General features: G+C 43.6%; 1 protein-coding gene across 1 annotated transcript; it reads left to right on the top strand.

The window, feature by feature from the left end:
• The first annotated feature begins 6,706 nt into the window (after nucleotides 1-6,706).
• On the top strand, nucleotides 6,707-42,972 carry CDS1 (CDP-diacylglycerol synthase 1). Its single transcript, XM_075090405.1, has 13 exons — nucleotides 6,707-6,986; nucleotides 15,088-15,215; nucleotides 18,845-18,941; nucleotides 24,031-24,128; nucleotides 26,505-26,644; nucleotides 28,188-28,246; nucleotides 30,455-30,537; nucleotides 32,022-32,109; nucleotides 33,192-33,260; nucleotides 34,068-34,220; nucleotides 36,857-36,976; nucleotides 38,972-39,075; nucleotides 40,238-42,972. Exons 1-13 carry the CDS (start codon nucleotides 6,912-6,914, stop codon nucleotides 40,365-40,367), a joined length of 1,344 nt encoding a protein of 447 aa, XP_074946506.1. The 5' UTR covers nucleotides 6,707-6,911; the 3' UTR covers nucleotides 40,368-42,972.
• Nucleotides 42,973-52,107: the final 9,135 nt, after the last annotated feature.

Below are 52,107 nucleotides of genomic sequence, written 5' to 3' on the forward strand. Positions count from 1 at the left end.
AAAGGAGGAGAGCAAATCCAGTGACAGAAAATGGAGACAAGTGTAAGATGTGCTCCGTGCACCTCAAATCAAGTGAACAGTAAATACTTCATGTGGACATGTTACTCCGATCTGAGAATGGGAGGTGTTGCTGAAACTGCAGAACAACTTTTGCCTCAGTGTAAGAAGATGGCAAAATACTCACTGATGGGACTGGGGCTCAGCCTTGTATCTAGCATGTAGGGGGAGCATATGCCTTTTGCAACAGGATGAAATAGGGATTGTTCATGGTGAAGTAGGAAAGCCCCTTCTCTGATAGCCCAGCCATCAGAGAGCTTTGTGGTCTGCTCCGTTACACAGAAAGAACCAGAATGACCTGAGACTGAAGAGGGAAAATAAAGTCTGGGCACAAGCACAGTCCCCTTGAGATCATGCAGAAGAAGGGATTATCTCTTGCAGATGAAGACAGCTGACTGTTAGATGTAGCCACTTGCGGTGTTAAGGCTAGTGCCAACCACTTATATCTTAATATAAATGGTCTCCACCTCCAGTGAAACCACTGGGAAGTGCACTGGGCACAATGAGTTTGCTTGGCCAAGATTCTCCTGTCAAGCAGGTTTTACCAAACAGAGTGGTGGGGGCTGTGCAGGAGGCAATAGGTTTCCTCTCCCTCCCTCCTGCCCTGTCCGCTGCAGGCGGTGGGTTAGTGTTCCTGACCTTGTCCTGAGAGCGGTCAGGTGTCCCAGCAGCCCCTGAATCTCTGCCAGGCTGGTACCACTCTGAAGGTGGTGGTGAGCTGCCACGCAGCAGCTCCAGCTGTGGGGTCACCTGAAGGAGTCATTGTGTATCTAGTAAGGCCTTTTTAAAAGCATCTTATAAAACTTTATGGAGAGTGGTTTACTCTTTGGTCCCGCGCAAAGCACCCAGAGAGTAAACTAATTTCTCCAAAGACTTCAGACTGAATTTGGTGGGGAACAGCTGGTTCTGTCAATGCTACGTTTCGTGGGACTTTTCTAGAATGGAGCCATCTCCTCTTTTCTTTCTGGCAGTCACTTGATTTTGACAGAGTGGGGCTGTCAGTCCCTTTAAATGCTCTAGTGATAAGCGCTTCAGCCTTATCCAGCTGGAGTTGCAAAGGTATAACCTCTACCCCTGGCATTAGCCAGTCTGTTTCCTCATCAGGCTTGTCCCCACCTTTTTCCACGCCCACCCGCTCCTTGCAAAAGGTACCTCTGCCAGCAGTGAAGAGGTGCAAGCCGATAAATTATGGTATTCCAAACAGAGGTTTGTATTAAAAGAAAGGATCTGCCTGAATAATATAACATACAGTGCATGTGAAATCACTCAGGAAGGGTGTGTTGCAGATTCATGCATGTTCAGACAGCCATAACAAGTAAATTCAGGCATTAACTGCACATCTTATATGAAAACAGCCACAGCTTGCCAAACACCCACCATGTATGAACCCTTTTTTGGGAAAAAGCAAAAGCATTCCAGGAGTTATGGTAAGAAGGAAGGATGAAGTAACTGTGCAATATTCAGCTGCTTGGACCAAACAGAAGGTGACAGCTGCCTGGGGCAAAGGTTTCTGCAGCCAGACCTTTCACAGTGGTCACTAGATTATGTTCCTCAGACTTTGGTGTTTGATTTGGAAATAATGAGGTCAGTTTGTTTTGTTGTTTGTTTTTTCTGGCATACAAGTGGCCTACTTTAGAAAGTTCAAATGTGCAAGTAATAAGCAAATAATTCTCAACCACAAATACCATGGACTATGATGTTTTTATGCCAGACTAGCAAATGTAAACAGATTACATGACATGTTAACTAAACACAAAAGAACAATTCGGTGCTGTCAGTGGTTTTAAATTACTAAGATATAGATATGTGTGCTCTATTCAGGCTGCCTTGGCAAAGCATCATTGGCTTTCAACTCATGTTAAACCCAGCAAGACAGTATTAGAGCTCATGCTGTATTCATTTAGTGGGGGAAAAGCAGCCTCTTCAGATTGACTCATACACTCCTATATTCCAGTGTGGCTTTCCTTTTTTTCAGTATCTGAGTGCAGTGTTTAGAGCTGGGGGAGGATTCATCTCAGAGTGCACAGGTTGTGTAATAATGAGTTTCTGGCCTGGAATTTCAGCTTTGAGCCTATACTGAGCACCTGGGCTCCAGCACCCTGCTCCCACACGCCCGCTGTCTCAGGGCAGTGCCAGGCAGTGTTTTGCAACTCTCAGTTTTGTCAGGGGAGCGCAGGGTATTAATAGCTCGCCTTGTGCTTTGGAGAACAAACACTCAGCGTGATCTGAGGCTGTTGTATTGCTGTTTTCTCTGCTTCTTTCTGGCTTGGAGTTAACCTCTTTATAATGATCTAGGGATGCAAAAAGATTATAGATTGATTAGATGCAGCACGTTACAATATTGTTCCTAATTAATATTATCTGAGGGGCTACTGAGCTGTTGTTGACACCGTTTGACGTTGCTGCCTATGCTGACCAGTAGGTATGGACGTTTTCCACTTGTCTCACTTGTTCTGTGCATGAGTCAGAATCCATTTAAATGACCCAAAATCTACAAACAACTTCTGTTTCCGAGACTGCCAGCCATAGGGCTCCTCAGTGTTACACCTGCAGATGCGCCGTTCTTTCCAGCACGTGTTTTGACCCGGGTACCTTCTGTTCCTCAGCCTCCAAGCTGGCAGGGGACCGGTTCCTTCCATTTGCTTCTGCTGCAGCAGCAGCGAAGCAGCCCTGCTCTGCTTCCGTCCTGCACAAGGAGCTTTCTGTTGGTCAGCGGGCACAACAGCAGCCCCTAGCTGTGTGTCTGTGTGTTGGGAGGCTGCATGTGGCTTATGTAAGGGCTGTAACGCTGGGCTTATATAACTGTTTTAATGTCAGGGCTTTAGTTTTGCGTCTGCCTGCAGAGAACTCCCCCTCCCATAGGTAGGTCGAGGCAGAGAGCAGAGACGCAGCTCCTGGCTAAGCAGGCAAGGCAGATCCGCCTGCCGTAGAAAACTGGAGTGCGGGGCAGGGGGGAGTGTGGCCATGGCAGGTGATGTGTCTTAACTTCGGGTACCTGGGGGAAGTACAGGGATGCACTTGTTAGGGGCTTTCCCGTGCTGCCGAAAATGTTGGGCCAAGCTCACTGAGGTTTGGGTTGTTTGCTGGCAGTTTTGAGCCACTGAATTCATGTAGGAATACAAGAAGAAGGCAAAGGCAAGACAGAGCAACAAAAACCTCTGAGGCTTCACACATCAAGATATTGAACTTCCATACAAGAGAGGTGATAATATTTGCATATCAGAAAAGTCATCGGCTGACATGCTAATACCTTTGTGCGCAGAGAACGTGAGAGTTTCTGCAACACTTCGTGAAACCACGCCGGGTCACAACATTTGGAGAAGTGATGTTACATTCCAGCCGGTGTAGTTGCTTGCCCCAAAGGAGCCTGAGTAACAGGGTGTTGACTTGGAAAATTCCCATCCAACCAGTCTAACAAGCTGTGACTCAAGAGACACACTGGCCTCCCAGGACTGCAAGGGGCTAGAGCTGAGAAGCAGGACAACCACGCTCCCATGCTCTGCTTGGCCTCTAAGCCCCCTGCCCTGCAGCTCTTCTGGGAGCCCTTGCCTCTTTCCTCTGGGCTGGAGAGGCTTGGAGTGCTTTGCTGCAATACACTGTTTCACTGGTCCCCCTCACATTTCTGAGCACTCCATGAGTGAAAATGTGTGTGGCAGCAGCAGGAGCACCTGGCTGGGAGAGAGAAGGAGCAAAGCTGGGGCTGGGTTCCTGCCTGATCCCACCAGAGCCTGGTCCTTGTTTTTAATTCTCTCTTTCCTGGTGGCCCTGCCCAGAAGATTGCTCATTCCCTCACCCCACTATCACCGGCTGTTGATTGCTTGCTCACTTTCTTATTCCCGAAATGCAGTGACTCATCTTCTTGCACTCACCTTGTGTCTGCTCATGAATATGTTTCGAGTACTTCACCTTTCCTTCCTTTGCCATTATTGTTACTTTCTTCCAATACACCATTTGCTAAAGAAGTATTTTTTTTTCCTCCGAGCTTTTCTAGGTGAATTCTTTTCCCCATCACTGTTTAGGTTAAGGATGGAGCAAAGATGTAGGAGAAATGGAGGCTCTTACTCCTCTCCTGGATGGGATGTAAAGATCTGCTTAATAATCTTTATGCAGGTATTGAAGCGCTGTCTCTGTCTTGTTGATCACAGAAGGGTCTTTTCTGTGGCAAAATTGTGGCATCTAGTCACTCTCAGCCCTGTATTTGTTAGGCCAGGTTTAGCAAGAAAGTCTGTAACCAGGCATGTACTTCTTCAGCTAGACCCAGCTGCTCTGTGGTGGCTGTGGAGCAGTCAGTTTCCACCCCACCCCAGGGTACTGACCTGCATGTGGGATCTGTGTGCTGGGGGAAATAGCCTTATGGGGTTTTTTGTCTCCAAAAACTACCTCCACCTGCTGCAGCCACCATGGGTGGCAAAGCTGCGGAGACCAGACAAACCACTTCTTATTTTCTCTGTGCAGAGGAATTATATTTTTGTGCTTTACTCTAGACAGCTAGCCCCATTGCAAGGCCAACAGAGTAAATGCACATCTTGTGCTCGAGGTAGGGAAAACCATGGTTTCTTCTGAAAGCTTTTGCTGGAGAAATCCTCGCAAGGGAAAAAACTCAGTAGTAGAAATATACTGAAAGAGGAGAGAGTGGAAAGGACACCTTGTTACCCATTGGGATCCACCCTGCATCCAGCTCACCCTGTATGGTTTAGTTTTCTTCTCTGCTGGGGAACTGTTTCTCACCCCCGCATATTCTGAGGAAGAGGAGCTGAGTTTTAACTCCATTTCCCCCCATAATATTTGTCTTACGGAGAAATACTTTTAAAATTATACTTATTAAGAGTGAAGCATTGGAGGGTCCAGGCCATCAGGCCATATTGCTGATCTGCAGCGGGCTGCCACTGTCACCTTTGTCCATAAAGGACCCCATGGCAGAAACTGTGCCTCTGTGGTCTGTCTGGTCTGGCACTGGGTCTCTGGTTTGCTTTCTGCTGCCTTCTGCAGCGCTTCTCTTAGCACACCAGGTTTTTGCACGTGCTTGGGACACTGAAGGCATGCTACCTCCTGACACTGTCAGTGGTGTGCAGGTAGAACATTTCACAGAAACAGCTGTTCTTCCTGAACACTAGAGGGTCCATGCTTCGCAGCAGTGAGGTCAGAGTCAGTTTATCAGTGGCATAATCTGTGTCCGCTCACAGCAGCTCGCTTTAACTTCCTGAACCGCAGTATTGTCGTTAAAAACACGCCTTTGGAGGGACATAATAATAGCGTTGTTTACATAATAAAACTAAATAATAAAATAAACCAAGTCAAGCTTGGTGAGACCAGCCACCATAGGGATAATATAAATGACGTCAGATGTGGCTAGACACTGCCTTGCAAGAGGTGCTGGCCTTCTTGTGTTTGCAGACACAGTAGGCCAGCATGTGGACACAGAGGTGACATCTAGACTGAGTGTCTTTATGGGAATGCCCTGGGCAGCCAGCTTTTGCCACGGCCAGACTGTCAGTAGCCTTACAAACGTGGTGGAGCAGGGCAGGCGCTGTAACAGGGCAGCCAGAGGAATTCAGCAGGCTTTGGGAATTGAAGGCAGTGTTTGCTCTCCTGATCACCCAATAGCAGTGTGCTAGAGCTGAGAGACGCTCCGACATGGTCACCCGCACTGGACCAGAGGGCTGGGATGACACCGAATTGTAGCAAGTCTCAGCAGACAGGGCTGGTTTCCAGACAGCTTGTCAGGTCATGGTGTTCAGCAGGGTGTGCTTGTCCCTGCACAGGGACATGTCCTGCTTTGCTGAGCACCCAGGCCTGCCCCTGATGTCTCCCGCACCGGTGCCGCTCAGGTGAAGAGGGCCCATGCACTGTGTGCCTTTCACACCCACCCTCTGCACAGCTCCTGGGATAGCCTGCCTAGTGAAGAGTGGCTATTTGAGAGGAAGGTAAAGCTGACAGTGTAATATCTGTTACAGAGCATGTAACAGCCCTTGCAGAGCATTTTTCCTGACCGTGAACTCTCAGGCAGGTGCGTTACGTTTCTGTGCAGGCTGGTGGCACCATGCTTGGCAGGGCACGTGGCGTGGTGGGGCAGGAACGGAACAAGCACTGAACCTGCCTTTTTAAATGGACGTACGGCAGGTGAGCATAAGTATGCCAGAGGAAAGCAAAGTGCTTCACAGACAACCAGCGATGCCCGAGCGGGCTCCAGTACTGAAGCCCAGGGGTGCGGGCACGGAGCTGGCACCAGGACTGCGTGGCGATGCCTGCCCCCCCGCCCCCGCCGGGGCTTCCACCCATGGACTGCAGGCACGCAGCAGGACATCCGCGAGGAAACAACCTTGAGGCCCACGCCCGCGTTGCGGGGTTCTGCGGGGAGGCACGGGAGGTGGCACGAGTGGGAGGAGGGAGGCGGGGGCGGTGGAGAGCACCGCCGCGGGCGGGGACCGGGCCGATGCCCCCCTTCCGCCCGCCCCGCCCCGCCCCGCCCCGCCCCCTGCGCCTGGCGGGGCGGGGCCAGTGCCGGGGGCGGAGCGCCGGGCGCACCTGGGCGACACGGCCCCGCCCTCTCCGCCCCATCCGCCGCCGCGGGGACGCGGGCGCTTCTCCGCTCCCGGGGCGGTGGGCTCCGGCCGCGTTCCCGATCTCTGGCGGCGGCGGCGGCGGCGGCGGCGTCGTCCGCGGCAAGAGCACCCCCCTCACCGGGGGGGTGCATAGCGCCAGGGTCCTCAGAGGAGGAGGAGAAGCAGCAGGCGGCGGCGGCGGCGGCGGCGGCCGTGTTCCGCGGCGCGGCCTCCGGGCCCCCCCCGTCCCGATCGGCCGGGCTCCGCCTGCGCCCGCTCGGCGCCGGGTGGACTCTGGGCTCCCGCGGCGCGATGTCGGCGCGGCGGCGGCGGAGGGCGGCCGCTGAGGAGGAGGAGGAGGAGGAGGAGGAGGCGAATAGCGACAAGGTGAGGGCGTGCGGCCGGGGGCCGTTGGCGGCCGTTGGGGCAAGTATGCGGTCGCGCGCCGCTCCCACTTCGCGCAGTGAGGGGAGGGTCGGGGGCAGGGGAGCGGGCCCCCCCCTCCCCGGGTGGCCGGGCCCGGGCTGTGCCGCGCGTGGGTCGCCGCGCTGCGCCCCCTGCCTCGGAAAGGAATCCTCCCGTGCTGTAACGCTGCCGTGCGCTCCCTGCGGCGGGAGCGGGGAAAGGGCGCCGTGCCAAGCGGCCTCAGCGACCCGGGCCGCGGGGGTTAGGGCCCCACGCGTGTCCTGCCCCACTGCGACCCCTTCCCCGCCCCGACGAGGCTGAAACGGGAGCGCCCGGGTTCCCTCCGGGTCCGCAGCAGAAGCTCAAGGCCGTTGACTCGTCAGGTTGCATGCTGTGGCTCACCCCTCGCCCAAGCAGCAGGGCCAGGCAAAGCTCGGCCGGTGTGGCAGCGCGGAGAGAAACACGGGATGGTGACCTGCCCCGGTTAAAGGCTGTGTCAGCGCTTCCCCAGCAACTGTTTCTGTTTTATGGCCTTTTCAATGATAGGCATTCACCTCTGGCCCAGAAGGGACTTACAGTAAAACATTTCTGCTAAGGCAAGAGGTTTTCGAAATACTAAGTCTATGCATCAGGTCCATTATAGTGGCAAAACAGCCACAGTGCTGTTCTTTTGTTTGCCGTGGAGTTCAGGCTTATCTCTACAAAAGCAAAGCACATCAGGGTTGTTAACTCTCTGAAAAAAATGAAAGAGATGTTCTCATTTTGGTAACTGGAATGAAAATAATAATAATAAAAAAAGGCTTTCTGATTGTTAAATTGAGTTTGCAATATGTGGTGGAGGGCTCCCAGATTGGTGACTAAACCTGCATGGGTGACAAAGCTGCAGAGTGTGCAGTCTGACTTAAGCGTTGTGGCAAGGAATCGGAAAGTGAAACTCAGTAGTCAGTTTTCATTCTCTGCTTTTGTTACGGTACCTCAGAGCCAATGGACTTGAAAATTTGCAGTCCTGTGCTGCATTGAGGGCCGTGATTAAATTAGATAATGTTTAGACTATAGCTGTACAGAGAGTATTTCTCTGTAGATAAAAATTAGACTTTAAGCATGATTTCTTGTATCAGTGTGCTCAAAAAGCTGTTCTTCTGTGGAGTTATTCAGGTTTGTTTTATTTGGTATGCTAAGCTCATTTCTGAGGCACGCAGCAAGCTGCCTTCAAAGAATTCTTCCTGTTCAAAGCCTCTACTCTCCAGACCTCAAAAGGGTGCACCTAAAACTTGCTAATACTCTGCTTGGTTTAGCTGCATGATTTCCAGAGAAGCAATGTTCTTGCCTGTAGGCCTACTGCGCTTTTACTTTAGCTACTTGACAGTCTAGTGTTTCATCCAGTTTCAGATGATGTTGAACAGAAAGGACACCGCTGCTGTGTATGCAGCTAGGATGTTGGTTACAGGAGATGAATTTCAATATGCACACCTTTGGGATGGTCACTTGGATGTGGATGTGGAAAGCCTTTTCCACCACACAGAAGACTTTTTGATGGATTATTTGGGGGATCCTCCTTGTCCCTGTCAGAGTTGTTGAAACTATCTGCAATGTGCACAGTGCTGGTGACCCTTGTCATGGCTTACGAGTGATGCTAAGCATAATTTTACGTATTAAGCTGTCTTTAGTGCCATTGGTAACTGTAAAGATAATCCAGTGTGTTGTACTGAGTGTTCTATCAGTGGGCCACAGTTGGGTCTCTGTTTTGAATATGAGTACACAGGTAATGTCTGCTGTAGGTGATTTGATGGGAAGCATCTGGTCATCTGGATTCACAGATGCCACATTACATGCCACCTTAGATGGTTATCTCTCAGCTCTACCTCTTGCCTGGCCTTTACAACAGCTGGATAGCTTATTGTCCTTTGGCTATTTTGAGATGACTTATTTGGCATGGTAATCACATATTTGAACCCAAAACTTGTTCTTTTATTCATAACTACTCAGGATGGCCGTGATGCGGTGGGTTTCCACTGCTTCCTAGTACGCAGGTCAGTAACATCACCCTCTTCCTCACTTGTAATGAAGGAGAAAACCTGGTTGTCTCCTTTTATATGGTAACTGCTTTGTGCTGCTTCTCCTCTTGTTGACCCAATTAATTCACACTTCCAGATTCATAAAGGTGACAGGCTTTAAAGCGCCTTGTTTGCCAAAGTAGAGAAGCATTCTGTGTTTGCTGAAGAATGCTACAAATACTAAATATGTCTGGAGGGTTTTCTCTTTTGTACTTTTAGTCCTGTTTTCAGTACATAATCTGATACTTTTCATGTTATGCTTCCTATGTCCATAGATGCTAAATTCCTACTGAATTTAAGTGAAGCTGTTTATTTTCCTCATTTGCATGGTTTTTTGCCACTAACTAGAAACAGCTAATAGCCATTTCTGTGTCTGTATAATTTCAAATAAAAGTTAACTTCCTTGTTTTTGTGTGAAGGAAAATGGTATGCCTTTTGTGAAGCTTCTTCCTAAAGTTCCGAAGCTCTGCAAGTCTTGGTGTCTTCAGCTGCTCACTAGCTTGTTGAGCTGTGGCTTTTTGCAAAATTCCCATGAGCATGCCTTTGCCCTGTAGGGCTTTGCAATTTCATGAGTTCATTGTTTCTTTGTGTTCCTGTGGCATGCAGGAGTGATTTTTTTCAATTGTCCCTTTCTTATTTGCTGCTGCTTGCCCATGATGCTCTTCTCCTGAGAATGTCTCATCAAAGTGCCTTCATAAATACTCTATGGCCCTTAGGAGCAAGAGGAATGATTTGGCATTCAAATACTTAATATGTATAAGTCAGTTAAAGTTTTACAGGTTGATTTGGTGTGTTCATGCTTCTTTTAAAATTCCAGTTGTTTGCATTCTTTGCTAAAAAGCAAGTGACACTGCTTTCAAATGCTTCAAAACATTAGTGTATTCTGGAGTAATCACACAGTTATTCCTCTCTGTACTGTGCAGAATCGTCGGAGTAGGACAGGAAGGGGGTAGTGGAATCGTGTTGCATTGCTGGCCGTGGGGACAAGTGCCTGTTTGCCTAGGGTCATTGTTAATTATTTGTAACTAAAACAAGCTCAGAATTGCTGACCACTGTTTCTCCTACAGTATCAAAGAAGTTGTTTCTGTTCCATGAGACAGCCCTTCCAGGGAACCAATTGCTAGATAAGCTGATGAGACCTGTGAAGCTGGGTTTGGGACTTGGGTCTCTGATGCCTAAAACCTCCTAAACCTGCTTGGAGATGAATGAAATTCCTGATGGCAGTATGGGTCATGGGGGAACAACAGAGTCTGTCATGGATCACCTAGTTACTTCATTTGACTTACTACTTTTGGAATATCCAGAAAATGGATCTGTTTAATATTTACAGAGAAGTCTGAACTCTGTGCTGTCTGCTACAAGCATGGTAATAATAATAAGGGCTGACTGTTTCCAAACCTCTGTTTTCTTGGAAGTGGTGGTAAATGAATACTAATGCAGATAGTAAAGGATCTATAGGTCTTTGATTTAGTGTATGCAGTTCTCTTGCTTGTGTTGCTGCATACGTAAGGCTTTAACAGTCGGAAAAAAAGGTTTCATTATTCAAGATCTTCTGACACCTTGATATCTTGACTTCAGAGGAAGGTATCAAGGTACATCTAATTGAATATGCTACAATATGATCTAACTGAACTATTGGCTTCATTGTAAAACTTGTGAGAGAGGCTGCAGAAAGGTCAAAGATGGAGGAGAAAACTTACTTTAAGTAACACTTACACAGGTAAAATGGCAATATTAAATTCTTCTGGTCGCTGACTTTTTTCACATAATCTGTTGGAAAATGTCTTCATTTCCTCAGTTGCTCTTCATGTAGGTGCTGCATTCTCCAAGAAAAACATATTTGCTGTCTACTTGGGAGTTCCTTATTGTGTCCTGGAAAAAATGCAGTACAAATGAAACATTGCAAGTGCCTCTGTAACTAGAATAATTCTTGTGCGTGGGTCACTCGGCATGTGTTAATTGTGGTGGAGGGTGTGTGGTACAAACAGCAATTCAGATGCATATGTCCTTTTAGGTGATGAAAGGTTAACATCTATTTTTTTGTGCATGACACACAGCTGTATTCTGGTAGTTGTTGTGAAGTAGCCAGCAAACAGAAATCCACATGGAAGCTTAATTTGTGGCGAGATGTCACATGTTTTGAACTCCTGCTTGTGAGGCTCAGGCTCTCAACTGTTTGAGTTCCTCCTTTGTATGGCCAAGTATTTGTGGTCTTATACAGAAGGTTTAGCTTAAGGATGAAAGTCTTGTCTTTAAGAACACTAAAATTAAAACAAAGTAAAACCCTACAGCTAAATAAACCTTTGCCTCTGGGTACTTTGGAAATTATGAAAACAGATAGTAGTGTGTCAGATAGGCATGTTTATCATGCACTGAGCTGTTTGTATTGTGTGAATAACTGTCATATTTGCCTTCTTCCCCGTACTTGTTAGGCCTGTAACATCTTAGTCTTGTTGGACTCGTATTCTACGAGGTGATCACATAGGTTCTCTCAAAGGAACATGTGCCTTCAGATGAAGAGAAGCAAGGCAATGACCTCACTGCAACATCTGTCCATTACAGTCACTTGGGATGTGAATCAAGGAGACAGGAGTGGCACACATTCTGCATGTAAAAGGCTTTGTCACCTGCAGTTTGAGAACTCTAGAAAAAATTAAGACACCTAGGATCAAACATTTAATTTGGAGTTGGGATTGAAAGGTGTCTTAGTCACTTAGGACAGTACAACTTATGCTGTTTTCAATTAATCTTTGAAAACCTTGTAAATACCTGCTCGTGGTATGAAACCCATGGCATTTCAATTAATACCCCTCACAGGTCCTTGTTGTTACTGTGTGTTCAGCGTGGCCAAATCCCAGACCTGAAGAGCAGAAGGAGGAAGGGCTGCTTGGTTTTATACTGAACTCAAACACTGCTTCTACAAGGTCAAACCGAAGTAGCAAGGATCTTGATATTCTGAGGGCTTTGATAGTGATTAATGTAGTATTTCCTTCCACAATGATTGTTTGCTATTCATGGCTATAAACTGGAATCTTTATAATCAATCATGTAAAATAATTAAGAAAACAATTAGCAAGAATGACTTGTCCCCCAGTTCTGGGGTTCTCTAAGCACTTCATGATGCAGAAGACAATTAACTAGCTTTTAGTGAACAACTTCCTCTTTGGCTTCTGACTTCGCAAATTAAATGCCTTATTCAGGAAATGGTTGTGGCCATTGTAGCAATTAACTGCAAACTAAAGTATTCAAGGTCATTTTTGAGGTATGTTAAAAAGGGAAGATGCAGATGGTTGGGGGGTTGTCTCCCACTGGTTATTGTAACAATGTAAAGCTAAAAGATGACCAAATACATCAAGTTCTATGCAACTTGCTTGTTGAACCAGCCAAGCTCCCAGTAGTGACAGTGTGAAGCACGAGCTACTGAAAAACACATCAGATAAACACATACTCCTTCCAGGTGTTCAGATACTCTGAAAAATGCCATTCACTTGTGAATTCAGATGTTGGAAATAGCAAAATGGTAGTGGTGCATGAGTGACAGCTGTGCGTTAAATGTCAGAGGGATAAAACCAAGTATGAACTTTTAATAATTTTTTTTAATGTTTAAACATCAGTTGATTATGGAAACATTTTTTTGCAATACCAAAAGCCCAAAACTGGAAGAAAGAAGTTTGGGAGTATTCTTAGTTCTGAGTGCTTAAAAGAGAGAACATCTCTGCCATGTGCAAGCAGGGATTAATATTAAAGATGCTAAATTGTGGTCTTAAGGCCAGGATTACTGCCCATCATCTGCACAGTGAGAAGTGTCTTCTGGAACTGTACAGATAGCTTGCTGCACTCCAGTGCAGGCCACAGTAGTGGGAACATGGTTTTGAGAGAGTCCTGTGATCCCCCCCCACTCCCCAACTGCACCTATAGTTGGTTTCCTAAGATATGGTACAACACTATGGGAAACATCTCCGAATAACAAAGTTGCAAGCACAGTAATTTTATTTATGTGCTTTTTCAGCTGTTCTACAGAACTTTTGAACTCTGGACCACAATTAGAGTATTTGCTCTTTTTACTTGTATTAATTATAGACAATGGCTGTCTAATAATTATTCAGCTGTGGGGTTTCAAAGAATAGGGAAGGTATTGATCATATTTTTCAGAGAAGTAAATGATGTAAAATTCATTCAAGAATTTAATCTTGGGCATGTGTGGAACACAAAGCGAATGAGAAATACAGGTCTAACATGTTAAAAAAATAATTACCCTCCCTGTCGTTACCCATTTCCCTTGCGCATGTGTGTGGTGCCAGCTCACAGTCTCGGGTTCCAAAGAGCTAAAAATGAAACGGATGGTGTTCTCCCTCGGGCTGGTGTCCCTGGAGAGAGCGCCGCGGGAGGTGAGCGGGTCTGGGGAGGGCCGGAGGTGGCAGCCCAGCGCCGCCCGGGGCGGCGGGAAGAGCCCGCCTGCAGCACCCTGGTCAGCTCCCAGGCCCCAGCCCTCCCCGCCGCCGCTTCCGCCCGGCTGCTGGTGTAGGCTCAGCCCTTGGCTTTGGACCGCGATGTTTGAAAGGACGTGTCCTTTCCACCTGTGTTTTTTACAGAGTTCAGTCACTGAGGCAGTAGTTACACTGAAGTGTAGCTTCCTGGAAAAGGCCAACGGATTGAGAGGAAAAGACGACAGCCTGTAAACAGACTAACTATGTGACGGCTGGGACTGTAGGCTGCCTTAATTCTGTGGTGTCTGTGGAGGGGGTGGGAGTGAGGTTATATGTCTGCTGTCTTCCAAAATCCCCAAAAAACTTAGAACAAGGGAAGCAAATAATATTATTAAGGAAAAGTAGGAAAGAAAAGCAGTCACATTCATGGAAATAGATAAGGAGAAAGAACCGGGATCTGCAATGAAGAACCTGGAAAGAGAGGGAGACTGAGAAATAGCAGTATAGCAGTGGTGAAAAAAAGTTTTCAAGCACAGTTACTTCACAGTCCCCAGAGCTGTTAAGGACTGAACCTGAGGCGGCAGGACAGGCTGGAAGCTGTTTAGGATTGTAAGGAGGTGAGGCAAGTCAGAGAGATCAGCAGGAAGTTCAGGTCTCAAGAGAGCCAGACACTGAGCTAGAGACAGCTCTCTACCTTACTCCTGCGCCAGGGCTAAGTGCAGCCTTCTGACTCCCTGGAGTTGTGGTGTTCGTAACATTAGAACGAGTGAAGTAGATCGTTAGCACCCTTATTGTTGGCTTTAACTAAGGGAAGAAAAATCTTGACAGTCGAGTCTGATCTTGGTGACAATTTGCACGTTGTCACTAAAATATGTACTGCCTGTTTTGCATTTAGGTTAGATGCATAGTCTGGCTGGATGATGTCTTCCTGAGTGGTTGGTAGTGAATACTGAAGAAAAACTTGGAGTCATACAAGAAATTATTCTGAGTAATACTGTCTCCATAGGACACTTGGTCACATCACAGTTTGTTTTTGGATTGTTCTTTTCAAGCCGGAGTGTTCAAGTCCTAGTGTATGTATGTATGAGACTGTACCAGCAACCTCTTTTCAATGGACAAAGCGACTGTTTTTTTGTGCATTCCATTTCCTTTTTTTTTCTTAACGTGACATTAAACCACCAGACCATCATTCTACTTATTCCATAAAAGGTTAGTTTGAGATGTAGGTGAGGGAATGTGTTAGAGGGTTGGGGATTTCTTTTTTAACTCATGTGTTCTATGTCAGCTGTAGTATTTTTGGAAACACATATCCTTATGCTTAAGTATGTTGTTTGAAAAAGTGTGTAGAGTGTGAAGTTCCTTGAGCACAGCAGGTAATGTCACAACATCTGAGTACTGGCCTTCTTATAAATATTTATTACGATACATTTGTCTCCTACACAACATCTAGTTTCACAAGTACACCATTGTTGTCTTTTTAGAAGGAAATGTAGATATTATCAGTTCCTAATGTTTATGACTCTGAATACTGTTTGCTGACATAATCACTAATAATCATGTGTGCTGTGTTGGTTTTCTTTGCCTTTTTTTTTTTGGTCATAGGAATTGGATTTGGAAGACAGACTTGGTGAGTTGGATCTTAGAAGTGATTCAGATATTCCTGATGTTCCTCCACCAATAGACAGCACTCCAGAAATCCTCAAAAGGGCTTTGTCAGGCTTATCTGCCAGGTATAGTAAAACAACCAGTGCTCAGATTTAATACTTACTGGCTAAAATTCTTACAGGTTATGTTGAAGTTTTAATTCTTACAGATTGTACTGCAGATTTTAAATTTTATGATACACATGAAAAGTGAAGGATAAATTTTTACTGGATATCATTGATCTATAGTCCCTTCAGTGTAATATTTTTTGCGTGTACCTGAAGATTGTCCATTGTGTGCATTTGTAAGTAAACTGCTGCCATTTTAGCTACAGCTTACATAAACATTTGCCATTGCTCAGTCTGAGCATTGCAATAAAATGGGCTAAAGAATAGTCATTGGGTTTGATATCCAGAATAACTATTTATGGAGGTTATAATAAACTGATTTCCTACATCCAAGGTTAAGGGGGGTGGTACTTGTGTATAAATGAAAAGGGAAGAAGTGTAAATTCTCTGGGTGAGCTTTGCTAGCTTTTTGTGATAGCATTTCCCCTTTAAATAATTTTTTCTTTACAGTTAAATACAACATAGTTTTTATTTTCATACCTTTTAAAGCAATGTTTAACTTTTTTTTTGCTGTCTCTTTTCAAACCTAGGTGTCTGCCTCCAACTCCTGTTCACAGGATCTTAAGGGTTAGGAAATGCAGGGGCAGGAGTGTATGTGTATAGATAGATAATAGTGGGGACCTGCATATTGATTGAGGCTAATGAATAAATTTCCTAGTATAATTTATACAGCCCCTTTACAACACTTGATCAGTCAAACCCTTTTGGAGGTAGCAATTCATGTTACATTTTTTTACTAATGCAATGAAAGACCATTTGGATATATGATCAATCACATACCAAAAAACTACCTAGTAAATGAATTTGTGTATTATATATACCTTATGCTCAACATAACAAACCAAGCAATATACAATGTATATTTTAGACGCAACTTAGGTCTTGCAAGAGTCAGAAGAAGGACCTCCAGTCCAGACTATGATTAAAAACTTCCAAGTCCTTGTAAAAAACCCTGATCTCCAGTAGGTATCTCCAATAGCAGTGTGAAACTACAGTTTTTTGACTTGCTCCTTTTCTAATCTGTTGACAGTTTCTGTTGTGATGTTAGGGAGCTATAAACAACCGTATTGTTCCCAGGTTTCAAAAAGCACGATTCTAAACTGCACCAACTGTGAGCAGAATGTGATGGTCTCTGCTGCCATCACACTGCAAGGAATATCTAGTTCCTATCACTTCCAGAGTCCTCTTACCATGTTAAATCTTGTGGAAGTCTAGGTCTCCAAATCAGACTTGTTCCAAAGGGCACTTGCATAGTCATACCTCAAAGTCTGCAACTAAGAGGCACAGGTGAAACCTTTCCTCTTTCACCTGCTTGAAATTCTTTATTGGAGTGTTTGCACAAAGGTGCTTTGAGTGCGAAATTAAATTCTTGGTGCTTTATGAATGCTAGATTCAAAATTACCCACTAGTTTAGTAACTGGCCGTCCCACCAGAGCTGTTGTCATAGTGCTCAACATGAGCAAGTCTCAGAAATATTGTCTTTCCTTGTATTTGCTCTTTAGATGAAATGGTATCTGTAACTTTCCAGTGGAGAGTTAGGATACAATAAACTCGTCACGTGGCTTCCTAGGTTCTGGAGCTTGTCTTACTGAAGCTGTCTTTCCAGTGCTGCACTTGTAAACACCCTCAAGATACTATATGGTATTTTAACATTGTTCTTAAAGGAAGTTGAATACTTCTAAGGGAGTCTTGCTCACTATAGATATGCCACTAGGAGCAAGCTGCTTCTCCATAGCCCACGCCATAGAGGAACAAAAGCCATCTGTTGTGATAAAGCCCATTGTGCCTTTGTTCCGATACTTAAGGCAAATCCAGTTAATGTCTTTAGCTGCCACTAACCTGCCGATGAATAACATATTTGAAAATCAAATTAATATAGTTGAAGTTTACGTTAAAACTGAGTATGATGCAAAAATAGCAGCGTTCCCTGAATCAGGTGTATCTCTGGATGCAGCAATGAAACACAAGACATAAAAAGCAAAATGTTAGAAAAGATTTCTTTAAGCAACAGTAGGGGGTTTTGTGTTTAGCAGTAACTTCGATTAGTTGGTTCAGTGTACTTCTAGAGGCAAAATTCTTGAATGGAAAAACAGAGGCAAAAGAGGAGAAAAACTTACTGAAAAGTAATATCAACTATAAAATACTGACTATTGATAACTAGAAACCCTTTGGCAGAGTGGAGTATGTGATGAGGTTTTTTTAAACTATTTTTTTTAAATGAACTGGGCTCATGATTTTTCCTGATATTGGCTTTTGGTGATTGGGGGTGGGGGGTGGGGCATAACATTCTAGTTACTGTAGAAATTACAAAAAACAAACAATAAAAAAGAACTCAAACCAAAACCAAACAAACAAAAAGAGCAAAGACTTCCCAGTTGTTGGTTGTTTTTTTTTTTTAAAGAACTCTTTATTTTTTCAAATGAGGCATTCCACACCTCAAGTACTGTGTTCAGTTTTAGGCCCCTCAGTACAAGAAAAACATTGAGGTGCTGGAGCATGTCCAGAGAAGAGCAACGAACTGGTGAAGGGTCTAAAGAGCAAGCCTTATGAGGAGTAGCTGAGGGAACTGGGGTTGTTTAGTCTGGAGAAAAGGAGACTCAGGAGAGACCTTATTGCTCTCTACAACTACCTGAAAGGAGGGTGTAGCGAGGTGGGTGTCAGTCTCTTCTCCCAAGTAATAAGCAATAGAACAAGAGGAAATGGCCTTAAGTTGAGCCAGGGGAAGTTTAGGTTGGATATTAGGAAAAATTTCTTCACCAAAAGGGTTGTCAAGCATTGGAACAGGCTGCCCAGGGAAGTGGTTGAGTCACCATCCCTGGATGTGTTTAAAAGATGCGTAGATGTGGCACTTAGGGAAATGATTTAGTGGTGGACTTGGCAGTGTTAGGTTTATGGTTGGACTCAGTGATCTTAAAGGTCTTTTCCAACCTAGATGATTCTGTGATTCTATGGTAACAGGAATTTCTATTCTGCTTTCCTTAGGTAGCTGCAAGCAGCTGCAAAGGTCTACAAGGGCAAAAGAGTACAGCTAGTTTGACTCATCACTCTTCATTGTCAGATGTTTTCCTGTCCTGGTTCCAGTGCTCAGAAGAGCACAGGACTGCTATCAATAGATAACCCTCTACCAGGCAAAATAGCTACTTTGCTGCCATGGAAAGTTGGTGATTCCCTGGTTGTTTTTTTTTTTACTCCTCAAAGAATTGTATGCTTTTTACCTGGCAGCCTTTCTCTCATATGCAAGCCTTTACATGGCTGGGGCCCCATCAATCTTGCTGATTATGTGATAGTTTTTGAGGGTCCTGATATATTTTCACAGCTGCTTAGAGATGGGGTAGAGCTGTTTAATAGCAAATGATGCTGGTGTAGAGAGAGGGGAGAACATGGGGAAATATGGTGGCTACCTTCAATTTCTTTTACTGTGTATCCTGTTTAGTTGGATAGTTGGTTGATTCTGTTTCTTGCTATGTGCTTTATTAGGCACAAAAATTTCTCGAACTCCCACTGTTTCTAATACAGTCTAATCTCTAGTTAGTAAAGGAAGTGGTATTTATAACTGCTTGCTTTTTGTTCTCTTTTTTTTAAAATAGGTGGAAAAATTGGTGGATTCGTGGAATTCTCACTCTAGCTATGATTTCTGTGTTTTTCCTGATCATATACCTGGGATCATTTATGCTGATGCTTCTGGTAAGTTTGTTTAAATACATTTTGCCATGCAGGAGTTACTTGATCTCTTCATTCATTGAGCCTAAGACAGCTAGAAGGAAATCACACTGACAGTTCAGAGCAATTTCTCTTATTTGTGTAAATGTAAAACACTGGACAGATTCACAACTGGGCCTTGTGGATGAAGGACATCTTATATACTGTAATTATTTTTTTAAGTAGGAATTAAAGTAACTCTAAGAAGTTGAATGATTGTTGCCCTGAAGTTTAATAAACTACTGTCATCCATTTCCTTGTCCAGCTCCCATCACCTACTGTTACATTCTTTCAGGTTTGTTTTGTTTAAAAAAAAAAACAAAACCCAAAAAACCCCAACCAGCACCACCACCCCAAAACAAACAAACAAAAAACCAACAAAAAAGCCCCCAAAACCCAGAAGACACAGGCATTTCATTTTTGAAGCTGAGGAAGGCAGGCAGCTCTGGTCTGCTGTCTGTGACCGCCACAGAAAGGCTTTCCTCAGGCATGTTCCATTAATTCCCTACTTCTCTATGGGGCTGCCTCATGGCCTCGGGTTTATGTGTCAAATAGAGCTGGATCCCTTTCCAAGGTACAGAGATAAAATGCATTAGTAGGTCATGAAGTTAAATAATAACAATAATAATAATGTTCATACACCCTGCATACCCAGTCAGCCTTTACTGCTTCTTTCCATCATTTTAATTGCTGGTATTTTTACTGAATAATGGATTACCTATCTTTCCCAGACAGGGATGTGGCTCCTAAAACACTGAAAATGGTACTTTCTGGGTAACTGCTTTGATTATTGACTCTGTCTAACTGTCAAAATGTGCTTTTACTTTTTTCATGGCCTCCTGTGAAACACCTTTTAGGTTGTATTATTAGAATCATTTAGGTTGGAAAAGACCTTTAAGATCACTGAGTCCAACCATAAACCTAACACTGCCAAGTCCACCACTAAATCATTTCCCTAAGTGCCACATCCACGCATCTTTTAAACACATCCAGGGATGGTGACTCAACCACTTCCCTGGGCAGCCTGTTCCAATGCTTGACAACCCTTTTGGTGAAGAAATTTTTCCTAAAAGCCAACCTAAACTTCCCCTGGCACAACTTGAGGCCGTTTTCTCTTGTCTTATTGCTTATTACTTGGGAGAAGAGACTGACACCCACCTCGCTACACCCTCCTTTCAGGTAGTTGTAGAGAGCAATAAGGTCTCTCCTGAGTCTCCTTTTCTCCAGACTAAACAACCCCAGTTCCCTCAGCTACTCCTCATAAGGCTTGCTCTTTAGACCCTTCACCAGTTCGTTGCTCTTCTCTGGACATGCTCCAGCACCTCAATGTTTTTCTTGTACTGAGGGGCCTATAACCAAACACAATATTCGAGGTGCGGCCTCACCAGTGCCAAGTACAGGGGCACAATCACTGCCCTACTCCTGCTGGCCGCACTATTCCTGATACAAGCCAGGATGCTGTCGGCCTTCTTGGCCACCTGGGCACACCGCTGACTCACGTTCAGCCGGCTGTGTACCGTCACTCCCACGTCCTTTTCCACTGGGCAGTTTCCCATCCACTCTTCCCCAAGGCTGTAGTGTTGCATGGGGTTGTTGTGATCCAGCTGCAGGACTGGGCGCTTGGTCTTGTTGAAGCTCATACCATTGGCCTTGGCCCATTGATCCAGCCTGTCCAGATCCCTCTGCAGAGCCTCTTACCCTCAAGCAGGTCAACACTCCCACCCAACTTGGTGTCATCTGCAAACTTACTGAGGGTGTACTCCATCCTGTCATCCAGATCATTGATAAAGATATTAAATAGAACCAGCCCCAATACTGAGCCCTGGGACACACCACTTGTGACCATCTGCCAACTGGATTTAGCTCCGTTCACCACGACTCTCTGGGCTTCGCCATCCAGCCAGTTTTTTACCAGCAAAGAGTACAACCGCCCAAGCCGTGAGCGGCCAGTTTCTCCAGGATCATGCTGTGGGAAATCATGTCAAAGGCTTTATTAAAGTCTAGGTAGACAACATCCACAGCCTTTTCCTTGTCCACTAAGTAGGTCACCTTGTCACAGAAGGAGATCAGGTTGGTTAGGCAGGGCCAGTTTTTTTTATAAACCCACGCAGGCTGGGCCTGATCCCCTGGTTATCTTGTATGTGCCATGTGATGGCATTCAAGATGCTCTGCTCCATAACCTTCTCTGGCACTGAAGTCAGACTGACAGGCCTGTAATTCCCTGGATTCTCCGTCCAGCCCTTCTTGTAGATGGGCATCACATTTGCTGACCTCCCTGGTTAGCCAGGACTACTGATAAATGATTGAAAGTGGCTTGGTGAGCACTTCTGCCAGCTCCCTCAGTACCCTTGTGTGGATCCCATCCAGCCCCATGGACTTGTGTGTGTAAGTGGTGTAGCAGGCTGCTAACCATTTCCCTTGGAATATGGGGCCTTCATTCTGTTCCCCGTCCCCATATTCTGGCTCAGGGGGCTGGGCACCCTGCGAGCAACTGGTCTTAGTATTAAAGACTGAGGCAAAGAGGGCATTTAGCACCTCAGCCTTTTCCTCATCCTTTGTCACTATGTTGCCCCCTGCATCCAACAAAGGATGGAGATTCTCCTTAGCCCTCCTTTTGTTGCTAATGTATTTACAGAAACTTTTTTTTTTTAATGGCAGTAGCCAAATTAAGTTCCAGTTGGCTTTGGCCCTTTTAACTTTCTCCCTACATAACGTCACAACATCCTTGTAGTCTTCCTGGGTTGCCTGCCCCTTCTTCCAAAGGTCATCAACTCTTTTTTTTTTTTTTTTTTTTTCCCTCCTGTATTTTCTTGAGAGTCTGGAATGCTGTTTCACCAGTATTATGGTCTGCATTACAGTCTCTGCATCTGAATTAGTCTGGTTTATATTTCCTGTTTTCAGGTGAATGACATAACAAACTAGTAATTAATTGTTTCACTGGTGGAGGATTTTCTTTTTTGTGTGTGAAGAAACAACCAAAAAAGCCCCTTTAAAGTATAGGTGACTGTAAAGAAATATTTTGTTTGCAATCCTTCGTTTAGTCTGTTAGCCTTGAGAATGATGACAACGAACAAAAAGGAACTAATCAGTTTGCAGTGTGATTTGATATATTCATGGTATACTGTGAGATTGCAATCATGGGCAAAGCTGTCAAGAGATGAACAAAAAGGTAATGAATGTTAGTATAGAATTGGAATAGAATTCTTCCTCTGTTTTACCATAAACCAAAAACTCTGTCTTCTCATGTAATAAATCTTCATAAGGTTGCCATTTGAGACTACAGAAAAAGAAGAATAGAGGGAAAAAACAGTTTTCAGGAATTATTTCATTTCACTGGAATCAAATAGCTTACATTTAAACAAGAGTTGTTATGTTGAAATGAAATCTTAATACTGAGACTGAAAATGCCCAGAGACTTGCAGGAAGGTTAATCCAGTGAAGCTTAGAGGGCAAGCCCTGAGACTGCTCTAGTTGGGAGGCATGTTTTACATTTGCCTGCTACTAAGGTAACAAGCACAAGCTTCTGTGCCTTTGGACGCCAGTGTCCTTTTCCAGTGTAAGGTGCAATCCTTTAATGTTGCTCTTGCGTATAGCATTTAAGTTTTATAACGTAGGCCAAGCAGAAGAAAGAGCATGAGATAGGGGAGCTTCCAAATTAACTTGCTGAGGTGGGATAAGACTGTTTTAAACTGTGTTCAACACTGAGCAAGATGAAATTTATTCATGAATGCAGATAGTAAGAGAATACTGCAAAGCCTAGCATGCCAATGCATGCACAGTCAGCGTGAGTAGGTTCTTACTAGTGCCTCTGCATGGAATTACTGATGACCTGTGTTTGGTAATATTTGATATCTGGGCAGAGTGATCTGCTTAATGACTGTGGATTAGACAAAACTGGCTGAGAGTCCTTTGGAGCCCAAAGACCAACAGGATGTATCACCAGACTTGCATGGGAAAGCACTGAAGTAGTGAGATCAGCAAAACAAAATGAAGGCTGTGGAGGGTGTGACGTTGAGACCTGGGTTAGATGAGCTTTGCTTCTAATCAACAATGCTAATTGCTCTCAATAAGATGCTTATAAATGGGAGACTGGGGTGTCCGAGTTGTGTTGCACAGCTGGTTTTTTCCATTGGGCCTAGAAAATATTTCTTAAACTAAATTTAAAGATAAAACTTAGCCAAAAGAAATAGAAGTACTTTCTTTACAGGAAGTACTTTTGACCTGCTGCTGCCAAACTGCTTTAATGAAGACAAGTCAGGAGCTTTCACTTGTTTCACGAGTGCGTATTTGCAGCTAGCTGTTGTGGTTTAACCCGGCAGGCAGCAAAACACCACACAGCTGTTCGCTCACTCTCCCCTGGCAGTCGGATGGGGGAGAGAACTGGAAAAAAGGTAAAACTCATGGGTTGAGGTGAATGCAATTCAATAGGACAGAAAAGGAAGGGAAAATAATAATAATAATATTAGTCATAAAAGAATATACAAAACAAGTGATGCACAATGCAATTGCTCACCACCTACTGACCGATGCCCAGCTAGTTCCCAAGCAGCAGTCGTGCTCCCCCAGCCAAATTCCCCCAGTTTTTTTTGTTCGGCATGATGTCATATGGTATGGAATATCCTTTTGGCCAGTTTGGGTCAGCTGTCCTGGCTGTTTCCCCTCCCAGCTTCTTGTGCACCTCCAGCCTCCTCACTGGCAGGACAGTATGAGAAATTGAAAAGTCCGTAGTGTAAACACTGCTCAGCAACAACTAAAACATCAGTGTGTTATTAACATTATTCTCATCCTAAATCCAAAACACGGCACTGACCAGGTAGTAGGAAGAAAATTAACTCTATCCCAGCTGAAACCAGGACAGTAGCCCAATGTGGTTTTTTCTTGTGGTTTTGAGGTTTTTTGGGGGGGTTTAAATGGAGCTTTAGTTTTCCTTGGACTTGCTTTGAAGCTGCCTGTTTTCTTTATGAAATTTGAATTCAGAATACTTTCTCTCCTTAATGCAGGTTGCAGTACTACTTACTGCCTTTAAGAAACAACTGCAGCATATTTACATACCTTTTTATTTCTCTTATTTTAGGTCTTAAGCATCCAAGTGAAGTGTTATCACGAAATCATTACTATAGGTTACAGAGTCTACCACTCATACGATTTACCATGGTTTAGATCCCTCAGCTGGTAAGTAGCAAGCAAGAACATCATTAAGTAAGGATGTGAAACTTAAATCTTCATGTTCTTCATATCCTGACATGGTGGAATGACAGCTTTGTAGGTCATGTGCGGATGTAAAACTTGACATGTCCCTAATACAGGATTCTGTAGTTGTCTTCCACCTGTGAACTTAGACAAGTCAGTTGGCCTTTTACTACTTCAATTTTTATCTTGTTATAAATATGTATATATATGTACATATATATCTATGCATGCATGCATGCTTTAAGTCATAACTGAGCATGTGTAAGCTGTCTAAAGATGCACATAGCCAAATAATCACCTGATATGTATTACCTGAACTGTTTGTGGTTTCTTTGGTTTTTTTGGTGTGTGGTTTTTTTTTTTCCTGTGAATGTTAACTTTGCACAAGAAATAAATAGGACAGGTACCTTAAAGGCTCCTCTTCATACACGCAGAGAATTAAAATAACATACAAGTTTTAAATCACTTCCAATCATGCACTTAACCACAAGACTGCATAAATATAGTGTTGGGGGATCTTCTGAAAGCCAAAAGATGAGATTAATTTTTCTGGCAAATCCTGGATACTTGTGACAATGTCCAGCTTATACAGGGCTGGGTTGAACTAGGGGAATAAACTCTTCTGAGTTATAGGAGAAAAAATAAAGGCTTTTGATTAGAGTCAGTGTTACAGGAAGGTGTTAGGCACATGTAGTCTCTAAGGTGCTTAAGGACATAATTCTTTAGACATGACCTATGTTGTGTTGGTTTTGTGTTGGGTTTGGTTTTTTTTAAGGAATTGAAATATCTAGGTTATTTCCTGTCTTGTCACATTGCTTCTTCACTTCTAGAAGCTACTTTACTGTGTAATGTGGTGGATTCCTGCTGTTGGCTCTTCTGTAAATACTAATCAATTCCTCTCTGGTCACTCCTGGATTATCCAGGGGACTGATCTATTGTCTGCTTTATTCTGTGGCTTCTGGATCTACAGCTAGAGCAGACTCATACATGAATGATTCTGCAGTCTTGCCAAAACTTTTAGAGGAGGAAATATGTACTCTACCACCTAGTCTACTTCAGCAGTTGACCACTGTCACTGTCATATATGGAGTTCAAAAATCAATTCCTCTGCATTGCCACACTAGTTAACATCAAAGCTCCTTTCAGTCCAACATCTTGCCATTGAGACTAAATATTAAGACATTTCAATGAGATGAGAGAATCCTGTTAGTAGTCTGATCATCAACTGTTTGGCTTATTTAGAGATGTGAAGCCTTGCAAAGCGAGTGTTAACATCTGTTGGGGGAAGGAGTACGAGTACCGATTGCTCACTACTCAGAGGCTATCTGGAGATCTAGTCTTGAATCACAGATTTTTATCTTCTGTGGCTGACTTTGGTAATAAGCTGAAGAGTATGTTGCCTGGAGAGGTGCATATCATAGTGATTTTGGTTTTGCTATTTATTGGTTTTGAGTGCTGCCTTGGCATTTGAGGATCCCATTGTGACGTAAGTTTAGAAAGCTGAGAACTGAATTTGTATGAAAACCTGTGACAGAATAACTTGCATACTGACTGTCTTGACTGAAAATAATTTCTTTGAATGTCCTTCAAAAAGAGATGGCTGAATGTGACATTTCACCTCAGTTTAACCTTGGGTATGGACATACTCCCACAAAACTCATTTGAAAAAGTTGTAGTAATAGCTGTATTTACTAGTTAGTTGGTGGATTTAACCCTGTAAAATTATTGCCCAGTCAAGAAGGCTAAAAGGCAAAGTGTATGGTGGAGTGGAGCAGGAGATGCAGTAGTAACTCTTTCAGATGAGAATCTTCAGGCCAGATGGCAAAAGTATAGTTATGTCTAGATCATCAAGCCCCATGTCAGATTCACTGTCCTATAACCTCAGAGGATTCATTATTCAAGTACCTTTTTTCCTGCTTGTAAGGCCAAAACCACAAACTACCCTTATTAGGATACAGGAGAAGAATATGTAGAATTGCTTGTGTCAATATCAACGATAGCAGATACTTGTTCTGTACTTTTAGAATATCTGAAAAGGACTTGTGTTCGGTGTGGAGTATTCAATACTGTAGCTAAGGATGAAATGAATTTTCCAACTGTTTCTGGCAAAATGTGTTTCTAATGTGGTTGCTTTAGAAGTAGTAAATTACAAAAATTGGCTTGTCAAGAAGACACCAACCCAGAAGTATAAAACTGGATTTATATTTTAATTTTATTTTGATCACATGTCTTTTCTACCCTTCTGTATCCTTTTGTATGGTGTTTTTTGTTGTGGTGTTTTGTTTATTTTGTTTTTAAGAATGGTACTTAAATATCTATTATCATGTTAAAATAACTGCTTGCTGTTGTGTGTTGTAGGTACTTTTTGCTGTGTGTGAACTACTTCTTTTATGGAGAGACTGTAGCTGACTACTTCGCTACATTTGTTCAGAGAAGAGAACAGCTTCAATTCCTAATTCGTTACCATAGATTTATATCTTTCACACTCTATTTAACAGGTGAGTGTAGGAAATTGCAAAAATGAAATAACTTTGTGCTGCATTTGTTTCTGTGCTTATTTATGTTAAAAATAATTGCCTCCCAGCTTTATGCACTTTCAGTTACTTTTTCCTCTTGATGTTTGAGGAAATTAGGTGTTCACAGTTCATTTTCCCTGTGAAAAGATGAATATAAATTTTGCATTCCCTGAGAAGAAGAAAGCAGCCTAAACAAGTAGATGATCTTGAGAAAGTTTAGCTAATAGCGCTCAAGAGAGGTTGGCATTATTGAATTTTAATCATTGAAGAACTGGGGCTCAGTACCTGAATACATGAATGCTATCTTGACAGTCTGTGGAGGTGACTTGTATGTGTAGTTGCTGTGCTGGGTTGATGTTTTATTGTGCAAGTGTTCTGCGAGGTCTACAGCAATAAGATTTACCAATATATTTTTAACTGATTTTTCAAGATGTTTGAGGCTTTATTTTGTCTGCAAGATATTCGGATGCTTGCCTCATAGATAGATTTTCTTCCCTATCCGGAGAAAGACATTTTAAAAGCCTCTTCTCTAAGAAGAGGAGACATAAGCTGGCAGTCTTGTGGAGTATTGCGTTGTGAACATGTAAATATAGTCCACAATGTTTTCAGCAGCGCAGTTAATATTACTTTAGCCTGAAATTAAATCAATTGAAGACTCAGGTTGACCTAAGGGACAGGAGACTGCTATGCTACAAATACTTGTAAAATATATTAAGAAACCTGATCTTCATGATGAACAGTCAGTCTGTCTAGTGTTGATTTTTTTTTTTCTAAACCAGATAAAAATTCTACTAGTGCTTAGATCGCAAACTTGAAACCAATTTTGCAAGACTTGACCTTTTTCAGCTGGGTTTGGCTTGAGGAAACTAACTTAACTAGTGCGTTGAGACGACTGAAGGGTGGTGAGGGGAGAGATGAGACAAGCCAGTCATGAGCAAAAGCAGGAGGCAGAGCATAGGAGAGCCCCTTGGCGGCTCTTGCATTGGGATTGTGGGGTCACTGAGGGGCTGTCCCCAGGGTTAAGGGTCTTTTGAGGGCCTCTGGCCCCTGCCGGTGCAGGAAGCTGCCCTAGGGGAGAAGAGGTGCTCTGTTAGCCACCCAGAATGCTTCTTTGTCAGCTGAATTCTCCAGTGCCTGGACTTCATGCTTGCATTGTGTGCAGCCGCATGCCTGTCTGGGAGAAAGGGACAAGCTGGTCTTTCCTTTCAATTATTTCTGTTAATTATTCAAAATCAGCTTGTTGACCTGGTTTTTGAGTGGTTTTTAAAGGTGATGGTCTCCTCCCCTAGAATTGATGTCTACGATAGGACCTTGTCAGTAATGGAATGGATGATTTTTACTCATGTTAACTGAATCTTGTGCTCTAATGGGAATAATTCTATATGTACACTTAACTGAATGCAAGCAAACACTCCTAGCAGCAGAGGCTTTAAAAGCTGCTTCAAGGGAAGAGAACTACTGGTATATCACAGTTCAGTATAATTAAATATAAGATGGTACAAACTACGCTTGCTTTGTTTTACAGGCTTCTGCATGTTTGTTTTGAGTTTAGTGAAGAAACATTATCGTCTGCAGTTTTACATGGTGTGTATTACCCACTTTGCTGTGGTCACTCACGTTATGACGTCATGTTCCTATGTTCATAAAATAGCTTGGAAGAGGGTTGTGGAAAATGTGCTTAAACCAAAAGTAACATGAAATCAAGTGGTGTTGGGCTGTTCTGTACCTGCAGCTTATTATTATTATATCTTGGGATGTGGCCTTTCAGTCAATAGTAGCTGTCATTGATGAGGCCTTGTGCATACACAATGTGATGTGTTTCCCTTAGTGATAGGCTGATACGAAAGAGATTCCTGGAGATTCCTGGAGAAAGGAGTGTGCATTTCCCTCCCAGGTCTGAAGTAAAATAGTATAACACGAGGAGTGGTTCTTGTGACTCAAGTGTTACTTTGTAGATGACCCACTGAAGTACTGTGAAGGGAACTTGATCTTAACCCCTACGTGGAAGATTTATTCTGTGACACTTAACAGCAGTTCTGGTCTTATGCTCTGCTATGTCTCAATAAATCATTAATCTATTAAAAGAAATCAGTGTTCTCATCTCTTGTATTTGACCATTAATAAACAGCATAGTAGCTAATCAAGGGCATGGACCTTTTTCTTATATGTGTCTTATAGGTTGAAAACTAATTTTGTAACACTACAAGTAAAAAAGAAAAACAGAAACAAAAAAACACCAAACCCCCCCACCCCCCCAAAAAAACCCCTAACCCCCACCCAAACCAAAACAAACCCAAAAAACCCCACTGAGCTCCCCCATTTCTATATAGGAATGTTTAGAAGCAATGGTAAAACAGTCATGCAGTACAGCTCCTGTCTTTAAAGAACTTGAGCAGTCAGGGCATTGTGCAACCTTAAAGATTTGCTAAAGCTCTGGGTATGCAGTTAACCCTTCCGTTTCTACAGTGCTTTAGGTAGCACTTTACCATTGATGATCCCTAATTCTAGATTAGGACTTAGCTGATCCCTGCCTTAGCATGTAAAAAAAAAAAATCTTTTACTCAAAAAAAATTTACCCTGTTTGTGGCAGAACTTGACTGACAGGGAGATGCAGCTTTTCTAGGAGGGTGGTCTTTATCTTCCAATCTGCAAAAAAAGTTCCTCATCTTCAGATTGGCATGAGGTAAATATATTAATTTTCCATGATTTTTTTCCTATTTCCCCTTCTGGAAAGAAGGAAGGAAAGATGTGGTGTCAGTCATATGACTTGGTGCCTGCCCAGTAAACCTTAAGGTGTGACTACCTAAGAATTGCAGTAAAACAGAGGGAAGCATGCATCCACTGTGTGGCAACACAGTGTATGAACAGACAAGAAGAGTAGCCATTTGGTTTTAGGTGGTGTTCCAATATCACTGTACAAATATTAAAAATTTTGCTGCAGAGATGCTTTAGTTAACCAGCAGGTAATATTTTCAAAAACCTTTAGTCAGTTCTTGCACCCCACCTTTCAGCCTTCATGAGTTGTCTCAACTGGAAGTAGACGCTGGCTGCCATAAGACACATGTGATAAGAGAATTGAAAAAGTAGGGCATTCCGAGTGTTAAATTACCCAGACATTTAGAGTGCCTGAATTTAGTGTTTCATCGAAAAACTACCAGTTCTTGTTTTTAAAGGTTTTGGAAAATAAAACCTATTATAGAGTCTTTACTGGTAAACTGGTTGGAAACCATTTTATTGTACATTGGTGCGACAGAATAAACACCAAGTGCATACAGTAATACTGAGGAAAATGACTGTTTAAATGACCATGTGCATAAAAATTAACTTTGTTTTCACTAATCCTGAGAATTTTCATGTTTCATAAGAGGACTGGTATTCTGTTATGAGAGATATCCACATCTGTGTAACATGACCCTTTCATGAGTAGTTCATTGCCATTTTATTGTTACAGTTCTAATATGTCTGTTATATGTATATACAGAATATCACATTGCTTACATTTCTTTGCTGCTTTCATGCTGAAGGTATATGTCTTACTAAATCAGATGTTAAACTGTATGTTAAAAAATTCTGGGTGAGGTAAGTGATAGGTAAACCTGTTAAAGTTTCAGTACTTGCTTCAGAAAGCCAGCTAACTTGTGATATACTGTATGCACACATCTCTTGCATTATCACTAGTACTGTTTTTTTCCTGTGAGCTCCTAAGTAGCTCCTCTACCTGACACGCCAGTATTTATCAAGGTGTACGGATCGGTGTTTTCACTAACTGTTGTATTGTTGCATTGTTGACAGTTCGCATGGACTCATGTCACTTTGCTGATCACTGTAACTCAATCTCATCTTGTCATCCAAAATCTCTTTGAAGGCATGATCTGGTAAGGGGACAGTAAGAAACTGATTTGTAACTCTATTGCATTGAAAGGTTTGTTCTTCTACATAGATCTGATTAGGGAATAATTGTGGGAACAGTTAAACCAACACAAGTTAAGGGAGCATTAATGTCTAGTTGGAAGGGGAATCAGAGTAATTGGGAGCAAGGAGCTGAAGGATACAGGAGAGGAAGCAGAAACCTCTTTAACTAGATTGGCAGCCACAAGTATAATAGTTCTGAACAACCACTTCATTCACCTGCAAGGAATAGGATTGCTCACATGCTTGATGAAATAGTTTCCATAGCATTTTGCTGAATGGATGAATATCCAGCAATTCTTTTTTAATTACTTGGGAGCTTCAGGTTGTTCAGAGCAATTGAAGTTGGACCATTTAATTTGAAATCCCCAATCTGGCCACTTTCCCTGCCATCTTCCCAGTGTAGGTAACTTCAGATTACTTAAAATATTTTAAGAGTTTAAATCTTGGATGTTGTTGGGTCATCTTAATGCCCTATTTCCAGTGATATATTAAATTCTGGTGATGCAGTTAAACTTGATTACTTAAAACTGCTCCTCCAAGAGAGGGTGTGTTTTCCCACCCCCCACTTCTTTAGGGACAGGGTAAATTACAAGTTGAAAAAGAAGGAAGAAGCACACGGAAGAGGATTTGTGTTCTTCCAAGGACATAATACTGCATGTTCTCTTCTTTCTTCTCCTGATATATGCACAACCAGGGAGGCTATTGCAGAAAAGACGTGCTCACAGTTAGAAAGAAAAACCAAAGGCTTTGACAAAGTTTGTATAAACAAATTATTTTCATAGTGATCATGTTCATGTGCCAAAAACTGAGCCTAGTTGCCTCGCTAGCCTACTATTTCTTATTTCCACTATTGCTAGGCAATTTGGCAGATGGTAAAAAAATTTGACTTTTAGGTTATTAATACACCCCTGCTTTGAAAAGGGAAAAAAAAAAGTAGTTAACAGGCTTGAGTAACAATTTCAGATGCTGTCTGCATGCAAAGAACACTTAGCTAACACAGGCTGCTCCAAACTGACAAGAGGAATAAAAGGAAAACTTTTTTAAAAAAATATAGGTATCATTAAACCTTACAAGGAATTTGCTTCCTTTGACATTACCAATGACATTAACATGTCTATATCTGTTGATTTCTTCTTAACTCTGGTACCAGTCTTCAAGCCTGATAAGGAAAAAAACAGCCTGTTCACATTTTAAGCTCATGCACCAAAATCGTATTGTAACTTAAAATAACATAGATCTGTAGTGGTCTTGATTGGGTGAAGACTAAAACCAGTAAGCTAAATATGCAACTCATGGGGGAATTAGGTAAACTTGTTATCAAACATAATTCCTTCTAAATACTACAGAAAAATTTCTCAAAGAAATGCCGCTGTTTCAATTTCTGTCCCGTGTTTATGTTTGGGCAGCTTTTCTTTCTCTCCATGAAACTCTTAATGTCTTTGTATAGGTTCCTGGTTCCGATTTCAAGTGTTATCTGCAATGATATTACTGCTTACATTTTTGGATTCTTCTTTGGCAGAACTCCATTAATTAAGGTATGTAGTTAGGCACTTCCTCACTAACAAGCTTTTACAATTCATAGCATTTTTGATACTTGTTCAAACACATATTAATGGAAAAATACTTTCTGCTGTACTGCATAGTACACATCTTTGCTAAAAAAACAAATTGACTGTCCTGTTTCTGAAGAATTGTAAGTGGGAACTGGGATTGATGTGGATGTAATATTGACATTACAGTATAATACGGTTTGAGCCTGTTGCATCATCATTTATAATTGCCACCTTTTTGGATTTCATATGCAGGTTAAACTTCATACTTACTGTACAGAAACTATAATTTGAAAGAAGCCACTAGGTCATATATACCTATTCCTTATCTGGTCTCCTTGACATAGCACTGAGAAGGACTCAAGTAGTAATCCTCTGATTTGGTACAATATGCAAGACCCCACAGAAAGCCATGAATTACTATTTTCATTATGTTGCCATGTTAACTTTTGGGTATTTAGTTGGTTCTGATATAAACTGCTCCTAAATTGAAAACGTGATAGAATTTGATGAAGAAAATAGCATGCTATGCTGGTCTCTCTAGGCCTGCAGTTGTTTGCTGTATCAGTTTGCCAGTCTGTATGTAGGAAGACAGTGTCTCCTGAGGAGCGACCCCAGCAGTAGTTGTCTAACATGCAGGCTTCTGTTGCTATCTAAATATGCACTTGCTAGCAGAGGCCTTCAACAGAGCCACAGCATGCTTGTGCAGGTTTCAAAGTCTTCTGCTTGAAGGTGCTCAGCTGCTTAATCAGGGTCAGCTGTGGCCAGAGGCAGGCAGAGCCTCTGGGTGGCAGCTACAGATGGGAAGGGAGCTCTCCATTCCCCCAAGCTGCCCGGTGGCACCAACCAAACTGTGGCACTTTCCCTCCTTGCCTGGGACTGGTCCTAGCCATACTCCTCTGTTTATCATGTTCAGTGGCTACAGCTGCTTGACATTCAGTATTTCACACATACCTTTGAAAAACCAAGTAGCAGCTTAATTTTCACAAAAAATTTTCGAGAAATAGAGGTAAAAAATGGTTCAGTGATGCAGCTGATGAGGGTAATGCTATCTCTTTTGTGCCCAGCTGTCTCCCAAGAAGACCTGGGAAGGGTTCATTGGAGGCTTCTTTTCCACAGTTGTATTCGGATTTATTGTAAGTAGCCAGAGGAATTTCCTTGTATAGATTGTCTTCAATTTCCTGTTTTTACTGTAAGTAAAACTACTGACAAATTTGGTCATCTCAAACTGCTGAAAGCCTAAGAGTTTAGGGGAGTTTTGGCTAGAAAATTCTGCCAATTCGTAATTAGGTGGAAAGGCTAGGCAAAGCTTGCACCTCTCCTGTGTATGTTATATTGACCTTTTTGCTATTACTGTTACTATATCTGAAATTGTTTTATCTATTAGTTGCATCCCTATTTTGAAATTGAAGTTTATTGATAGCATTACTTATGCTTTGTAAAGTAGTACCTTTGTGTTACATACTTTATAATAACATCTCTCCTGAGAAGTAGTTCACACTGATGATATGCATGAAGATAATAACAGCATACAGTTATTGTTCTAATAAGTAATTTATCACCAGGGTCAGCAGAACTCACAACTGCCAAACTTGGTAGAAGCCATAGTTCAAGTTTGAATGAAGTGAACTGCAAAGAAACGATGAGTGGCTAACGTTCTGGTATGTTATAGTCCAGAAATGCCCAGTAGATATGAACCTGAAAGATATGAAAAGGAAAGCAACTTGGGAAATCATCACTAAGTGCATTGAATGTCCGCATTTGTCTGCCTTGTTGAGGCATTCTCCAACTTAAACAGGCCGATTTTACTCCATTCTGGGTGTCTTTGTTATTAAAAAGTTTTTCATTATCCTCAGCTTGCGATGACCAAACCCTCCATTACAGTATGATTTTTGACTGTAACAACAAATACCTGTTTCAGGAGTCCCTGTTATGCTTTTCAGTTTTCCTATTTTTTGGCTCAACATCAGTACTTTGTCTGCCCTGTGGAGTATAACAGTGAAACCAACAGATTTGTGACAGAGTGTGAACCTTCAGAGCTCTTTCAGATGAAGAAGTACTCTGTACCACCATTGCTTCAGGCTGTGTTGGGATGGGTAAGGAAAAACCAAGGCTTTGGTTGAAATTGAAATAATAATTCACAGCTTTAATGGTTTTCTAAACTTTTACCAGCATTCATAGATCTTTCTAAAAGGCTTGAAGGGTGAGATCTGAGTCAATACCCTGAGCATCTCTGTTGCTCGGAGCAGGGAGGTGGTCACCCAAGCAGAACTGAAACACATTGCTGGAGTCACCCGAGGAAACCCACCTGAGTTCTTCTGGTCTGTGTTTGCTTTGTGCTGGAAATGGATGTTACTTGAGCATTTTGCAGACAAACCTATTTTTGAAGAGTAACCTTTAAATATTTGTGGAAAGTGTACAAAGGCTTGTTATGGCCTGATTTAGTAGCAAGCTTAAGTAATCTTGCAGACCCTCTTTCCAATTTCAGCTAGTGTGTAACTGCTGTTAGGTTAGGATTGGGCTTGTACTTTCTTCACCACATAGCATCTTGTGTGTTAGTGCCATTACCTCCGTGCTGAGTGAAAAGGAGTACTGGTAATAGTTCCATGTAATGTAGTCACTGACCCTTTTCTGCACACCCAGCCTGCCAGTTCTTTTCAGTGAACTGTTGTATCCGTGTCTGTCAGGAAACAGGTTGTCAATTATCCTACTATATGAAACGGTGCTTCTGAAGTCACGGGCTCCAGAGGTGCTCCAACAGGAATGGAATACCAAATAGAAACAGAGCAGTCTGTCATTACCTTTCTTTTAGGGCAAAGAGATGGTGACTGGGATAAATGCAGAACAAGTGGCTTCTGCAATGCTCCCATCGCCTGTGCAGTGGCTCAGCACAGAGAGTGAGTGCACAGCACTAGGGAAGGCAGTGGGCTTTACCTGTGGTTACATGCGTGTAACACTGAAGAAGAAGAATTGATGTGGTTACAGGAAGGAAGCACAAACTGGAAACTGTAGCAACCAAACCTAAGAGTAAAAGTAATTAATGGCTACAGCTGGTACTTAGAAAAGTAAGATTACATCTAGAAGGAGCTCTGATATTTTCTTACCAAATGAGCATACTGTTGCTTCAGGGACTGTGGGGTTGACTGCAAATTTAATAAGGATTTTTCTGCACAAAAACATAATGTGACCTGAGCAGAGAGAAATCCTACTATGTCTAGCTATAATGTGTATTTAGGTAAAGGGCAAGGAGATGAGAACACCCAGCTCTGTGCCAGTCTTATAGAGAGCTATCAGTTAACCCTAAGAAGAGATCGTAGTTCCACATGCACTTCTGGTGTACTTCTGCCAGGCTTTATCAAGCCTTTTGAGGAGAGACTGGGTTTTAGCACTGTTCATAGAAAGACAGTTTGAATCTACTTGTTTGGGCAACAGCCTGTTTTCGTTTTCCCTCTCTTACTCAATTCCTGATGTTTTCTCTCGCATAACCATGATGTCACCATCATAGAAATATGACCAGATGTTATGTTTGGAAGACATTTTGCTTGGTGTCAAAGATGTTAAGCCTTGTGTTCTCCCAAGAAAATTGACATAATAATTCCAACTCATAAACTTTTATGTCAGACCAACTGCTTGACCAACTGAATGGTTTAGCCAAAAAGAAAAATGTCTTAAGATAACTGCACAAAGTAGTCAAGAAGTTAACTGGTGTTGGCCAGCTGTGATGCAAATCAGAAACACAGGGTACAGGATTTTTCAGCTACAGATGGTGTTTATCAAGGCTTGCCAGGTGAGGTGTGCTCTGCTGTCAGGGATGAGGCCAGCGTGGTGTCCCTCAAAGGCTGGAACTTGTACCATTGACTTGAGAGGGCTCAAAGCTAAATTACAAAAAAAACAAAAAAAAAAACCTACAACAAAAAAACCCAAAAAACAAACACCAAACCCCAAAACCACATAAACCAGAAAACCCAAACAAACCACAATCAAAAAAACCCAACAAACCCAAAATACCCCAATCAACAAAAAAAACCCCGTCCTTTTTCTAATCTGTGTCAGGAAGGAAAACAAGTGCCTGTTGCCAGGAAAGTCTCTCATCTCTAAGAACTTGAACGGATCAAAACAAATTTCAAGTTTGTGAACAGGCTGAGGGGAACAATATCTGTTTAAATGCAAACCAAAAAGTATTAATAGTGGTAAACCTTCTACCTCCCATTATTGCTGTGTGTACACAGAGGTGACAGTATGGCGGACTAGTGCAAAATTCATGTCTATCTTGTGAGAGCACTTGAAAGAAGTGACAGTGAATTGTGTGAAGGTGACAAGTTTGTGGAGAGCATTAGGCCACTTACTAGAGCAATATGATGAATTTGTGGAAAGCTCCTTTGTTTACAGGAAATGGAGCTGGAAAAGCAGAGCCAGGAAAAACTAGAGTGTTGTATCGTACATTATGGAATTAGTAGTTATATTCCTTATGACCAACTAAGGGATTGGATGAAAAACCACATCTTTTGCTGCTCTAGCAACCCTGAATACTTCATCCTGTTCACATGACCAGGCCTTTCAGCAGCTTTCCACAGTGTATCTACTTTTCCTTTCTTTACAGTATTACTTTGTATCAGAAAAACTGGAGTTTTGTGGAAATCTGCTTTGTAATGGCCCTATTTTAAAATATTTAAGCTCAAAATGCCTACAATAAAACATATTGAAATACAGTGACAATTATTTTTGCTTGTAGGAAACGGTGAATATGTACCCATTTCAGATGCACAGCATTGCACTGTCAACGTTTGCCTCATTAATTGGGCCATTTGGAGGATTCTTTGCCAGTGGATTTAAAAGAGCTTTCAAAATCAAGGTGTGTGATGACTCCTGTTAGCTGGTTTTGTTCTGGTTTTCTCTTTTAATTAGATAAATTGGTGGGTTGGGTTTGTTTTTTAATTGTTCATTATAGTACCTAGTGTTTCTACTAAGGCACGATGATGTTTGAGCTGTTTTTTAGCATCAACAGCAGTACTTAGTTTTATCAGATATATGTATGTATTATTCTTAAAACTTTGCGTAATCAACATGTGACTTTAGTGCTGGAGATCTAAGAATATACTGAGTTTATATTTTGGTTGATAATTACTCTTCCAAGTCATGTTACGGGAGTGGTTTAGACAAGCAAGATGTGAGATATTATGCTTGATGTGAAAGGCAAACTGTAGATGCCTGAGAAGCACCGACAGTGGTTTACCCTTCAGATTGCAGCTGGCTGTGTTTTACCAATAGTGTTTGTGTTGTACACAGATGCTGATGTGTCAGGTTCACCGAAGCACGAGATGTTTGGCTGCCTTTGCCAATACAGTGCCGCCTTGTAACGAGAGTGTGTATTGGCAAATGATGTGACGTGCTAACCTCTGTTTATTGCAAGGTGTGCGCTGTCGCTTGTGGCAGTGTTGTCCCTGGCTGGTATTAAGTGGCAGCAGGAGTATGGGAAGAGGGCAGCCCCAAATTTTCTCCTGGCCTTCTTTATGTCTTGGTAGGACTGCTGTAATTCTTACTCTGTTGCTTGCTGTTCTTGTTTTTGTTCCCTATGTCCAGCAGTTTTGGCATGTGTCTTGCACAGAAGCATATAAACCTCTCTGTTTGTGCTGAACTCCCATACATGTTCTTGTACTTACCCCTTTCTCTTATGCGGGTCCGAGCAGCTTGCCCAGCACTTTGCTAGCTACAGCCTCATGTGCTGTCATACCTGTAAGTCCAGGTAGCAAAAGACTGTTCATGTGAAGAAGGGCTTTTTGGGGAAAAAAATGCTTCTGAAAATCAGTGCTGATTCTTAAAGTACAACACTAAAAAGTAGATTTTTTTTTTTTTAAATACTTCTGGGCCCCAAAGTGGTGAGCAAAGGACTGTCAGGAAGACAGGGATATTGTGGAATTGTTACTGAAAGCATCACATAGCTTAGGTTAGACATTCCATGCCTGCCCAGTGCTGGAGGGCTGGAGTGGCAGCAGCACAGTGCTGGCAGTCATCCCAGATGACTAAGGTCACGGTTTTCACCCGGTGAGTACACAAGTGAGCGTGGATGACAAAAAGGATATATGAGGGTAGTTTGACTGATAAAGCTGTTCTACAGACAAGATCAGGTAACACAAAGGTAGTGTACTGAGCTTTGTTTGCATCAGAAATATGTTTTTTTAAGTAGTGATAATTTTTTCATTACAGGGTTTTTTGATTCTGTTCAATATATTTATATTGTATGCACACGTTATTGTTTTATTGTTTTTAACTATAGTTACCAAGAACCCAGTGAAAAAAACAGCAGGTGGATGGGCAGTATAACTGTTCTGACTGTCACTGGCAAAGCCAGTGTTAGACAGTGCAAACAGTCCTCAGGTTACTGCTTCTCTTGTAGCAAATACATATTCCCTGGTAAGTGCTTCAGCAACAGCTACCAGTAGAGGATAAAGCAATAGAAGTATTAAAGAGGAAGATTAGATTCTGCAGAGGCAAGAAATGACAGCCATTAGCTTAAGAGGCTTGCTACAAAATGAAGTATGTATAGGCACTACATGCTCAGTAGTGGCAAACCTGCACCTGACCTACTGCTCTCCTCTTGTGTGATACTGTGGACAAGTTGCATCACCTCTTCTTTTTCTTCTCACCTCTTGACTCGCCTTTGCAGTTAAAAACTCCTTTAGCAAAGGAGGCTCTTGCTAACTTTTGGCTCAGTGCAGTAAAACCGTAGCTGAACTGCGGCCTTAATGTGCTGCTGTCAAGAAATACATCGTTAGTGTGTTTCATCGGAATCACTGACCATGATTTATTTTTTTTTCCCCCCCTTCTCCCCGTCCTTCATACCCAAAAGGATTTTGCAGACACAATCCCTGGGCATGGTGGGATAATGGATCGCTTTGATTGTCAGTACTTGATGGCCACTTTTGTTCATGTCTATATCACCAGTTTCATAAGGTATGGGCTTTTCACAATATTAACTACTTGAGCTTGCATAGGAGCTGTACCATAGTTACTTCATACGAGTTATGTTCTGCACTGTTAGCATAGCGGAGATTGCAGGTTTATAAATGTGATTTATGCAATGATTTCAAATACAGAGCTGTTAAGAAAACATATGTCACTGCCTGGGATTTGTGTCAGGTTCAAGCTATGCCTTAATGTTTCTGTGATTGCTGTTAAAGGTAACCTGTGCATCCTAAATACCAGAAAGCTTTTTGTCGCAGCCTCTTAGAAGTTTTACTAGAATTTACTGATTACAGGGAGGTATGAGGATAGGGTTTTGGGCAGGAGGGTTGCTGCAGCATCCTGCTTTCCCTGTGTTGCAAGACTGCAGTTATTCGTGTAAGTTTCAGTATTTCTGTTACTTGACTTGAGATTTTCTCTTTAAGATGAAAACACTATGGTTAAGGAGAGGAGACAACTTCTTAAATACTGCTCATCTTCCCTGAACCAAACCAGCTTTCAAGAAGAAATCATAGGAATGACAATTCTCTTACAGTCAGTCATTTTAGTTCCTGGGCCAGGGGGATTAAGGGGCTGTAGGTGTCCAAACTGATACATGCCCTTAGTTTTGTAAGTGCATATGGCTAAATAATTATTAGATACCTAATCAGCAACAGATTCTTTGCCTTGTATTCAGTCCATCTTAGAAGCAGACTGTAAAGAAGTGACTAGTTAAAAATGAGGCTGTTATTAGAAGACCTTGGTTTAATTTATGATTTCCTTTACTGACTTGGCCACTTTCCATTTAGCTCAATAGTACACAGCTTATCTGGCCCCAGATACTAAACTAAAAAAGATCTGTTGATGAAAAATGTTGATTACAGTGCTTAAGGATGAATCAGCGAAGCGTATTTGTCATAAGCCTTCTTAATATCCCCATTTGACAGCAAATATAAGAAATAATTTTTAGCTTCTGTTCAGATTGAACTAAGGAGTACGCTTTGCCAGTAATGCTCACCCATGCGTCCTGAGGAGGCAGACTGGGAGAAATCCATAACTTCGTGTCCCCCAAAAAGGGAAGGCATTGTTTGTGCAGCAAGAGGAAAATGGAAAGCTGTCAAAAAGTTTCTTTAGAGCTGCTGCTCACAAAAAAAGTTTCTTTTTTCATTGACAGGGGTCCAAATCCCAGCAAATTACTGAAACAGCTGTTGGTACTTCAGCCTGAGCAACAACTAAGTGTGTACAAAACCCTGAAATCTCACCTCGTCGAAAAAGGGATCCTGCAGCCATCTCTGAGAGGGTAGTTTGTCAAAGTGGAGGACTAGAAGAAGCCTCCATTTACAAGAAGCCTGTGGAAAAGCATTGCAAATGTGCACATAGATAATAGCTAAAGGAAGAGTAGTTTGTGGTGTGAAAGAGGTGAATGTTTCCTGAAACGAATGTGAATGCTGTGACTTCCCATTAGGAGACAGAAAATCTCTTACTCCTAAAATAATTAAAGTGCTTGCAGAGTACATGTGCTGTATATTTTAGTTCCTGAAGTGGATGGCAGCAGTCTTCCTTCAGCACCCAGGCTGACAGGCTTTGTATTTAAAAAAAGAAGTAATAAAATTCACCATTAGTTTTTAACGAGTTATTTAATATTTTATACCTTAGCAATACTTTTTTAGTCTGCAGTGGTTACTGAAGTGTAAACAGGTGAGGCAGGTGGTCACTTTTCTGCAGCCCAGTGCTGAAATTACGATTGGCCAGAAAATACTTGATAGCCCTGTCAAAGTGGGCTGTATCAGACTACCTGTACTTACTAAATCACTATGAAGGTTAAACTTAGCTATGTTTTTTCTTAAACAGCTTTCTTATGAAACTATTTCATGTTTTCAAGAGGAAAGTACATTTACTGAAGTATAGCTGGGCTGTTTGGGCTGTGGAGCTGCTATTTTTTTGGTTGATGTTACACATTATAAACAAGCGTCAACATCCAAGAGTAGATACTACCTGAGAAAACGGGATTCTCCAACCCAGTAAACAGATTGGAGAGAATCTAGAGTTTAAGCCCTTGGTTTTCACAGCCTGTTCAGTGTCTGAAGACAGTAATTCAAGCCTTATTCCTTGTGCCTCTTAACTACCACGTAGAATGGGGGTATTTCCTTGTTCTTAAAAGCCCTTTGAGGTCCTGAGTAAAAAGTGAAGTTTAAGTGCTGTTTCATTAACCTGTTACTCAATGAAGGCAGAAACTTTTATCTCATGAATGTGCACGGTGCAAGACAGGATGCATGGTTCTTCTGATGTGTGGTATTATTTATTAAGAAGATCCTCAAGCAAGCTTGGGTAAACACATAGGTGTTTGAATGGAGAATTTTTATAGAAAGTCGCTATTCTGTAGACTTAGTGGGGCATATGAGGAAAGCTATAATTCTCAATCCTAGCTGTTTTCTAACTTTTTTCATCATGTGATGAAAAAAGTTAGAAATGATGCAAATAAAAATATAAACATTTTTTGAAATTATAAAAATCAGTCCTAGACAAACAGAAAGCACAAATGCCGATTTTGTTTTGGTATACTGTAACCTGTTACAATTTAATTTTTCCAACTAATTGTAAATAAGTTCCTCCTCGGGTGAACGTACTGAGGCCACATATATGTGTGTGTGTATATACATATAAAATATTAAAAGGTATATGTACATATATATTAAAGGTGAAAATTTTAAATGGTTGGTGCTACTTGAGGACAAAACCATGAGGAAAATCACTAGGTTGGGGATAAGCTGTATCTGTAAAATTCAGACTGCTCTTTGTTGAGCACCATGCAGCTGAGACCACCGTGCACTCTGTTTTGCACTTAGGCCATGGTAGCGTGTGTACAGCTTGTGTATGGAAAAGCACCCCTGTACATGGCTATGAAGCAAAATCCAGGTCTAAAGTAATTCCTGTTGATGTCAGGTATTTGACAGAATTGAATTATGTCTGACCTGGAGATTGCAGTACTGTACTGTAGAAACACTCCAAGAGGTGAAAAATGTCGCCAGCTGCTTGTCTGTCAGCAGCTGTGCAACTTGGCTTATTAATTGGAGGTGGCTGAATTTCAGCCCTTCTACCGGAAGGGCAGCATAGCCTGAGGTTAAAAGGTGGCACAGCCAGGAAGTGGGACATGTGGAAAGGTGCTTTAAAAAGAAGGGAAGGAAAAATGAAAAGGCGACCAAAGTAGCATACCTGGAAAACTAAATTTTACATGAGGCTTTGGTTATGTACAGGACTTTGGCAGATGCTTATGAAAAACCACAGCCGTATTGGAGCTGGTGTATCTTCATCCTGGGTATTTAAAAAAAAATAAAAATTTTAAAATTATATGTAGAATATAATGTATAGAAAGGTAATTGTTACTTTGGAAACTTGAACTTTTTAGTGTAATTTTATAGCATGTATAATAAGGAAGTAAAAATATATTTTAGCATTTAATACAACAGAGCATTTGAAATTAATTGCTATCTATTTGCACAATAGAAAGTTCAACACTGCAATTTGCTGTTCAATGTTAAAATGAAGAAGGGATCACTTGTGAACTCACTCATCAATTTTCTGCATAGAGTAATAGCTTTCTGCTGGCTTAGGCTTGGTGTAAATAAAGATCAGCAGGACTTGTCACTGTGAAGTGACAACTACACTTGCTTACTATGAAGTGCATTTACCCCTCTTGTTAATTCTGTTAGTTCAAGCACTGCAACATGATCAACAGCAAAGTTTAACTTTTTACACTAGTGATTCTTTTCACTTGCACTTTTGCTCCAAGTTGCTATGATTACCCACTGAGCAAGAAAAATGTATATTATGTAAGTATTGTAAATTATAAGAGCATATAATGTGTGTTTTAGTTTGACTGTTTCAATCTTTCATTGAAGCAGGCATTGTAAGAAAAAAAAAATAAAACTGGGACAGAAATCCTCCTGTCTTGTATTTCGTATAGCATGCACAGTACAAGGAGATTTCTTAACAGGAATTTATATTCCTTCATATTATTCCTTAAAGTTATGTTCTTAATAGCAGAGCCTGCTATTAATTTCCTACATTTTGCCCCAAGACTTCACGCCATCCCTGACAACTTGCAAGCAACTTTTTCAATGTGCCTCATCTCCAAAGACATGCAAACTTGTCATCTTTTCCAAATCATGCTCACTTCAACATCATGTGCTTTCCCCCTGAGTGGATGGTGTGGTGTACAATGCAGCCTGGCTACTGCAGTTACCCAGAGCTGACAGAATGGAAACGCAGTGCTTTCATTGCCCTCTGCAATTACTTCCTCACATGTAGGAAATGTGTAGAGGCCTGTGGCCTCTCCAGCGCACCAGTGAGAGGCTGGAAGAGGCTGCCACAAGCATCAAGGCCTGATCCTGGCTCTCTTGGTTCTCGCCACGGTTCACCAGTAAAAGAGGCCAACAGCTCGGGCTAGACCGAACGACCAGAAGTGCTGTGAGTGTGGTGCTTGCTCAAGGGGCGAGCTCAAATCGTTGGGGCACTTCCTGGGATGGCCAGGTGGGACTTTCTCTGGTGTCTGGGCCCCCGCTGTGTCACAAGGATGGCACTGCTGCTCCTGGCCACCACTCATCCCTCTCATGCCTACTCCAGGTATCTGCAAAGAAATGGCAGAGAGGGGAGGGTGCAGCAACACCAAAACTAAAGCTTCTGGTCAGGGAGGACTCAGTGACTCCTCTTCCCACCCTGCCACATTGTGCCTCTGGAAACATGCACAATGTTTCAGTTTTCTTGGTGTCAGGGGTTGGGAAATTTTCTTGTTTTGGAACCCCACTTGCTGTTTGTTATTCCTGGGCCGCTGGCACAGGCCTGTGAGTATTCACTCTGTGTGGGGAAGATGGGGCAGCAGCTGGCAGCAGCCTCCCCCCTGCTTTCTTCTTCCTCCTCTTTAAAGTCTTGGATCTGAGGCCCTTCACCTCCTGCAGCATCAAACATGCCATGTAACAAATGCACCACATTTCTAAATTACAAAGACTGTAACATCTGCTAAACACCATCAGCAAATCATGTCTGTGCTGCTCACCTCCTTGGACTTTAGAAAACTACCGAGGAAGCACAGAGGGAACTTTCCTGTGGCCTGCATCCGCCTCCTGATGCTCTTTTGAGGAAAGGAAGGGGAAAGTTAGTGGGTTTTCTTCTGCTAGACAGATAATGTTTTGGACTGTTACTTGCACAGAAACAGGAAATTTTTGCCTTCAACAGACAAAGCCCTTTCAAGGCATGCTTTCTGAGGCAGTTGGAAGGAGCTGCTTTCAGGGATGCTAGTGTAGCAGTGGACTGGTCTGAGAGCCAAAGCAATCCTTGTTTGTGCAGTTTCAGCAGAGGAAATTAGTGGCTTTTATTTTTGTTTTTTTTTTAAATGTTGACTTCAGTTCTCCTACATAACATTTAAGCCACACTGCGCAGAGCCCCTTTGTCCAGCTTGTACTAGAACCTGCACACAGCTAAGGTACAATTGCTCTTTCTCTTGCTAATAGCTTCTCGGTTATAAAATGGTTATTCGATTCCATGGTTTAGCAATTTCATATTCCATAAACTTAGATGTAGGTCCTGTATCTGACAGGATTCCAGAAACAGGTGCTAATGTGTCACCTATAAACAGCGAATCATAGAATCAGATTGGAAATGCTCTTGAGTTCATCAAGTCCAACCGTTAACAAACGTTGCCAAGTCCACCATTAATGTAGTGCAGCCACTATGATTTGTTCATTGCATGCACATTGCACCCTGACTTCCCAATATTAATGTTTGTTCTGTGGGTTACAGGGACACGTTTTGGTCTCTAAAGAAACAGGTGAGAATCATGGAATCATAGGACCATAGAATGGTTTGGGTTGGAAGGGACCTTAAAGATCATCTAGTTCCAACCCCCCTACCATGGGCAGGAACTCCTGTGACTAGACCAGGTTGCTCAAAGCCCCATCCAACCTGGCTTTGAACACTTCCAGGGATGTGGGGCATCCACAGCTTCTCTGGGCAACCTGTTCCAGTGCCTCACCACCCTCAGAGTGAAGAATGTCTTCCTAATATCTACATCTCCCCTCTTTCAGTTTAAAGCCATTACCCTTTGTCCTATCACTATATGCCCTTGTAAAAAGTCCCCCTCCAGCGTCCCTGTAGGCCCCCTTCGTGTACTGGAAGGCTGCTATAAGAAGGTCTCCCTGGAGCCTTCTCTTCTCCAGGCTGAACAATCCCGACTCTGTCAGCCTGTACTCAGAGGAGAGGTGCTCCAGCCGTCCTCTGGACTTGCTCCAACAGGCCCATGTCCTTCTTATGCTGCGGCCCCCCAGAGCTGGATGCAGTGCTCCAGGTGGGATCTCACAGGAGTGGAGTGGAGTGGCAGAATCACCTCCCTCAACCTGCTGGCCATGCTTCTTGTGATGCAGCCCCAGGATATGGTTGGCTTTTTGGACTGCAAACGGACATTGCTGGGTCATGTTGAGCTTCTCATGAACCAACACCCCCAAGTCCTTCTCCTCATGGCTGTTCTCAGTTCATTTTCTGCCCATCCTGTATTTGTACTTGGGGTTGCCCCAACGCATGTGCAGGACCTTGCACTTCACCTTGTTGAACTTCATGAGGTTCGCACAGGCCTGCCTCTCAAGCCTCTCACGGTCCCTCCAGATGACATCCCTTCCCTCCAGCATGTCAGCTGCACCACACAGCTTGGTGTTGTTGGCAAGCTTGCTGAGGGTGCACTTGATCCCACTATCCGTGCCACTGACAAAGATGTTAAACAGCACTGTCTCAATACTGACCCCTGAGGAACACCACTCGTCACTGGTCTCCATGTGGACATCAAGCTGTTGACTGCAGCTCTTTGAGTGTAACCATCCAGCCAATTCCTTATCCACCAAGTGGTCCACCTGTCAAATCCATGCCTCTACAATTTAGAGACAAGGATGTCATGCAAGACAGTGTCAAATGCTTTGCACAAGTCCAGGTAGATTACGTCAGTCTTCTTTCATCAGAAAGGCTGGTATTATTAGGATTTCATTAGAACAGACATATCCTTTGCAAGTGAGTATGAAAAGGCAACATTTTCTCATAGGGAGGCTAAAGTGTAAAGCTTCAGCCCAATGTAATTGCCAACAGTTCACTTGCACTTGCCTAAGTCAAGGTGCAATAGCAGCAGTTTTCTTCCTCAAGCAGTTGCTGCTCCCATGCAAAGCGACTGGGCCAGCTGCCCCAGCTCAGCAGGGACTCAAGTTTTGAGCTAATCCCACACACAGCTTTCAGAGCAAGAGGATAGGTTTTCACTTCTGCTGTTAGAACCCTGCTCTTTGATCACAGGAAATTAAATACTTGTGCTATCTAGCAGGAATCATGCACACCTCTAAAGAAAACATAGCAAGAGCTCTTATTGCCCAATAGTGGCTTAAATTAACTACCTAACTGTGGCTAATCATTGAGGTTTGTATGTACTTGAAGGGCGTGTGTAGCTTTGTGTACTTTGACCTTGTTTCTGGTGAGACAAACTATCATACCCACCAAATGTAGCCTATCCCAGGACAATGAGAAGCAAGCTCTGCCAGACTGCATGCTGTGCCATCTCCAGCTGCAACAAAACAAGATTCTGGCTTCACATTCAGACGGAAACTCTGTAAAACTACAGGCCAGGTCCTTTCTTCCTGCAGCAACTAAGATGCAGGCAAGCCTCTGGGCAGTTGACTCATATTTATTTTAAAGAAGAAAATCAGTGTGAAAAGCAACATGGCTGCATTTCTCTTAATTGTGCCTAATTGTGCACAACTTTTCCTTGTACAGTGTCCTTCAGGCTAACTTTCAACCCCTGCACAACTGACACTAGTGATGCTTTGAGGTATCTCATCTACCACATTGCAATCCACCTGAAATTATACCTGAGCTCAGCAGACAGCATCCTACCTGCTGCCTGGTTTTCTCAGAAAGCTGCCCCAGAAAATTTAAGATCTGCCTGGGGAAGCCTGATCCCTCTCGCTGCCTGTCTTGCAGAAGCCTTGTGTCAGCATGGGCCTGGTCATGAGCTGCCCACCTGTGCAGGGTCCCTAGGGAAGTCAGGGCTTTCCCTTGGTATGTATCTTCCTTAAGCCCCCTCTTGGGTAGGTGACCAGGCTCTTAACCTGGCTGGACCTCAGCCTTCTAGTCAAGGAGCATAAACACCTTTTTTTTTCTGGAACAGTTGTTCCTGGGGAGCTCATAGCATACACCAGGCAGATTAACTTGGTTTGCCCATACTGGAGGAGAAAAACCTGTTTATCTTGAACACAGCCAGAGAGACCCGCTCTAACAGATACATAAGCAGTAGACAGAAGGGGTGAAGCTGCCATTCCAGAGCAAGTCCTTGCCAGGACTGGTGTGATACTGTGAACACTGAGTTCATTCAGTGCACAGGTGGCAACACAAGGTAACCAGCAGGCACACTCCATCCCCTTGTGCCTTCTGCCCCTCTGTACAAGGCAACGTGCTGTGGTGGGGAGGAGAGGCTGAGCCTCGTGACACAGGGAGGCTCCTGGGTGGCACAGACGACAAGTAAGAGGGGATGGCTTGGGCTGAGCGGACATGAACTAGGGTCTCCATGCTGTGTGACCAGGCAGCAAGTCTCTCAAGGCACAATGGCTCTCGAGGCGATGGCTTCTCAGCCAGCTGACAGCAAACCTTCAGGACCTCCTGCCAAAGGATCTGCTAGATGCATAATATTTACACGGGTTTGAGGCAAGTCTGAACAACACTGAGGTTCGTTAAACAGATAACACCAGTATGTGGCCTGGGATGAGCTGATAATTACAGGAAGCCAGAAGAGTACTTGGAGTAGCCTAAACACCTGCTCTGGCCTTATGCTTTTGTTGCCATCTGCTTGTGGTCAGTGTTGGACACAGGACTCTCAGGTGAACCTTTGGTTGGACCAAGTCCAGCCCTTTTTTTCGTTGACCTTCTGTGCTGGTATTGGCTGGGATAGAGTTAATTTTCCTCTTAATAGCAAGTATGGGGCTGTGTTTTGGCTTTGTGCTGAAATCACTGTTGATAACACAGGGATGTTTTAGTTCCTGCTGAGCAGGGCTTACACAGAGTCAAGGCCTTTTCTGCCTCTCACCCCACCCCACCAGCGAGCAGGCTGGGGGTGCACAAGGAGCCGGGAGGGGACACGGCTGGGACAGCTGACCCCAACTGACCGAAGGGATAGCCCACACCATATGACATCGTGCTCAGCCTATAAAGCTGGGGAAAGAAGGAGGAAGGGGGGATATTTGGCATTTGTCCTGCTATCCTGGAGATGGCTGAACACCTGCCTGCCCATGGGAAGGAGCAAATGAATTCCTTGTTTTGTTTTGCTTACAGGCATAGCTTTTTGCTTTACCTATTAAACTGTCTTTATCTCAACCCATGAGTTTTCTCATGTTTGCTACTCAGATCTCTCCCCCTTCCAATTGTGAGGGGAGTGAGCGAGCGGCTTGTAGTGTTTAGCTGCCAGCTGGGGTGAAACCACAACACCTTCCTTTTCCTGTCTAACTGTTGGCCTCCCTTTTTAGGCTCAGTTTGTAAGACTTAAACATCCCTAGTAGGATCAGGCTAAATAACAAGTGTGTGTCACCTGCAAACAGCCTCGCTTTGTGGACCCAACGGCACAGGTTTGCGGACCAGCACTCCCTCTGCAGTACGTGAGCATCAATCCCACTGAGCTTGGATTTTTTTCCCCCCCTCTTTTAAACAAAGCAGACCCCGTAGTCCAAAGAGACGGACTTGACTTCTCGCACAAGCACTTCACCAAGTATCTCTGCAGAGGAGCAGGACCCGAAGCCGCGCCTGCCCGCCGCGCCACTAGAGGTCCCCCGCTGGGCGCCGCACCCCGCCCGGGACCCCCGCGCCCGGGCGGCGGGGCCGAGCTCGCAGCTCTTGCTGCGGGCCGGGGGGGCCGGCGGCGCGGCGCGGGGAGCGGCCCCGTGGCCGGGCGCGTGGGGCCGAGCCCGGGCTCGGCGGGGCGGGCTGGCGGAGGAGGGCAGCTTCGCGGCCCCGGCGAGCGGCACAAGCACGGCGGGGGCCGCCGGCACCCGGCGCGATGCAAAAGTTACTGGGGACAGCTCAGCAAGTGGAAGGCGCCGTGCTTAAGCAGGGCGTAGGTGGCGTGTAACTGCTTCTCCTGCTCGTTGTCTGAGGGCCAGTGGGGTCACAAGCTCGCCGGCAGGTGCTGGTTTTTGCTCTTTGTTTCGTTTCGGCTGGTCCAGCTGCACCGGCCGGAGCAGGCTGCCTAGCTTCTAGGTGCAGGAGGGAGTGCGCAGGGTGCACGGAAGGGCCACTCTGCTCTGCCCGGCTTCTTTGGAACGACCAGTCCACGCTGAAGTGCCGCGCTACAAGAAATACACCGTGCAGACTGTGGTTTTTGCAAGGGAACGGCACGACCAGAGGAAGGTTTAAACACGCAGCGTAGAAGGGATGTGTGGATCACCCCAACAGAGCCAGTCTGGGGAAGGGGGTGACTTGAAAGGGGACACACAGGAGACATCAGCAAAAGGCTATTAGAAAGAGGAAGGTGAGATGAGAAGGGACGTGATTAGATAGGTCAAGACTGCCAACTCAGCTAAAATAGTAATTTGGTCACAGTTTGGAAAGAACTGGTAAGCCAGGACCATGAAAGCAGCTTCGGTGAGAGACACCACAGCAGGAGGCTGGAGCTGTGAGGGGGAGCCTTGCCGGGTACAGTAAAACCAATGCCTTCTCTGCGCCTGCACTGGGGCTTCAGTGGCCGGCTTCTCGAACAACTCTTCATGTTCACACAGAGGGATGTTTATGAAGTCTGTAATCCCAAACGCTTGTGCCTTGCCGGAAAATGACATATTTGACTTCATGGGGATTAAATGCAGAGGTTGCTAACAAAAAATGTGAAGATTTCAGGAACAAGATCCCTTCTGCTAATATCCCCTGTGATTTTATAAGGCACAGATTAGTACCTCTGCAGGTAACTCCTGCAATGACTGACAAAAGCAATATTATGCCGTGTCACGCTTCCAATGACCCTTTTCTCCTCCTCCTCCTCCTCTTCTATGCCCTCCCTTCAGCCTCCACCTCCAGTCTCCTTGCAAATGGACATACCTGGAAGGACCAGCTCTGCAGAGACACCTGCTGCAGAGCACTGACCCCTTGCAAAGAGCACCTCCCTGCCCGGCTAGCAGCATCCTCATCAGGGTATGACAAAATTCACATTTCCAGTAGGTGAAGTGGTGGTGTTACAGTCACAAAAAATATTATTTATTGCACTGAAGCCTCCTGAGGTTTCAGTAGCCAAAAAGCAAGCAGCTGGTGAACATCAGGGAACACCAGGGAGAATACGCCGCGCATGAGCCAGCTCCAGGGAGCGCTGCAGCTTCTAGGCAGACACAGGGCCCTCCCCTGCCAGGGGATGTGGAAATGCTGACCTCTGGGACTGCACAGCTAAGGGTGGCCTTAGGAGAGATACTGCAGCCTCCTGCTGCTCTGTGCTGACGAGAGCTACAGCCCCTTAGCTAAGACCAGCTTAGATTATGATTGCCCTGATGGGAAAGAAACCCCAACCTTATATAACCAGCTTAAAAATAGAGAAGCTGTAAAAGTCTGGGGAGTTGTGACATCTGTCATCCTGGCCAGTCTCTTATTAATACCAACAGCAGCGAGGACCACACTGTCAGCTAGCTGACCACGCAGCTGAATTGCAGAGCATGGGAGTGAGTACCCTAGCTGATGCTCAAGTGCTGCCCCTTGCAATGCTTGCTCTGAGTAACTTGTGATTTTATATCACTCCAAATTTTCTTACTGATTTATTACCTTGAGTTAAGAGTTCAGATTGAACCACTTTGCAACAGCATGCCCTGCTACCATTTATTTTTTCTGGGTGTGGGCTTCAGGAAAAACCTACGGCAACGAGGTATGCCATTAAAACACACAGTGTTCTGGAAACCCTAATTCAGTGCACAGTAATCCACTAAAAGCTAGTCAGCAGTTTCTAGCATTATGATCTGTTTTCCATGATCTGAAAAGAGGTGACGCTGACAATCTGTGCATTAGCAGGTATCCTTAGACTGACATTTCTGTTGCTACTGCAATCTCTCTTCCTCACGCCCTTCTACTGCACACCATGTGCCGGGGTCACTGCCTGCCTGCCCTAGGACCCTCGGTCAATTTTTGCTGTCAGTACTCTGCCTGTTGACCTTGAAAAACATGCTCCTTGCGTAGCTGCCTTTTGACCCTGAGACCTGAACAGAACAAGGTTTCACCCAGACTTTTTCCCATTACATTTCTGTAGTTGCCCATGAGGTTTCTGCCTTGCTTAAGCAAAGGAAGAGGTGCAAAAAGACTGGTGAAAGGGGACGTGCTGACAGGAATTGCCCATTTAACTGCCTACTGTCCCCAAAACATGCAAGCCTGTGGTGCAGACCCTGCTGTTAAGTCCTGGGCAATGTGCAGTGCATTGCACTTTTTTGTGGTGCTCAGACATGTGCGATAACCTTCCCGTTTCCTGTGCTATGTATTCACACAACCGCAGCCTGTGGTGCGAGTTGCGGTGAATGTGGTTCACCTGCAAGACTGGACGGGAAGAGCAAACTGGAACGGTGTGGTTGTGGTGGGGCGGGGTGGGGGGGAAAGCAGGAGGTGGGGGTTAGTGGGGGAGACAACGTCCAGCTTAGTTTTCCATGAGGAAAATACTTCAAAGTTTTTATTAGTTTTAAGCCCTTTGGAGTGTTCTGCTGGGTTTGGCTGGGATAGAGTTAATTCTCTTCACTGTAGCATAGTGCAGATGGCACATTGATGTTTAATTGTTGTTAAGTAGCTGCTAAGTGTCGCTAAGTAGCACCTATAGCAGTCAAGGACCTTTCCAGCTTCCCCGGCTGTGCCACATGCACAAGAAGCTGGGAGGGGAGGGGCCACAGTCAAGTCAGCTGACCCAAACTGGCCAATGGTGTATTCCATCTCATATGAAGTCATGACCAGCATATTAACTGGGAGAGGTGGTATGTGGGGGGAGTGTTTGTGGCTCAGGGACTGGTGGTGGTGTTTGGTTGCATC

Source organism: Phalacrocorax aristotelis, chromosome 4, assembly GCF_949628215.1.
Source record: "Phalacrocorax aristotelis chromosome 4, bGulAri2.1, whole genome shotgun sequence".
NCBI lineage: Eukaryota > Metazoa > Chordata > Aves > Suliformes > Phalacrocoracidae > Phalacrocorax > Phalacrocorax aristotelis.

Bases quoted from the DNA above. Each gene is read 5' to 3' on its own strand.
- CDS1 (XM_075090405.1), top strand. From the start codon at position 6,912: ATGTCGGCGCGGCGGCGGCGGAGGGCGGCCGCTGAGGAGGAGGAGGAG. The intron at 15,216-18,844 runs GTATAGTAAAAC...TTTTTAAAATAG, and splicing joins TTGTCAGGCTTATCTGCCAG to GTGGAAAAATTGGTGGATTC. The intron at 33,261-34,067 runs GTAAGTAGCCAG...TATGCTTTTCAG, and splicing joins CAGTTGTATTCGGATTTATT to TTTTCCTATTTTTTGGCTCA.